Source organism: Budorcas taxicolor, chromosome 2 (assembly GCF_023091745.1).
Source record: "Budorcas taxicolor isolate Tak-1 chromosome 2, Takin1.1, whole genome shotgun sequence".
NCBI classification, from domain to species: domain Eukaryota; kingdom Metazoa; phylum Chordata; class Mammalia; order Artiodactyla; family Bovidae; genus Budorcas; species Budorcas taxicolor.
The window spans coordinates 48,204,356-48,276,444 of NC_068911.1; positions in this window are offsets into that span (position 1 = coordinate 48,204,356).

Here is a 72,089-nt window from a genome sequence, read left to right on the forward strand (position 1 = left end):
GCCCCACTCTAGGGGGTTTAAGGTACCAAACAGACACAATGTTCACATGTTATGGGAAGACATGTACACAACAGGCTGGGGAAGAGTACCTGGCTGATTAGTTCCCCTCCCAGAGAATTTGGTTGTATCAAACCCAGATCCATCTCTCACCAGTACCCAGGAGGCTTGGTCTGCTAAGTGCTGTGACGATGGGCCCGCTCTTCATCCCAGACCACAGACCTGAAGCCCCTCCTAGAAGGAAGCCTAGATCCTGGGTCTGTGAATCTTGAAGGCTAGAGGACAAGCTGAGCTCTCACATGGGGTGTGGAGGGCATCAGGGGGTCCCACATCTGAGGCAGGAAGGTCCAAAGTCAGCCAGCATTGGGCTGGGCCTAAAACCTGTACCTTGACAGGAAGAGGGAAATCATGACGTGGGGAGGAAACGGCGTGATCATCTCGGGTGGGTCGTGGGAAATTGTCTCCCCAGCCAGCCATGAGCAGATTCTGTGCCCCTGTCCGTTCTAGTCATGGACCAACGCTCAGGATGCTGCTGTTTAGGAAAGGAGGGAGGGGTTTCCTTCCTGAATCCTAGAAGGAGGAACAATAATAATAATAATGGCCTAGATGTTGAAGTCATAATAGCTGCCTCTGAAAAGGAATGGTGTTTTTAAGACACACAGAAAGAAATAGACAGCCTGATGCATACCAGGCAGTCAGAATCCTGTTGGAAAAACACCCCAGGAAAGGCGCTCCTTCCCTGACTTCTGCACATGCCCCAGCAGCAGGAAGGAGCCCCTCTGAGTGCTGGGCTAGGTTCAAGGGTGAACATTCCAAGGTTGGAATGGCCACACTGCCCACGCCTTGCCCAGCATCAGACTTAGGCTGGGAGGGAGACTGCCACCCTCTACTCCCAGCCCCCAGGCCTATAGCCCACTTGAATCTATACAGTGCTTAGGCCCAGGGTGGATCCCTAGGTCTGTATTTTAAGCAATGCCACCGGGAGTTCTCATGCCAGGCTCTGTGGCCTGCTACCAGCGGACATCTTTGAGCTGGTATAAACCCTGACACAAGGAGATGGGAGCAGTCCTTACCTGTGGACAACACTAGTTGGCACCCCTGTTTACTCACGCATAAGAACTTGGCCACAGTGAAATATGTCCTGGAAGGCCCAAGCCGGTGACTACCCCCCAAACTGAGGGCTCAAGAAGGAGGGCCCCTACACCAGGAAGAAAGGGAATAACAAATGCAGGCCTCCCCACACCACCACCCACCCCCCCCCCACCCCCCCCCGAGAAGTCAGCTCCTAGGAACTAAGGGCTCAGAAGAAATAACAGCATGAATTTGACACCACCTTCTTCCCCTGTGTCCAGCCCAGACAGTGGCCCCTGGAGGTTTATCCAAAAAGTCCCTGGAGTACCAAAAACTTCCCATCCATGGACCCAGAGCAGGAAAGGCTCAGGGCCTGGTTCTGAGGAGCTTGAGGCCTGGTGTACAAACAGTCATGGCCCTTCCTTTGAGTGACCAGTCGGATTGTCACACCTGTTTCCACCCAGAGGTGCAAACCCGGCATGGGCCCAGGATGACAGCGGTCCCCCGGTCACTCACATGCGCCGGGGCAGATCTCTCCCAGGCTCAGTGTGCTCCTTGGTGAGATGGGAGGACTAGCTCCTGCTTACACCCCCACTGCTGACATCGTTATGCCTCCTTGACTGATTCTAGCCTGGCTCCCCTGAGCCCTCTGCCCCCAGGCCTCCACTGTCAACATAAACAATTTTCTCCACCCATCCACACCCACACTAGGAAACCTGGACAAACTCTAGCACGGCTTCTAGCAGCCTAAGGTCACAACCTACCCCCAAAAAACTGCTGCTGAAGGAAGCATAAGGCTGCCAAAGGATTTGACATTTGTTTCAGCCAACATTTGTTTCACCCTAGTTCTTTTAGATGAAGAAGGCGATGGCACCCCACTCCAGTACTCCTGCCTGGAAAATCCCATGGATGGAGGAGCCTGGTAGGCTGCAGTCCATGGGGTCGCGAAGAGTCAGACGTGACTGAGCGACATCCCTTTCACTTTTCAGTTTCATGCATTGGAGAAGGAAATGGCAACCCACTCCAGTGTTCTTGCCTGGAGAATCCCAGGGACAGGGAGCCTGGTGGGCTGCCGTCTATGGGGTCACACAGAGTCGGACATGACTGAAGTGACTTAGCAGCAGCAGCAGCAGTTCTTTTCGAAAGATTAAAATGGTAAATCCTTCCTTCTGTTGAGATGTATATGTATCTCTTGCCACCTGGAAGTATCTTTCTCAAGGGCCTGGAGTCAGGCCTTCAGACTCCCAGACTTAGAGAACGAAGTTATGGTTACCAGTGGGGAAGGATGGGGACAAGGTTAGTTAGGGAGTTTGGGATTTACATGTACACACTGCTATATTTAAAATTAATAATCACCAAGGACCTACTGTACAGCCCAGGGAACCCTGCTCAATATTATGTATCAACCTAAATGGGAAAAGAATTTGAAAAAGAATATGTGTATAGGTATTACCGAATCACTTTGTTGTACACCTGAAGCTAATACAACATTGTTAGTCAACTATAACATAAAATATAAAGTTTTAAAAATGTAATCATCAGGAAGAATGGGCCCTTTGTCCCAGTGTGATGCAGACCTGGCACCTACATAGTCCAGCCTCTCACCTGTTTCTTGTGATGTTTCACTTAACTCTCTCTACTCCCACATTACAGCACCATTCGCCTCTGCTAAATCCAAATGGAGCTCTCCCCTCACTGCAATGCTTACACAATAGAACTTTCTCACTCCTTTAACCTGTGTCTGTTTATCTCAGAGGCTACTTCAGACTTGATAAGTCATTTCCTAACAATTGTGCAGCACCCAAAAGAAAAGATGTGTGTGAGAGCAACTCTAGAGAATCTTCAGAGATGCATGCCAGTTTGCACCTTTATTAGGCACCAACTGTGTGCACTTATGTGTACACAGATGTGAAAATCTACCCATCCCCAATCTAATCAAAGGAAGCTTTGGAAACATTCTCCAGGTCCACCTCACTCCAGAAGCTCAACAGTTTTAAGCCAGAACCAAGTGGTAACACGTAAAGAGACCACACATGTCAGATATACCATCTGAGACACTTCGCACCAACAAAATACCGTGCTCCTCTCTGGCAGAAGGTGTGATGGTGGAGATTGTAGGTTTTTAAACAGTAACACCACTGCAGCCACAGACCCTGTAAGTGGGAAGGAGGGAGAAAGGGGAAGGAGGAGGGGTCAGGGAGATGGAGGGCCGGTCTCCTGCCTTCTTCCTTCCTTGGCCTTCCACATCCTTTCTCAAAAGGAAACTGTGGGGTGGGGGACAGCCCTGGAAACTGATTTCACTCTAACTTAAAGAGGAAACTCCTTTCTAAGCAGAGGGCCTCAGTGCTGAGCTTTGTCTGCAGGGAATTTTTCTGAGGTTTATTAGCAACTGAAGAAATGCTGACAGAGTGGTTTTGCCCAGCCCAGCAGGCGGCCAAGTGCACCTCATTAGCCCAGCTTCCTGCTGGTGGCAGGGGAGGATGGGCTGGTGTGGGGGTGGGGGAGAGGTGGAGGCCTGGTCACAGCCCTGCACTCACAGGAGGAGTGGGAGGAGTGGGAGGAAGGCATTCTGCATGGCCTCCTGCCTGCTCAGAGCAAAGCCGACTCTGGAGTCACAGCAACCAGAGCATGGAAAGGGGAGCACAGGGAAGGCCTGCAGCCCCCAGGGCCCCAGGTTCCAGGTGGCTGGTTCCAAATCTCTCCCCCCAGATATGACCTAATAATATTTCCAAATGTTTGTTCACCTTGCCCCAAAGGAGGACAGGATGTGCCACATGGAAGAAAAAACTCTTTTCCCAGAAAAGATCCAAGCATTTTCAGAATTTTTCCTGATTCATAAAATAATCACATTTTCTCAATCATCCAACTTCCCCACGCTTTAACATCATTTTTAAAGTGCGTAGTGATCCCTACAGCCATTGACGGCTCAGAATGCAGCAGGCCCCAAGGTAAGCACACACCTACTTGGTCACTGTGAACTGTAGCGGCCCCTACCACTCACCGGGACAACCCTCTGAAGCAGGTGTTACAGAGGAGGAATCCCAAGACCAGAGACTCCAGACAACTTGCCAGAGACACACAGCTGATGAATGGGGTGGAGGCCAGCCACCCACTCTCACTCCACCCTGCCAGGTCCACATTTGATCACTGCTCTAGAGTATAGCTTAATTTAGCACTGTTTTCACATTCTTTCCTTCATGTGCTTCGTATAACACCTGATGACCTAAGCAAGCCCAGAATTACCTGCTTGACAGATGGGGACACTGAGACCCACACAGGGCCTTGCACGGAGCTACAAGCCAGGTGGAAACAAAGCCGACTAAACATTGTTGTCTTTGCCTGTATGTCACTGTTCCAGTGGGCTTCCCAGGGGCTCTAGTGCTAAAGAACCCCACCGAAGCAGGAGACATGAGAGACCCAGATTCCATCCCTGGGTCTGGAAGAGCCCCTGGAAGGGGGCAGGGCAACCCGCTCCAGTATTCTTGCCTGGAGAATGCCCTGGACAGAGGAGCCTGGCGGGCTACAGTCCATAAGATCACAAAGAATTGGACACCACTTAGCAACTAAACAAATTACAAGGAAACTGAGGGGCTGAACTGGGAGGAAAGCAAGAAGGCTTCCAGGAATGGGTGCAGGGGCCCCACAGAGGGGAAGGAGGAGCTCTGGCCACACATGCTGTGGGCAGTGGGCGCAGGGGGACCATCTTCACTGGGGCCTGGATGGTGGCCAGCCTCCCACACACATTGCTGGGTTTGCCTCCACAGGGAATGGAAGGGAAGAGCAAGTGAGGGAAAGATGAGCTTAACAGCCGAGCATGTACGTCTTCAATCCTCACGCACCCAAGATGGGGCGTCATCACCCCGGAGCAGCCCTCCTAATAAAGAACCCAGAGACCCTCCTGTGATTTCCCCAAGCCCGGGCAGGTTTTACAGACAAGCCTAACCTTCCTTAGCGGTCATTCTTGTAATCCCCCCAGTTGCAATACAGTGACTTTGGTTCATCATGTAGGTGTGTGCATGTATGCACATGTGTGTGCACGCTTGCCTGTGTGCATGAGGAAGGGAGGGCGGTCTGTTCAGCGCAGACACTCCGACACCAGGCCAGCAGTGACTCTGCTCCGCGTTCCACTGCCTGCTGGTACGAGAACAATCACCACGGCTGCGTTTGCCTACAGATTTTGATACTAAATAATATTTCCAGCAAAACTCATGTATATTGATTTGTACAAAAGGCAGAAGATGGAGAAAAATGGTAGGCTCCAGACAGGTGAATTCAATACCGAATAATCTAATATGCCCAATTTCATTTTCTTGTCCTACCTTTGATGTTTGCAAGCAAATCATTGGCACTTTAAGTTTGCACATATATCTCAATGCAAAATGGTCAAGCAGCAATAAATAAATGTATTATGCAAATAAATGGTTAGCAGTCAGGGTGAAACTGCAGAGAATAGTCTGTGCTCCTAGGATGATTTACAAGCAGGAAATTCATATTCTCCCCTGACCCTTGGCTGTTGCCAGCTCTCATAATTCTAGAAAAGGAAAGGGTGGGTTGAGGGGAAGCAAGCATGGTAGAAAGAGGATGAACTGAGGACCACCAGGCCTGGGGAATAAGAGAATTCCATTTTTCAGGCAATAATGATGTCTGGGGCCTCCAGAGCTCCTAAACTGACCATAGCCTCAGCCTGATCTTGCTTCCACACTTTATAATACCTTCTCTGACTCGCTGTCCTGTGGGACACTCAAACGTGCCCACCCATAAGCAGGCTATGAGTTCTTTAACAACAGAAGCACATTAATTTATCTTTTAGCCCTCCAGCACCTGGTACAGTGCCTAAGATAGAGCAGACATATGCTGGGTGCTGTATCTAGGAGGATGGGTAGATGAACAGGTGGGTAGGTTGGTTGGTGGGAAGATGTGTGGATGAGTGGGTCGGTGGGATGGACTGATGGATGGGGGGTGGTATGTGGATGGATGGGTGAATGAAGTTTGGGCAGATAGATAGATAGTTAAATGACTGACAGGCGATGAGTGGGCCAGTTGGTGAGTGACAGTAGATGGTAGATGGAGCATGCTTGAACAGACTGGTAGGAAGGTGGGTGGGGGTGAGTGTGAAGGGCCAGCAGGAGCTCTCTGAATTAACACCTGTGAGACCCTGAGGAAGGTGTCGGTAGTCTAGGTAGCAGGACTGATTATAAAATACCACGAACCTTCTGGGAAAGCTTCAATTTCGCATCCCAATCCCCGCATCCAAGCCCCATGACAAACCGCGGCTTGTCTTCCCCATGGGCGCAGTAGGCCTACACCTGTGCCTTTGAGATCCACCTTCCTGCTATGTCACCATCCCAGTACTCCTCGGAACCTCTCATTCAACACAACAGCTCTCCTCCCCCAGTTCTTTTCCTTCTGCACCGTAAAAGTGAGCCTGCCGATGACGAATGATTTAGGTCATTGATTAAAATGATCTGTCACAGCCACAGAGCCTGCAGCCATAGTATAGAAAATGTATCTGAACCAAACGAGGCTCATCACTTAGGCTGAAGGCACGGAGCTCAGCCCACTTTCTGCCCGTCTAATTGCAGTCACTCTCCTTCAGGCCCATGTTCCCATTTTGTCCACAGTAACATAATTACAAACTTTGCCAAATGTTTTATAGAATTCACAATGCCCTTTATTTAGGAGCACTGGGTCTTATGGCTTAGTATATCTGCCCAATGAAGCTGAATGTCATTAAGCCATGACTTGTTTTTAATGAGCCCCAGCAATCTCTGTTTCTTTTCAGAAAAACTTCCCTCTCCAAATGTTTCTTTGGCCAGAGAATAGGGCTTCCCTGGTGGCTCAGATGGCAAAGAATCTGCCTACAATGCAGGAGACCCAGATTTGATCCCTGGGTCAGGAAGATCCCATGGAGAAGGGAATGGCAACCCTCTCCAGTATTCTTGCCTGGAAAATTCCATGGTCAGAAGAGCCTGGCAAGTTACAGTCCATGGGTTCTCAAAGAGTCAGACATAACTGAGTGACTAACCCTTTCTCATTAGCTTTTTTCACAGGGATGAACTAGGGAGAATTGGGTAAATTGCTTAAAATCATATGGATACCTCAACCATCTATTAATTCCAACATAAACACCCGCCCACACTGCTTTTGTGCAGCCTCTGCCTCCACGTTATTTCCAGGATGCTTCAAAGACTCTGGATGTGGAGTTAGGATGACAGCACTCTCACCTCCTAGCTCTGTACTTTGGCCCACTTGTCTGGGCCTTAAGTTCCTCATCTTGAAGAGAAGTAGCTATAACCACCTCATAAAGTTACCATGAGAAATAAGTGAGAAATCTCTGGTGGCTCAGACAGTAAAGAATCTGCAGGGCTCAGGAAAATCCCCTGGAGTGGGGCATGACATCCCACTCCAGTATTCTGCCTGGAGAATTCCATAGACAAAAGAGCTTGGTGGGCTAAAGTCCATGGGATTGCAAAGTCAGACATGACTGAACACACACACACACACGAGGACAAGTCAGCCTTGATCGAGAAGTACATGGGCTCGTGGTCTGCAAATGCAGGCACTGGGTCACCATTTGACCTTCCAGAGCCCCCTCCCCAGGAGTCTGTGACCCATTCCTACTTGTTGGATCATTCTGCCACCCCACTTCACCCTCCTTGGCTAGAAGAGTACCGCTACTCAAGGACAGACACCATTAGAAAGGCACCGTGCAGCATGGCACGCAGTCCAAGGCCCTGGGTACCCTTTCCTGGAGGCCCAGGCTGCAGCTGGACCTGCTTGGCCTACAGAGGTGGGTGGTTGCCTTGAGTCTGCCCCTCCAGAGACACATGCACGTGCCCCAAGTGCTCTCCGAGGCACTGGGGGGCCTCTGAAGGACAGACAGACAGACTTCTCACTCCAGGTGCCTAACTGAGCATGCACGCCTAATCTTACCTTCTTCTGAACCCACTCCAATTTTTTTTTTAAGTGAAGAAATCTTTTAAAAGACATACATCCACAAAGATAAAGGGGAAGATGCAACACCAGCACAATTTTAAAAGTGAAAGACAAATTGGAAGAAGGCAATTCCTAAGCCAGCCGCAGGGAAAGTAAAGAATCAACCCCAATCACATTGTGAAATTCTCAACAGGAACTGGCAGCCCCAAGAACTTCCAGAATTAGGAGTGACACAACAGGGCTGAAATAAAGAGGACAGGTCCACAGCTGTTTGAGAAGCAGTTGGGCCCCCTTGGTCCCCACTTTCTCAATCTATCTTGCTGGAGAGGCCACCCTCCCTCACCCACGGTGGGAGGGACATGTCCTCCCTCCCGGAGGTTTGCTCCTAGGCCAGGACCAGCACAGTGAGGCCATGAGCACCATTCCAAACACCAGGATTTAACCCACTGCATGCAGTCTCCTCTTCTCGGATCCAAAACCCTGCAGGCAGGAGTTTACCCTCCAGCAGGAGATGAAAAGGGTATTCAAATTCTGGGGAGAACTACTAGTCTGAAATGAAAGACAGAAAGAAAAAGACACTGAAGTCTCCATCATGAGCACCCCCCCCCCCCCACCGCCCCCCACCCCCTGCAACAGATAGCTCACAGCTCCTAAGCAGCATTTTAGCCCCAGGTCTGAGGCCAAAGAGTAGTTGCTGCCTGAGGAAAGCCAGTCACGACAGAGAGAGAGACAATGAGAATGTGGAGGAAACACACACATGAAGAGAAATTCCTGTAAAAGACTATCATTAATAGTCTCTGGGGGAGAACAAGATGGCGGAGGAGTAGGTGGACGTGGAGGACATCTCTCCCCACGGATTCATCAGGAATACACCTTCAGATGTGGAAGTGCATGCAGAACACCAGCTGCGAGCGGACAGGAGTGCCTGACCAGAGGAAAAGAATATATGGAACCACGCAAAACTCGGGAGGATGAAGGAACTAGGGGGTAAACAGGAGCGTTAGTAGGACTGGACCTGCGCTCGGTGGGTGGGGGAACTGAAGCACATTTGCCCACACCGGGGCAATTGTCTGAGTCAGAGGAGAAACGTGCAAGGCTGACAGTGAAACAGCTGATCTGTGGCAGCCTAAATGGAATGAGAATCAGACAGTCCTTGCCCCAGCCATACATAACCCGGGCAGGAACACTGGTCCCCTGGAAGGCACAGTGGCTGGAAGCTGGAGTTTAGGGATTTTGGAGCAATCCCAGGGTGAGGGCTGCTGTTGACTGTGTAGAGACAGATTGAGGGGATGTGAGGGAGGAGACTGTGGTGGGAAATGCCTGTGGAGGAAAGCCAGGCAGCCATGGAAGCAAGGGGATACTGCCGAGTCACGCGTAGGGGGTGGAGCCATCACCATAGCCTCTCTCTCCCCACATGCCAGCTTCTGCAGCTGAACAATAGAGAGGCTGGCCCATCAAATGCCTGATGCACTTAACTACAGAGTAGGACCCCACCCAGGGTGCCCCTTTAAGTGCCTGATGCACTGAATTACAGAGTAGGACCCCGTCCAAGGGGGTCCCTCTATGTGCCTGACACACCAAACAACAGAGAAGGACCCCAGGCAAGAGAGCCCTCTGAGTGCCTGAATGGGTGGAGCTACAGAGAAAGACTGGCCAAAGAGACCTTCTGATCGCCAGCTACATAAGGCTCCAAAAAAGACTCTGATAGGGCCACAACACCTGCAGTGGAGGCAGTCTATGTCTCTGCACACTTGGCACCACCAGGGTCCCCGCAAGCCAAGCAGCTGAGCCACCTTCACACTCAACTCTCACTGGGGCAGAACTGCCATGGGGAAAAAAAGTCTTGCATCTACACGTGCAGGGTTGCTTCGGTCATGTCCAACTCTTTGTGACCCTGTAGACTGTGGCCTGCCAGGCTGCTCTGTCAGGGTGGGGGGTTCTCCAGGCAAGAACACTGGAACGTCCTTCTAGGGCACTATATTACCTGCTGCCCTAGCCACCAACCCCCTTGAGTACCTGGTACTGCCAGAACCCCTGTGACCCAAGCAGCTGAACCACCTCCACACCTGGCCTTCACAGGGGAAAACCCAAGTCCTCCAGGGCAGCCACAGGAGCAAACCCCAGTGGATGACCCACATGCAGAGGTGGAAATAAAACCACAACTGAAACCCAGGGGCAGTGTGTTTAAGGAAGAAGACCCAAAACCTTCCCACCAGCTGTACAAACTGCAGATTAAATCCACATGATCAGCTAGGCAGACTCTGTGTCTATGGAAAATATAAAAGGTCATTGAGAGCTCCCACCAGAAAAAAAAAAAAAAAAAACACTGGCTTTGATAGCTGTGGACATGGAGGCAAGAACACACAGGAGTAGGACCAGATTAGAATCTGAGCTGCCCCCACAGCAGGTCCAGAGATCAGCACAGTGTTGGAGGGCATCTTAGGGAGATAAGGTGGACTCTTCCAGCAAGGGAAAGGACTCTGGCAGTAGTGACTCAAGAAAAACATTTATTATTCTTATGTTTTGACTTAAAGTTTGGTACATATACACAATGGAATATTACTCAGCCATAAAAAGGAACGCATTTGAGTGAGTTCTAATGAGGTGGATGAACCTAGAGCCTATTATACAGATTGAAGTGAGTCAGAAAGAGAAAAATAAATACCATATTCTAACACATATATATGGAATCTAGAAAAATGGTACTGAAGAACTTATTTACAAGGCAACAATGGAGAAACAGACATAGAGAATAGATTTATGGATATGGGGAGAGGGTGAGATGTATGGAAAGAAAGCATGGAAACTTCCATTACCATATTTAAAATAACGAGAATCTGCTGTATGGCTCAAGAAACTCAAACAGGGACTCTGTATCAACCTAGAGGGATAGGATGGGGAGGAAGATGGGAGGGAGTTTCAAAAGGGAGTGGATATATGTATACTTATGGCTGATTCATGTTGAGGTTTGACAGAAAACAAAATTCTGTAAAGCAATTATCCTTCAATAAAAAAATAAATATTTTTTTTAAGTCCCTGGGAGACAAGAAAAGATATTGCATCCATGACATGTGAAAGGATACCCTAAAAACAGAATATTCAGAAAACAAAAGAACCATTGAAAATTTAAAATATGATAGTAAAAAATTTAAATTTAATAGAAGTAATGGAATTAAATTTCAAGAACACCTCCCAGCAAGGAGAGAAAGACAGCAGAACTAGAAAATAAAGCAGAAAAATAAAAAGATTTAAAAAAAAAAAAAAAAGGAAAGTCTGTCCAGGAGACCATGTAGTGATTCCATCAATATTCACTAAAAGTGCCCCACCCACATCTGCTCCCCTCCCCCAACATTAGAGTGTTTGGCTGTCAGGGGTAGAAGTGCTGGAGGTCAAGATCTCCTGGTTGGCCCTGGGGCAATGAGGTGGAGTGTGAAAAGCCAGCTCCCTTGCCTTAGGATGGAAAAGTTCTAAAGTGCAACTTGGTCCCAGAATTTCCTGCTGGACCAGGAGTGGGACCTTACCCAAAATCTCACCCGGATGGCTTCCCCTTCCCTCTCCTCCTTCCCACTCCCTCCTCAGTTGCCTTTGGAATATTTTTTAATGAGTCACCTGCATATAAACCCTCATCTCAGGGTCTGCTTCTTGGGGACCTGACCTAAGTTAATGTGTTTGGTTTTTTTTTAAGTCACTCAGTCGTGTCTGACTATTTGTGACCCCATGGACTATAGCCCACCAGGCTTCTCTGTCTATGGAATTCTCCAGGCAAGAATACTGGAGTAGGTGGCCATTCCCTTCTCCAGGGGATCATCCTGACCCAGGGATCAATCCTGGGTCTCCTGCACTGCAGGCAGATTCTTTACCACTGAACCACCAGATGGGGAAGCATATCCAGGTAATAAGAATTTCTGAAGAAAAGAACTTACAAAGCAGGATGAGGGAAATCAGACAAGCAAGACAGCCTCCCGAACTGAAAGACGTGCCTCTCCAGACTGAGGCAGTCTAGGGCAATAGTCTAGCAAAATGGATGAACTTTACTGTCACTGTGAAAGTTTAGAACACAAGGAGTAAATCAGGCACGACACATTTCAGAAAGGATAAACTATAGATCACACGCAATGGGTGAAGTCTCAGAATGCCCTTGTCCTTCTCAGAAATACACAGGAAGCTAGAAAACAAGAGAACAACACTTCTTGAGGAAAAATTATTTTCTTTCCAATCAGAGTTTTGCACCCAGGCAAAACCTACTAATCATCCTTGAGGGTAGAATGAAGATAATTTCACAGAAGTAACATCTTAAAAACTCTTACCCTACACTTCCTTTCTCAGAAGATACTTGAGAGAGTATCCCCGTGGAGAATCCCCATGGACAGAGGAGCCTGGCAGCTGCAGTCCATAGGGTCACAAAGAGTCAGACGTAACAGAAGTGACTTAGCATGCACAAACTCATAGACATGTGTGTATAAGAAAAACAGCATATATTTCTTATTAACCATATGATTTGGTACTATCCACAGTTTCATTTTCCACTGGGGAACTTGAAACATATCCCCCACTGATAAGGAAGGACCACTGTATTTTAATATGTTGATGCAAGTATTAGAAAATCACAAATTAAAATTTGTGATTATATTACAGTCACAAGTATTACAAGTATTGTAATACAATACAAGATGCAAGTATTACAAAATCACAAACTACACAAGGGAGCTGGCCAGGAGACAAGAAGACTTCGGATCTAAGGAAGAGGAAATATCCACCTGGGAGGAAGGGCATCTCCAGAGTGATGGAAAGGAAAACCAAAATCTATAGAGTCCAGACTGACCACCTCAAGGTGGTCAAGAGGCAGAAAGGGTGGAGCTGTCATCACCAGACCCTCTGACACTCTTTGAACCTGATAAAACTCCTAGAGGAGATGCCAATCAAGGGACTAAATCAAGAAAGAGGGATTAGGGGCGCAGGATATAGGGGCTCCATCTCAGGAAAAATCCCCAGAAGATGACTGTGCAGCAGGCCTAGACAGTAATGACCCCTGAGAGAAGGAGGTGGAGACGCCAAGCTACAAATTGGAACTTAGAGACGCCCTGGCCTCATGGACCAGGCAAATCTTATGGAGAAACCATGGAGAGGCAGAGAAAGTGAAGTACAGAGAAGGTCAAGCCAGTGAAAAATAAAGATAAGGCAATTATTAATTTCAGTGGAAAAGTAAGAAAAGAAAAATCATAGCTTTTCATGTATATACATAGTATCTATATACTACGGATTTTCTAATACTTGCATCAGCATATTAAAACACAGTGATCCCTCCTTATCAGTGGGGGATATGTTTCAAGTCCCCCGGTGGACACATGAAACTGTGTATAGTACCAAATCATACAGTTATATAGATATATATGCTGTTTTTCTAATACGCACATGCCTATGAGTCATGCTAAGTCACATCTGTCATGTCTGACTCCTTGAGACCCTATGGACTGTAGCTGCCAGGCTCCTCTGTCCACAGGGATTCTCCAGGCAAGAATATTGGAGTGAGTTACCGTTACCATGCCCTCCTCTGGGGGACTGGGGGGTCTTTCTGACTCCAGGATCAAACCCATGTCTTTTATGTCTCCTGCATTGGCAGACAGGTTCTCTACCACTAGCGCCACCTTAGTTTATAAATTCAGCACAGTAAAAGATTAACAACAGCAACAATAATAAAAATAGACAACTATAAAAACATAGTGTAATAAAAGTTATATGAATGTGGATCTCTCTCAAAATATCTTACCGTACAAATTTAATGCCTTTTCCATCTTCACCAACCAGTTATCATGCACTGTGGACATAACTTTTGCAATTTGAGGTACAAGAGCAAAACTATCATAAATTAATTTTCCTTCCTTTACAACTTCATGACTAGGTTTAGTCTTACCATAGATCTTAGCAACCTCTCAGCATACGATTTTTTCTCTTTCCTCATTAAGTCTAGAACTTTCACCTTTTCACTTAAAAGACGCACCTATGACTTCTCTCGGCAGATCCCAATTGCCAGCATCATATCTTGTGTTTTGGAGCCAATTTTAAGTAAAATAAAGATGATTTAGATGCAGCACTGTGATATCCAATAGTCACAGTCAATGTGATAACAGAGACACTACTAAGAGGCTAAACAGGCGAAGGGGCGCTTCACATCTGGGCAGGACCACGTCAGCACAAGATTTCATGATGCTACGCAGAAGGCGTGCAATTTAAAACCCAAAAATTGTTTGTTTCTGGAAACTGCCGTTTAATATTTTTGAACTTCCATTGACCTTGAATAATTGAAGTGGAAAGTGAAACCACAGATTAAAGGGAAACTACCGTAAATACAGAAGATTTATTGAGAAAAGGACAATCACTATTACCAGGAAAATGGTGCAGGGTGTGACTGAGAGAGAGTAGAAGGGTAAAGGAGCTAAAATTGTCACCTTCCATAAGAGTAAATCAATAGACAAAGCTTAAATTAATCAGAATTTAACAGAAGATGCACATTATTTAGAAAGAGAAAGAAGAGGAAATATATAAAGTTAGCGACACACACACACACAAAAAAAATCCCAAAGGGTGTAATGAAATTGCCTCTGGGTTTAGGAAGACTGGCAACAGAAGTTTAACATTTGTGTATACCCTTAAAACCATCACTATATCCATGATCCTCAAGTTTCCTCATACCTCTCACTCCCAACCCCTCCCTATTCATAGGCAACCACTGATTCACTTTCTGTTGCTATAAATTAGTTCACATTTTTAAAAAATTGTATCAAAATATAAATCACAAATATTCTTTTCATTCTGGCTTATTTCACTCAGCATAATTGTTTTGAGAGCCATCCATGTTTGTGTGTATATCAGAAGTCCATATTTTATATTTTGAGTTGTATTCAATTGTATAAATACATCTGTTTGTTTATCCATTCACCTAAATAGCTTACAATGAACAGTGTCAGAATTCATGATCTCCGAAGAAGATTTAACTTCAGGACCCGGGACCAGCCTTGATCACCCAAGAGCTTTTGTATAAGGGAGTTTTATTAAAGTGAAAAGGGGCAGAGAAACTTCTGACATAGATATCAGAAGGGGGATGGAACATGTCCCCCCTCTCTTCTCCACTACCTGCTCTGAAAACAATTCAGAAAGAAGGACAACCAGGCTTTGCCTGGATTCCACTTACCTGCACAGTGGCTGAACCCTCTACAGGTGGGAGTGAGGCATCTTAGGGTTCACTTCCTTTGCTTACTCTCCTTCACGGATCACAGTCAGGCTTTGAAAACTATTGTTTCGTGTATTTTGTCCAATTTTTAGGTTCCTTTTGTTATGCCCAGAGTCCGAGTTCCCAAAACTGAGAGAATAAGACATCCACAGCAATGCAAAAGCATGAAGGGGTTTTATTTCTAGCTCGAGCTAGGGCTCCCGCTACATCCAATGCAGTGGAGTGGAGAAAGGAGCCCCAAGCCCAGATTTACAGCAGTATTTATAGGTTTTAGAACAGAGAGTTGGCAAGGGCTGATTGGCTGCAGGAGTTTCCTAGTATTTACTAATTGGCTATTGGCTGCAGGGGGATGTCTTTTACGTCCTGATAAACTCAAACCAGGCTACGGGGAGTATGCTTTTTAGACAAGTCCTGGCATCCACGGGGATGACCTCACTGAGCAACGACTCAGCTTTTCCAGTGAGTCCTACCTTAGTCCCTGAAGCCTATCATGGCATTTGGTAGGTCCCAACATTCCCGCCTGTCTTTTGTTATACTGAAGAATCTTCCTCAGCATTTTGGGTCAGGGCCTGATATTGCTGCCTAAGTACTAGTACCAGGACTGTATTGATGCACTCCTTAACAAATGTGATAAGTCTATTTAGGATACAGGGGCCAAGAGTGAGCTTGGCCAGGGACTCCCTGATTACCCGAGTGATTCACATAAAAACAACATTCTTCCCCTAACACAGCACATAGGCCCCCTGAGAGACTTCATACTCAAGATACTTTTTGGGAATTGGGGCAGAGGTCTCTTTCTTCTGTAACTTCTTTCTGCTGTGCATGGGTGTAGGCCTGCCTAGCAGAGCAGAAGTCTCTCTACCTGATCTAAGTTGGGGTTTTCCACATCTGAAACCAGCTTTTACCCTTGTAGTTGCAGCAATTTAGTTGGCCCCTCTCAGAGATGAAATAGACAAGGGCCAAACAAGAGACCTAACAGGATGGTCATCTCTGGTCCCCGGAAACAGAAGGCAACATTTGGGGTGAGGGTTATAGGGTTTGTGACCCCTTCTGATTGGTTGGTGGTGAGGCAACAGAGCAGTGCTCCAAGAATCTTGTGTTCAGTCTGAAGTTACCATCCTCCACCTGGGTGGGGGCTCAAAGACATTGTTATGCATATTTTTGTTTTTGAATAGGAACCAGGACTCTGTCTGGAGGCTGTACCAACCTTTGATAATTTCTGTTTTTGTATCCCCTCCCTTCCCTGATTAGCAACTGTTTGAATCCATGCTTTGGAATTCAGGGAAGGCCAAGGAGGCTGAACAAAGTCTATATCCTACAGATAAGAAATGGAGACTACAGAGCAGATCTGTACTCCAGAGCCCCACAGAGTCCCGCTCAGTTTTAATTTTAGGGAACTAGGCAACAATGACTATGATAACTTCCTGTCAAAATGGGGCATAGGACTGCCCCAGCTTGGAGCAATACAAGCTGTAATCTGAAAGTACACCCATAGCATCACCTAGTTATTTTTCAGGATATCTGAACTGTAGCTACTCTATTTTGACTTTTGTAAACTATTTCTTAATAGCCAAAGCAGATTTCACCATTAATGACGTCAGTGTTTCTCTAGATATGAGAAGATGCAAGAATTGGGACTCATAAAATTTTCTCCTGAAAAGATCTAACCATCTGATGGCCTGTTCTGCCAGTTTTCCCAGAGCAAAGAGTGCCTCATTCCTGATTTTCACCCTGAACTCCTTTCAGGGGCGTTGAAAGTCAGCAGTTGCAGCGGCCATGATTTAATCTTTGTAGACGCAGATGGCGAGTGTCAGTCTTCAGTTGGCAGAGCCCCTTTTTGCCCATAAACTTGACCATGATTATGAGGGGGGGGCACCTCATGACCATTTTATCCCATGGTGCTGAGAATGTCCATTCTCAGGTTTGGCAAAGATTCTGTTGACAGGCCACTCAATGTGCTGTTACTGGATTAGGCCATAAAACAGTATCCAAAATTCTCTGGACCACCTGTCTTATTAGCTTCTTGGTCCAGGAAAATATTCCCTCTTGTTGCTTCTTGCCATATCTAGAGTTACACTGTTACCATCATCGATCTCATATGGGACTATATATTATTCTATTAGAGGCCTCATACACACATTTGACAGTGTAAGAAACAGCAATTTTGTAAGACAGGGGAAATACAAATAACATAGCCAGCAGTATTAGTAAAGTCACAAGTAAGACTTATGTTAAGAACTTCCATTAGATGTAGCCCAGTATATCTTCAGGTCATCTGACTTAGTCTGTCCTGTAGAATCTTTATCTTCCAGGGAAATTATATATTGGCACCATCTATAAGGCACATAGCCCAGTTTTCTAGTGTTACTAGACTGATTATCTTTAGTATGATTTAATTTTTTTTTTTAAGTAAATTTTCTCAGGGCCAACCAGTTAGAGTCTGGTAGTAGACAAATTTACCAAGGTAACCCAGAACTAGACACAGGTAATTGGCCACAAACCCAACAGTTGGATTGATTTTTAAAACTAGCATAGGATCAGGCCCATGATAGAAAAGCATTTGACTTATATGCAAAGGTCTAAGAAGTCAAGAAAACATAAATGGTCATACGAATCAGGTCCAGCATCTTGGGGAAGCTGTCTCCCTCTGATGTCATCGTCTTCTCATCCTGGTGTAGTGTAGTTTCTCCTGATAAAAAAGTCCTTCCATCCATGTTGGAGACAGTCCCTTAAACTATGTCTTTTTCCAGTCCTGGTTGCAGGTCATGAGGCGTCTGATCTTCATCCAAAGACAGATTACTGAGATAAGCTTCAGAAACAAACTTAGGGTGTTCTTCAAGAATTCAATTAAATTTCACAGTAACATCACATAACAGCAAAGAACTATCTAAGAGATGAGTAATTTTACCAAAGTATTGTCATAATTAGTTTGAGAGGAAGATTTTCCCTACTCCCTGAAAACATAAGATTCAACCCCATAATTTTTCAGATAGAAACCATAATAGTTATAAGCATATTCTCTGGTTCATTCAGTCCTTTTGCTAACTTTTGTGAAGTCATCAGGTTTTCCATTAAAATACCAGGACATATCAGAATGTTAAAAACTCCATATAATTTTTAAGATATCTGTATTAGTAATTTTACCAAACATTATAACCTGAGTGGATTTATTACTCATCTGATAATCTTTTTCATGTAATTTAACCACCCAAATAAACACAGTCTAATATCTCTCTTTGGGATGTTTCAGGGGCCCTCTGAAGCACCCCAAAGTTAGCTAGAGATATAAAAGCTCATATCTCATTTACATTTTTTAGAAGTTTCTTCACTTGAGGTAATTTCCTTGTTGACAAACTTGTAACAGATATAATATTTAACTTATATTAATCCTAGGTACAATGAAAATATTCTACTTAATGTTGATCATTCTAAGACATGTCTATATTAGAGAGGTCAACAAACAAACATTAATATCAGGTATTTAACATTAAATATTTCCCAGTTCACATGAACCTGGAATTTATTGTTTAATTTAGAATTACTTGATTTATAAGTGCTTACCTTTTTTTAAGCCAAATAGAGCTCATATACAAAAATATTACCAAGACATATTTAGACAGACACAGTGCAAGATCTAGCTTCTAGTCTTTTTTTCCCTTTTTCCTCAGTGTCAGATAAGTGTTCCTGAGAGCCCTAGTCTCAAGGCACAGGGAAAGAAAATCAAGTTCTAACAAAATGGCGGCAGGTCTGAACCACATGGTTGCCAGACAAAGCAAAATTTCCTTTTCCAGGGGATCTTCTCGACCCAGGGATCAAACCCAAGTCTCCCATATTGCAGGCAGACGCTTTAACCTCAGCTCCACCAGGGAAGCCCTTAAATACAAAAATACAGTCTCTCAGAAAACCTCCTATAGAGACACAGAACTTCAGATCTAAGCACTAACATCAAAGATTTCAAGGGAGGAAAGGAAGCCAGATTGAAAAAGAAGGGAGAGGAGGCGGGAGAGGGGGGCAAAAGGGGTGGCCTTACAGACATCTCCTGCCACCTACAGATACCCAGGCACTACGGGACTTTTCCCTGGGCCTCCAGAGAAGGGAGGACTGGAACTCGGTCCTACCAGAAATCTGAACCAGAATTCGAGTTCTCTGCCAAGAGGAGGTGATCACTCTCCAATCCTCAGCTCAGGCTGAGGGCCCTTCCACCAGATTCCTGTGTCCAGGACTGGGGGACTAGAAAAACAGGGAAGAATAGGAAGGGTTAAGGAGAGGAGACAGAAAGAGAAGGGGAGAGAGATCAATAAAATCTCTTGTTCCTTACCAGTCGGGGCACTCTGGCCAGTTGTCTGCGTCAAAAGGAGACCAGGGACAAAAGGGTCCCGGTTGCGGCCGCTGGGTCTGGTCCATTGGCAGGCAAGCTGGCCCCTGAGTACCCCGAGTGGTCAGGATGTCAGTCTCGGTTTTTTCACCAATAATGATAGATTTTGTGCCCTAGATTTGAAATCAGAAAAATGGTCACTCATAAGGGACAAAGGAGTAGAAGTCGCTTGCCCCATGATTACAGAGAACACAGGAGACAAAATGAAGATACAAAGAGCAGAGACAATGCCGGCACTCAAAGACACGACAAATAGATAACAAATACACATCGGCCGAGAACACAGCACTAGGTCTTCCTGGGACTCCCTGAAACGTTCTTTCCCTCGAGGTGATCTTACCAACAAGGCGTCCACAGAGCCAGCCGCCTCCCCAGCACGACGCCAGGCCTCGGCCTTACGCTGGTCTTAACCAGAACTAACACCGGTGTTCAGATATCTCTCCTCCTAGTGAGGAAAGCCCTTCTACCGGGAGAGTGTTATTCTTCCCAGTTAAAGGGATCCCGGACGAGCCTCCAAATGTTATGCCCAGAGCCCGAGTCCCCGAAACTGAGAGAATAAGACATCCACAGCAATGCAAAAGCATGAAGGGGTTTTATTTCTAGCTCGAGCTAGGGTTCCCGCCACATACAACGCAGTGGAGTGGAGCAAGGAGCCCCGAGCCCAGATTTACAGCAGTATTTATAGGTTTTAGAACTGAGCGTTGGCAAGGGCTGATTGGCTGCAGGAGTTTCCTAGAATTTACTAATTGGCTAATCTTTATTGGCTGCAGGGGTTTCCTGGTATTTACTAATTGGCTATTGGCTGCAGGGGGATGTCTTTTACGTCCTGATAAACTCAAACCAGGTTACGGGGAGTATGCTGATTAGACAAGTCCTGGCATCCACGGGGATGACCTCGCTGGGCAATGACTCAGCTTTTCCCGTGAGTCCTATCTTAGTCCCTGAAGCCTATCATGGTGTTTGTTAGGTCCCAACACTTTTTTCAAAGTTGATGGTTAGAAATTTGTTATATTACCCTTTCTATTAAATGGTCTCCTAAATCTAGGGGAAATTTTTGGGAAAGGACAAGATGCTGAGCTTAAGAAGGATTCTCCTCTCTCATTGCATTCCAAGAAAACCCATAAAGGACATAATTAATAGATGAAAATATTTTTCAAGACTTTCCAAAACTAAATTGTGAGGTTGAAGAAAATTAATTTAGAGAAAGGAGTGGTTATGAGATGAAGTCCTTTGGCGGGGCGGGGGGGGGGGGGTGTCATCCGGTGATACCACGAGGGCTCAGATTGCTTAGCAGGGCTGTATATAGGAATGGGAGGGCAAAAAGCTTCCGCACACAGGAACACAGGAATCCTAACCCCAGCCAAATGGGTCCTACACTGTTCCCTGCCTGATGATCAGAAGCATCTGCTTAAAGAACAAATCCCATTATGCCTTCTTTGCTGTGGACTTTTCCATGGATGCCTAGAAATCTTGAGTTAACCCTCAGGTCCTCTGTTTTGTGTCCAACTTCTACTATGACCAAGCTCTCAGGCTGGCAATACCCCCAACCATTTTTTTAAAAATAGCTTTTATTTTTTTGGAGTAGCTTTTGGCTCACAGCGATTTTGTCCACAAATACAGAGACTTCCCATATGCCTCCTGCTCCTGTACTTGCATAGCCTCCTCCATTACCAACACCACCACCACCACCAGTTATCAGTCAGTCTGGTCCTGGGGCCTCAGGTAAGTCACTCACTCTCCCTGTGCTCAACTTCCATGCCTATAAAGTGAGGACAAGATTATGGAGAAGGTTAAACAAAGTAATTCCTGTAAACAGTGAGAACAGTGCCTGGTCAGTAGGTGTCACTCCTGTAGGTGGGTTTTTGTCAGCATCACCTTGTCCTCTTCCTCATACAGGTGGGAAGAATCCAAGTTCCCAGAGGGCAGGGGAAGGCTTGCAGAGGGGTAAGCACACAACAGGTGCTCAATAAAATCACAAGCCAGCAGTTTGACCAAAGGGCACCATGATACCACATGCCCACGCTGTGTCAGCCTGCAGCTTGAAGCTGTAGCTTCTGATTTCCCAAGTTCTCATGACCACCCAGGGTGGAAACACAGTCCACCCAACAGAAAAGAGAACTGGCCCAGAGAAGCCAAAGGCCTGGAGTCACACTGTAGGAAGAGCAGGCAAGGCACCAGCCCAGATCCACCTGGCTCCCACTCTGATCCCCCACCACATGGCGAGCTGCACAGCAGGCTGGGCACACAGTGCAGACTGTCTCTATGCTGGGAGGGCCCTTGGCCACAAGGGGAGCCCAAGTCCTTCTCATCTCAGTGAAGAGCTCCCAGGAGGGCTTTCTTCTCTGTCCAGAATGGCCTCATCTCAAAATGTTGTCATTCTATTTCATTTGTTTAAAAAGTCCTGCTAATTTCAATGGCAAACTTTTGATAATAATCCTTGATAAAAGTTCAAATATTCAAATAACCAATCATTGTATTACATTTCATGAGGAAATAGGAGAACAAAGGGGGACCACCCATGGGAAATTGGATGAATATGGTTTCTAAAAATATAGTTTTATTATTGGCAAATATGCAATATAGAAATCCAATCTGACCCCTTCCCCCACAGCCTGCCCCCTCTCTAGCATTTACAGTTTATATGCAGCAGCCATCAGCCCACGGTACTGCTGTCCATCAGCAGCGCCACAGCTCTGTGACTGACGTGACTTCACACTGAAGCCCGTCTCTCCTGGGAGGAGCTGTGTGCGGAATGGATGTGGAAGGACAGTCAGCACCATCAGGGCCCAGCACAGCCCTGGCCCCCGGAGAATGCAGGACGCAGCAGCCTCGTGGTGCTCCTCAAGCTGCCTGCCAGTGGGCTGCCCACCTCCGCCCCTCAGGCCACCTCACTCATGCCCCAGATCGCTGCTGGCTTGCTTCCTGCTCTCACTTTGCAGACGTGGAGCCCAGACTATGGGGTAATGCTTCGACTGCCTCTGCCTTGCTCCCTCGTCACCGTTCTCTGCACCATCACTCACTAAGGACTTACCGTATGTTGGGCACTAGCAGAGATCTGTGGGAGCCTTCCCAGGTCAGGATCATCATCGCTCCTTTACATGGCTGGAGAAGCTGCAGATGTAAGAGCGACATCCTGGCTCACCCTAGAAAGGCACAGTGAGCATCCTGAACCCCAGCTGCCTGACTGTCTTGCATCTCCAAACCCTGAATCTTCCACTTCTCTCCTGCGGGGAGCCTGGCTGCGGAGCTGCTCAGCACTTCCTCTGCAAAGGGGCTGTGTCTAGGCACAGACAGTTGAGAGTGAGGCACTCCTGGGACTTCTAGTCGTAGGTCTGACCCCAAACTCCACACGGCTCAGATAGTGGCTGAGGATGACCCCTGCCTAGGGTCAGGGGATGGACTTCTGAAGCTGGACCTGCTGCTACCCAGCTTGGGTCTCTGGGGAGTCACCTCCCCTCTCTGGGCCTCCATTTCCTCATCTTAAAAATGAACGTTGTCCACGGTCCCTTCTGGAGCTGTCCTGTTTCTCAGTCATGTCCGAGTCTCTGCAATCCTGAGGACTGAAGCCCAACAGGCTCCTCTGCCCATGGGATTTCCCAGGTAAGAATACCAAAGTGGGACGCCATTTCTTACCCCAGGGGATCTTCCCATAAAAGGGCTCAAACCCATGTTTCCCACATCTCCTGCAATTGCAGATGGGTTCTTTGCCACTGTGCCACCAGTTAGATTGAGTGTCCCCAGGAATAGGCCCTGAGACAAGGATTCAAGTGGAAATCATTTATTTGGGTGAGAAGGGACCCCACCAAGAGGAGGAGACAGAAAAGTGAAGGCATGCAAATGTGCCGATAAGAGCTCAGCCCCAGGCAAACTGGCACTGGCTCACACCTGCCCCGAACTCATATCTGCCCTAAGTTCACAAATGCCCTCAGCTCACATCTGCCCTGGGCTCACACCTGCCCTCAGCTCACATCTGTCCCAGGCTCACACCTGCCCTCAGCTCACATCTGTCCCAGGCTCACACCTGCCCTGCACTCACACCTGCCCTCAGCTCACATCTGTCCAGGTTCACACCTGCCCTGGGCTCACAACTGCCCTCAGCTCACATCTGTCCCAGGCTCACACCTGCCCTGAACTCACACCTGCCCCAGGCTTACACCTGCCCTGAGCTCACACCCACCCTAGGTTCACAGCTGCCCTGTGTTCTCGCTTGCCCTGGAATCACACCTGTCTTGTGCTCACACTTGCTGTTTTGTTGACATCTGTTCATGGGGTGCATCTCGGACAAGCATTGCCTTCAGTGATGTCATATGTAAGCTGATATTAATCTTGGTGGGAGTTTTCACACTATGGAAATCTATGAACACTACAAATCAGGCTCTTCCTGCCCCATCTACCACCCCTGAGAACTGGTTGATAAGCATTTACCAGCACACCACCAGCTTAATCCTGCTGGTTTTTTAAAGTCAATCACTCAGTCGTGTCCGACTCGTAGTGACACCATGGTGTAGCCCACCAGGCTCCTCTACCCATGGAATTCTCTAGGCAAGAATATTGGAAGGGGTAGCCATTTCCTTCTCCAGGGGATCTTCCCAAACAAGGGATCAAAGCTGGGTCTCCTGCATTGCAGACAGACTCTTTCCCATATGAGCCACAAGGCAAGCCCTTAATCCTGTTGGGAAACAGTGTAAAGCTCAGGCTTTAGAATCATCCCACCCCAGGGTAAGGGAGCTGGAGCAGTGATACAAAGGTCCTGAGACTCACTGGATGGGGACCACCTTGGGGACCTTAATTCCCTGTATCCCCATGAGGTCCCACACATGAGATAGGGCAGCCTATTTCACTCCAGATAAAGCCCTCAAATAAAACCAGAAAAGAATCAAGGCACAGGTAAGACCAGGAGGGGCAGGCTCAGGAGATGGAGTCTCAGGGAGGCTGGGCATGGGTGTAACATAGAGTGCTGGCCCTTTGCTAACTTCCTGCTCTCCACAACAGAATACCACTGGTTAGCAGAAAGGTGGAGTCTGGCTGGGAATGGGAGGGAGTGAGACCAGAGGTTTAGAGGAAATAGGGTGACACTGAGAGCTAATCAGTACACACTGAAGTTAGGCTGCTCTGGTGAAGAAATATTGTTACCTGACCGTGTGTGTTTCCCCAACTCAGTACAGAGCCTGGAAGATTCAACCTGGGCCCCACTTGCAAGGAAGGGTTTTCATGGCGAAACAGAGAAGACAGTGGCATGAATCAGCCAGTCAGGGCTAGAGATGGTAAGACAGGTCAGGGGAGTCCCTGCCTCCGCCCCCACATTCAGCTGGCATGAGACCCTCATGAAGTAACACACAATCTCACACTCCTAGTGTCATGGGCTCCCTTCCATTGTGCTCTGGGAGGGGAAGAGAAACTCTAGGTGGATCAAGAAAGATGTGTGGGGAAGAAGAGCTGGGAGAACGTACCCACAGGGAAAGCCGCACTAGGGCCCTGAGGCCAGACCAGCAGCTTTAAGGAGCAGGCCAGGAGCCAGTGCCTCAGAGGAAGGGGACAAGAGGAAGGGCAGGGGAGGCGACAGAAGCCAGTCAGAGGGAGCAGGGAAGACAAACCAGCACCACAAGTTGCGCAAACAGCCAAAGGCCCCTGAAACTTCTCCAAGAAGGAGCAGGAGCAGAAAGACTTTGTGGCAGCCTCCTGCAGTGTCACAAAGGGCAGCCCAGGATGGAGACTGGGGTCTGACCAACAAGAGATGGGGTCCTGCATGAGTGGCAGGATAGGTAGGTACCATCTACCTGCTACCCTCTCCCCTCAAAGAGAACACATGGAGGTGCCGGGGCTGGGAATGAGAGGACAGGGAAGAAGATGGCACAGCTGGGTGCTACTGAAGCCCTCCTGCCCAACAGCTCTCACCCAAGGTCACCTCCCAAAGTGGGGATGGTAGAACCCCCAGAAAAAGGATGATACTGAGAGAGTCAATTCCTAGGTAGGTTGGTAAGAAGTCCAGGGGTCCCCAAGGAGAGAGGGGTCTGGAATTCTCAAGGAGGAGGAAAGGACAAACTTTTTTTTCCCTCTACATTCCTTAGTATTATATAACAATAATGTATCCTGCTTGAGGACAGTTTTTGGAAAAAAAACCTTCTGGCTAATCCTGTTATCTTAAAATGTAAATTATGGGAGTGGCTCTAGTAAGGTCTTTTCAACCTGCAGATATTCTTTTGATTCACTGTAATAAATAATTTAAAAGTATATAACTTCAGTGCTAACACTAGCAAGGGGGTGCTCTTTCTGCCCCCTTCTGATGTCTATGTCAGAAGCTTTCTCTATGTCCTTTATACTTTAATATAACTTTATTACACTAAAGCTCTGAGTGATCAAGCTTTGTGTCTGGCCCCAGATTGAATTCTTTATTTCCGGAGGCCAAGAATCCTGGCATCTTTTGTGGTTCAGCAACAACCTTTCAATACCCCCAAAGCTGTGAGAATATGCATGTTGTTTCCTGTGGGAACCCCTCTCTGCTGCAGCAGAGGTCTGAAGCAGCCTCCACTCCAGTGCCTTGTGTCTGTGACAGGATCAACAGCCTTGCCAAGGGGGCTACCAAGCCCTGCTGGCCTCAGAGTTCACAGCAGGAGACACAGAATAAGTGTTGGATATCAGGTGACCACAGACCAGGAAGGATCTGGAAGTATGGTCAGATGCTGGCAGGGACAGATGGTAATCACTAGGACCCCAGCCTGGGCCTGACACACTCAGCAGAGGGGCCTGCTGCAGTGCTCCTGTCCCACCAGCTCTGAAGCCCCATCCAGGACCTCGAGTGTGGGGCAGGGGGTTGGCAGGAAGGAGATGAAGAGAAGTTGGTGAATGACCTTGAACTTGCAACAGCACAACCTGAAGATATGAGAACATATGGGATAAGTGAGCTTGTCATCGTTTCAAATTTCAGAAACTGAGGACAAACAGAAGGTCCTTCAAGCTCTCAAACAGGATATAAAAATGAGCGAACATGGGTCAGATATAACCATCCAGGAGTCCGAATGCCAGAGAGTCGCATTAGTAATTCTGAAAACCAGAAAAAAATAGAGCAATACCTTCAAAATCATAAAGGAAAATGATCTTGATCAGAGAATTCTACCCCAGCAGTTTGATTTTGTCAGGAGTACGACTATAAGACAGTTTCAGACATGCAAGCCCTCAGATTGCCTTCCCTTGCATGCTTCCTCAGGAAGCCCCCAGGAGATGGGCCTCTCCAAAGGGAGGTATTGCTCTTCCAGGGCTGCAGGATAGTGGAAAGGGGTCCATGAGGGAGACCCCAAGATGGCTGAGCAGCAGGGCCAGGGTTGCCCGGGCAGCTGAGAATGTCGGTGCCTCTAGAAAACAAAACTGATAGAATAGCTAACATATTGGAACACAGTGAGAAGAAATTTACACCAAAAGGGAAGAAGCATGGGCAATAGAGAGAGTTCAGGGATAAATTAGAGACAAATACAAGGGGAATAAAATCAAGCAAATGTAAAATACAGAACAATTATTAACTCCAGGTTAAACATCAACAAAAAAATGTTAGGCAGAAGAGGAAAATAAAATTAAGCAAATGAAAAATACAAATCAGTCATTAACTCCAGCTAAAACAAAAATGTTATGCAAGAGAGGGCTCCTCTGTGAAAAGCCTTAACATAGTCACACTGTAAATAATGAATGTTCATCTTGTCAAGGGTGATGAAGCTATCCTCCAACTCTAAAATAAAACACACAGTTGAACTTACTGCTCACTTGAGCAGAGGAGGGCTTTGCTGTTCAGGCAGTATCGCAGAGCACTGGAGCCAGGAGGGCAGGGATTGGCCAGTCATCCAGACTGAGGGTGACATCATTCATCATCCCTTGAAGGGGACTGGATGGGAGACAATACAGCTGATTGGCCAGCACACAGAAGCTGCTTAACTGAGTGTGTCTGTCTCTGATTGGTTGAGTTTCAGCTAGGAACTGACACTGACTGGTTGGCTGTAAAGCATATTCCTTGAAGTCAGCTGTTGTTTTTCCATTGAAAAAGTTTAAAACTGGTCTGCTGTTGTTTGTTACCATGGCTACAGAACAATGGGTCTTTTCCTAGGAGTGTGGGAACGTCTGTATTCTCAATCCATGCAGAATTAGGATGTAACTGATGTTGTTGATAATGGGGGATGGAAAGTGTTAGAACATGTGTGTGGTGCTGCCTAAATGAACGTGAATGAAAAATAACTCCCCACTTTCCATGGTAAGAAGTAAAAGAATATTACCCAGAACTGGAAAATCAAAAGTTAGAAATGTAAGAATTTTATTTAGAATTGTGAACATAGCATCTAAAGAACTGTTGAAAATTGGTTTTCTCTGGGGAGCAGAAAACTATGATGTGGGGCAAGGAGACTGCTGTTTTGCATAACCAAACTAGTTGGGCCGTTAGACTCTTCAAACCCCATGTATTCATAACTTTGATAAAAAGCTGTGGGACTTTTTATAAGATTTGCTTTAATCTTCACCTAGAAGTTTTCAAAATACACATTGAAATGTTTCTCTACAAAAAGAGAGTTCTGTTTCTAGCACTTCAAAGCAGTTAACAAGATTTTTGCATCCAGTTTCTTTCCTGTTAATAAATGAAGGATGCACCATTGCTTTCCAGGTACAAAATTTTCCCTTTGTTAACATCTCTCATCTCGCTGTGACATCTGAGGATATGGAAAATCTTTGGGTGGCTGCCTCAAGACACACCACACAGTGTGAGTCAACCCTCACAGAGTCTTTTTTGCTAAGTGGACATCCCTCACACTGACCTGAGCCCCTCAACCCAGGATGAGAACAACATTTTATGTACCAATATTTCCCAGCCCCCAGCACGAGGCCTGGCCAGTAACAGAGAGGTAGACTAAAAAATCCCTTAATGCAGAAGATAATGACATGGCAGCTTTTCTCCCAAGAGTCTGGAAGAGCTTCCTGGGCCCCAAGCCTCAGGAGAAGTGGCTTCGCCCCCTAGAGGTTGCACCCCCTGCCTACTGGTCAACAGGGACGCCATCTCATCCTGGGCTGCCAGCTCCCCACACACAGGCAACACTCCGGGGTCCAGGGCACAACTGACTTCACCACTGGCCTACTTGACACTGTCCCCTGAAACCCTAGCCCCTGACCTCCTACCTGGTCAGAAGGGCAAAGGTGTGACAGGGTCAGAGGGCATGTAGTTGGCAGCAGTGGGGTTGATGGGTCAGTGTGCAGCGGTGTAGGGGCCAGACTCCTCTAGAGTGAGCAGGACCTCTGTGCTAAACTTCGGGCAGGCCAATTGAGATCCCCTAGTGGCCCTCTAAGGTCCTTGCCCCAGAGGCCTCCACCATATCACTGTGGCCTGGATTGGACATCATCAGGATTTCTCAGGCTTGAACAGACCATTCTGATGGTCAAGTGCAGCCAAAACAATGCAGAACCACTTGTGGTCCCCTTCGAGTTTCACGCCGACTCCTTGGGGTTGCAAAGAGTCGGACATGACTGAACGACTCTCACTTTCGAGTTTTCACATTCCTGTGAGCACCCCATCACCAGGAAGAGAGAATCTCTTCATTACTAGTGGATTTTGCCCCAAGAAAAGAAATGTCTCCCTTTTCCCTTCCCTCATCAATGGCTTTGCAATTGATGACAGGAGACCTGATCCTGTTTTAAAGAGGGTTGTTCTTGGCTGAATCCCACACGCTCGGCAGTTTGCATACAATGTGATTGGATAACGAGCACTTGGCCTGGAATAGACAAACTGCCTGGTGAAACAGATGCCCTGGTGAGGAGAGTGAGCCCAGCTCCAGGAGGGGCGGGGACTGGCAGTCACACCGTTCCCCTGTCCCTGCGGTTGGCTGCCACAGGATGGGCCTTGATGACCCATGCACTTGCCATGGGGACCTCAGCACGTGGTGCCCTCCCCAGCTGGGGGGCCTCCGGCACAGCTGCTGGTCTCAGGGTGAGGGGGCATGCCTCTCTCTCTGTCCAGGGTCCTGCCTGGACTCCAGGGCTGCAGCCTTTGGGCTTACCTCCCTTCGGCGCTTCCCTAGGTCTTCCTGCTTCATGGCATTAGCTCATCCCAGGAGAGCTGCTTCTCTGCACAGCTCCGGACTCTCACAGGCGCCTGCCAGGCGCACGTGGCCCTCCTCTGCTTACAGGTGAGCAAACTGAGGCACAGGAGGAAAGAACCAGACCATCCTTGCCCAAGGAAGGTGCTGGCACATCAGACTTCAGAGCCCTGCCTGGGAAGCCTTAACTGACAGCTTTGAAAGCCGTAACTTCTCCAAGGAGCTTTTCCAGGCCACTGGCAGCTAAACCCAGAGGAGACGAAGATCCAGGGCCCTTCTCAGGAGGGGTGGGAGGCCCCCATGAAGAGGTCAAGTTTCGGGGTTACTCACAGGAAGGACCCTGGACTGGAGGAAGACACCTGTTCTTGACAGAATCCTGTCTCCAATCCAGGCCCAAGGCTGGGGAGGGGCGGCTGATGAATCAGTGATGGGTGTGGGCTTTTCCCCAGGCCGCAAAAGCAGAGTGGCTTAGTTGCCCCCCTCCCCCAAACCCTTTTGTCTGGTTTCAGGCATAATAGATGGTTTTGTGGATGCATTAACTTCCAGAAACTTCCTCTAACCCTGCATCCCTGCCAAAACCTTTCAAGCCTCTTACTTCCAACCCTGCTCTGAAATCCCATTTCACTTCCTGGTTGAAAGAGCCAAGCCGTGGGGGACTAATTCTGCAGTCTTAGCTGTATTTTTAAGTCTGCTCAGAGAATGTGGTGAAATCAAGGGAACTAGTACATTTGAATTCAGAATTTACATGTGACAGCTGTTAGCCTAGGCCCCCAGGATGGGGCTATTAGTCAGTCAGGCCTGTTCCCTGCTCTGGCAGAAGGGGGTGCCTGCGGCCCGATATTCATTGCTGTGTTTATCCTTTCCACCCATGAGTGGTTACTGGTCACCTGCCCTGTGCCAGCTCTTTCCTAGGTGCTGGGATTCAGGACCAGAGGCCTCATGCTGTCAGGTGAGATGCACAGGTGGAATGTGAGACTGTGCGCTAGGCAGGAGGGACAGAGCAGGAGAGGAAGTTCAGGGTAGGGGCAGGGGGTGAAGTTTGCGAGGCCTCTTGAGGAGGTGGCTTTTTAGAAGGGAAGGACGAGGTGGAGCTGCATGCGGACTCTCACCCGAGGAGGAGGCAGCGTAACCAGCAAGCAGCCAGCAGGGAGAGGGCAGGGGAGGCCCCTGGAGAAGGCCAGACGGCTTCTAGAAGGCCTGGGAAAGGCAGACCTGGAGGGGCTGAGCAGAGGCGGAGCATGGCCCGACCTGGAGGACCTCTTTGCTGCTGTGATGGGAAAGGACTTCAGGGGGCAAACACAGAAGCATGTGATGGTCTTAGGTGAACACAGTGGTCATCCCAGCTGCCATAGCAAACCCCACAGATGTATCTCCTCTCAGTGTCGCTGCGAGGCTGTCCATCTGCACATGTGTGTCTCCTAACCTCCTCTTCTTATATGGACTCCAGTCATGCTGGCTTAGGGCTCACCTCCCAGCAACTTCATCTCACGTTACATCTCACCTTACATCTCCATCTCCAAATACAGTCACCTTCTGAGGTCCTGTGGATTCTGTGGGGAAAGGTGACCCGGTTCAGCCCATGCAGTGACAGTGAGGAACCAGATGAGAGAACACGGCTGGGACCACACTGGCAGGGAGGATGGTGGGAAAGGGTCTGATCCTGCAGGCAGGTGCTAAGGTAGGGTATGGAAGCAGTCTGCCCCAAGGGAAGGTGCATTGCCCTGAGAGAATGTAACATCTAAGAATGGAAAATTCTAAATATTATCACTGAGAATATAGTCCTCCTTCAAAAATATTTTGTCTAAATTTTAAAGAATGGCTGCAAATACGAATAAATTTTATTAATACATCGATAACCTTCAAATCTGCACATTTGGTCAACAATGTGTTCTATGTGGATGTTAATTCAGAGAGACCTGTCACTTGCAAAGTTGACTGCCCCCCTCTTCCAGAATCAAGTCACGCCTAAGTTCCTGTGGCTCTGAACCACATAAGCTCACTTAGGGCCCAGATAAGGTCTCTTGGTCTTGGATTTAAAAGGTGGAGTTGAAACAAATGTTGACAACACAGCAGTTATGAAGGCAAGGCAACAGAATATGAGTTCCTTCAACTCTGTCATTTCATGTGACCACTTGGGATATTTTGTGTGTGTATGTTTACAATTTGAAGTAAAACAGTACAGACTGCGAAATGTGACATTTTTGTTTTGCAAGAAAATATTTTAATTCATATGCAAACTATTACTGGTGGTAAACAATATATTTAACTGAAATTTAGCCTTTTATAATTGTTAAGTAATCATTTTAAAGCCAAAGAACTAATAAAGGAAATAAAATATTACATCAGTGATATCTTGCAGCAGTTGCCTGAAGTGTACCTCTGTTGGCTGACTCTATTTTACTGAAATTCATTCGTTTTTCATTGGTATCATTATATACACATGCACTTTCCAGGAGGTGCTAGTGGTGAAGAACGTGCCTGCTAATGCAGGAGACACAAGAAACATGGGTTTGATGGATCAGGAAGCTCCCCTAAAGGAGAAAATGGTCACCTACTCCAGAATTCTTGCTTGGAAAATCTCATGGACAGAGGAGCTAGGCAGCCTATAGTCCATTGTGTCACAAAGAGTCAGACACGACTGAAGCAACTTAGCACGCAAGCGTGCAATCAACGTAAACACAAAGTTCCATTTAAGAAAATTTGCAGTCTTTTCTGGGCCTTATTACTTGTTTTGTTTTGTGATTATTACTGAATATAATTTTGTCACACAGAAGAGGTTGTCAGTTAGTTTGAGTTGCCATAACAGCATCAATGAAAAAATATAACCTGCCATATCAGTAAATAAAAGATGTTGCATCCATGAAGCCGTCTCGTTACAGCCATCCCAACAGTGAGCCTCGAGAGAACTCAGGACAGAAACAATCTGCCCACCATCTCACAGTCAGCCTCTGCAGCCAGCCCTCCTCCCAGCGCTGCATCCTGAGACTCAGGATGAGAAAGCATAGGATGCTGGCCCCAGATAGCTGAAGCACACATCAAAGGAACGATTTCAGTGAGCTCTGACTCTTGCATCTTCCCATACAGAAAAAAAAAAAAAAAAAGGTGCTAAGTTCATTAACATGAGACATCTGGTTTTCTTTAATTAACAGTAAACTTTTGATGTTCCAACTACCTGGTCTTTGTTGCAAAAACTCCTATAAATGCTGGCTCCTCCCTTGCCTCTTCAGAGAGGTCCCTTAGAGCATCTGAGTGTCTGCATCCTGGGCTTAAATTCTCCATTTTGTCCACCAAATAAAACATAATTCTCAACTTTTAGGTTGTGCATTTTTTTTCAGGGCACAACAGAACACCATAGATATGGATAATTTAAACAACAGACTATTCCTCATGGTTCTGGAGAATGGAAGTCCAAAATTAGGGAGCCAGCATGGTCCAGTTCACTATGAAGTCTCTCTTCCATGACCTTATACGGCCTTTTATGGTGAATGCATGAAGAGAGAGAGATTTGTGTCTCTTTATCTTCTAAAATGGCACTAATTCTGTCCTGGGGACTCCACCTTCATGGCATAATTACCTCCCAGAGGCCCCACCTGCAAACATTGTCAAGCTGTAGATAAGAGCTTCAACATGTGAATTTGAAGAAGACACAAACACAGAATCCACACAAGGGTGATATTGAAAAAAGGATTAACTGCTGGTGTCAAACGTGCTGGGATTTGGATGTGCTTTGAGGTAGGACCAACAGGTAATACATGAATCCAAGTGTGAGAGTGGGAGAGATGTCAGGGGCGGGCCGAGTGTGAAGGGCTGCACTGGACACGGCAGGAGAGGCGGGTCTGGCACAGGCAGGATTCGGAACTTGGCTTTCAGACATGTTCCCTGTTGAGGTGTCTGCTGGACATCCCCGTGGAGATTTCAAATAAGTGGACAGATACCCAGGCTGAGAACCCAGAGAAGAGGGTAATGTGGGAGACACCAGTGTTTCCACGGGATTTAAAACCAGGAGACTAGTGGGTGTGGCCTCACGCAAACAACAAAACCACAAGCACAGCTATTTAAGGTGTCATGGACACGCTGCAGGGACGTGGATCCCTGACCTATGCTCCCTGAGAGCATAGCACGTGACCTTGGGAAGCACAGCATGGTGAGGCCAGGCTAGCCAGACCAAGGCCTCGAGGAGTGGGCAGCACGGGGCTCTTAAGAAGCAGGGAAAGGCCAGTGATGAGTGAACTCTGGGAGCCAGGGCTCCACTGTGAGAAAACACACCACAGATCAGGAATTTTATCAACAGAGCTATTGAAAAAGATTGAAGAGTTCTAAGCACCAAAGTGACATGATCCAAGGAGAGTTTTTAAAGGCTCAAATAAGCTGCTTTGTGGAGAATGGATTAGAGTGGCAAAAGTCATCCATCCAGGTGAGAAATTACATGTTTGGGCTAGAGGGCTATCTGGAGAGACGGGGAAGGCGGATAGGCTAAGAACCATGACGCAGGCCAACAGCACAGGAAGTGGTGGGAGACGGAAGTAGAAGGAACAGATTAGAAAGGGTTTACCTGGGCGGCTGGGGTGGCAAGGGCAGACAGTGCCCTGTGCCTGGGGGAAGATGAAGTGCCAGATTCAGGGGAAAGTCCAGCTCAGTTAAAACACACTCAGTGCTGGCATGGCACCGATGACCCCATGAGGAGGTGTCAGCCAGCCGCAATGTCAGAATTGGGGCTTAGAGAGACAGAGTGGGCTCTAGGGAGAGCTGGCTGTTGACAGGTCATGAATGGCTGGCAGGCACTACTATATGGGTGGATGAGATCTCTCAGAAGAACTGACCCTGAGCCAGGAAGACTGAGAGCCTAGGGGACAGAGATCAGACCTTAGAGTCCAGTGAAACAGGGGAAGCCAGCAAACGAGAGAGGGCTGGGGAGAGGTATAGGTGCAGAAAAGCTGGGAGTATCCTGGCCATCAAGAGGAAGGGCTGCCTCAGGAGGAAGGGAGCTGAGTGCTCTATGAAGTAAGATGCAAGATAAAAGGCAAGGACTGGTGTGCAGGACTAATAGCCACAGCCATTCCTGACAACCCCAGGAGCAACTCCTAGCAGAGATGAGCTGAGGAGTGAAAGGGAAGTGAAGCAAGCCCGCAGGTGCAGACAGCTCTACCAGGAAGCAGAAAGCCTAGTGTCAGACTCTACAGTGGACAGCAACCATGGTGATAAACACCCTACTCTGGGCGGTCAGTGTGCAGACAGAGCTAAGGGCATTCTACATATTCACTCCCTTAATCTCTGCAACAGTCCTATAAAACAGTGACAAATATTCCCAAAACACAATCAGAGGGGCTGGGAAACAGCAGGTAAAGCCTCACAGTCTTTAAGAATATAGGGAGGGCGGGGTCTGAATTTGAACTCTGGGCTGAGATTGTGGCTGTGCTGACCCGTGACCAGGAAGGTGGTGGCAACATGCAGAAGGAGCAGAGTCTGGCTTGAAGCAGGAGCCTGGTCCCAGGTCTCTCTGTGCCCCAGTTTCTAAAGTGAAGGTAGTAATCCTTACCCTTCCTATTTCACAGAGTTCCTTGGTAGATGAAATGAGATTCAGACATCTGTTTAACAACTTGAGCTTACACTTCATGGGGGAGCCCAGACAATATTGGAAGATGTGGACAGATCTGGGGCCCAGGTGAAAGCAGAGTCAGTGGGACTCGCTGGTGGGTCAACTGTAGAGGGTTCAGTTCAGTTTAGTTCAGTCGCTCAGTCATGCCCGACTCTTTGCGACCCCATGAACCGCAGCACGCCAGGCCTCTCTGTCCATCACCAACTCCCAAAGGCCAAGGGTGCAGGATGAATGAATGAAGACGAGTTAGAGTTAGTGTCAGAAACAGCTCTGATCATGATAAGGAATAATAATGGGTGGAAAGGAATAATAATGGGAGGGGGAATAATAATGAACCCAACATGGAGCCTGTTTAATTCTCAACATTAGAGTGTCAGTAGGTACAACAGTTCACTGCTTACAGAGAGGAGCCCCAAGAAGAGTGAGAGAAGTGAGCCCAAAGCAGGACATGGGACAAGAGTTTGAGTATGAGCCCAGAAGTCTGCCTTCCACTCAGGGCTTGGGCGGGGGTTGCCCCAGGCTATACACCAGGGTAGCTGAGAACTTGAAATCCCCAGGGCATCTTCACACTGAGAGGGCCTGCCAGCTGTAAGCCCATGGATTCTGCTTTCCCTCCCTGAGCTGGCTGCCAGTCCTAGCTATCTACAACCTCATTAGTCTGTTCACACACACATTTGTTTAAAAAGCCACTAATGCTGAAAATTAAATGGGCTTCATGTTGGGTTCATTGTTATTCCTTATGATTATTATTCCTGATCAGAACTGTTTCTGATACTGACTCTAATAAGTCTGGATCTGATCAGACCTATACTGTATCCAAAGACTTGGGTCTGAACTGGACCCTGGTCTTGCTCAGGAGGACAAACAAGGAGGCAAAGCAGAGAGTGATGAGTTCTAGGGTGGAGGGAGCTGTTGGGACTGGGGCCAAATGAGGAAGGGCCTGGTTTGATTTTGTTGGGGGGAGAGGGGAGGTGACGCATGTGCTGACTCTTAGCAGCCAGATGCTGTTATCCGGTAAAGAGCACAATGGATTTCAAGGGCTCGGAAAGTAAAAGAGGGGAAATCTTGCTCAGCCTGGTGGATTTGGGTCCAAACTGGAGATGCTGGGCCTGGGCCTGGGCCTTGGCCTTGGCCTTGGGCCTGGATTAACCATTTTTCAAGTCTACCCTTGGACTTGCTTCTCTTAGTAGCCCTGGGAGGTTAGGAGAATGTGGATTAAACCTACTCAGAAAATGCAGCCTCAGCTAAGATGACAAGCAAAAATGGTGACAGTGACAGGGAGAGAACAACCTTTGGGAAGTGTTCATCATGCAACAGCCTCTCCCTGCAACTCTTTGCACACATGCTCTTCTCAATTGTTCTGGCTTTGGCGGGGGCGGGGGGGCATGCCCCTATGGGACAGTGGAGGAGGTGAGACTCAAGGAGGCTGAGCATGGCTCACTGGGCATGCCTGCTGAGGGACAGGGCTATCCAGTCGCTCTGTGTCAGGGTCAGGGGGCCCCCAGGGGAGCTGTCCCTGTTGTGGATACCCGCTGCTTAGAAGAGAGGCCCCCATCTTTTTGAGCCTGGTGAGCTGAGGAAATCCACAGGTAGCTCTGGCAGCTGCAGGCTTGGTGCCAGTAAGATGAGCTCTCACCTGAAGCAGCAACTGGTCAACAGAACAAAAACTGCCCACAGCCTGTTTCCAAGGTCCTTCTATCACTGCCCTGGGGTTTGATGTCCCTCTGAGCCATGCGCCCTCCTCTTATTGCTCTTCCAATCTTAGGCCACCTAGGACTCGATGTCTCTCAGTGCATCCTTGTGCTTCCCCACAAAGGCCCTCTGTGCCTGGGAGGTGAGCCCACCTCCCAACAGACCCCAGAGATCTGGCAGTAGCAGGGAAAGTATCTTGTCTGGGGACCAGGTGAGGACATGCTCCAGCTCCTCTGACTCTTCCAAAGATGACAAATGGCCCGAGAAGCCCAGGCCTTTCTCCAGCTGTGACCCCTCCTACTCAGGAACACATGCTTCACAGAGAGCAGCCTCAAATTGCTGAAGAACAAAGAGAGAAAACCTAATACCCAGCCATGCAGCCAACCCACTCGCAGCCCTGCATGCTGCAGCTGGAAGCATGCCCCATCTCAGGCAGGATCCGGAGCAAGGTACAGCATCAGAGAGGGCCGCCTCCCAGATGGGAGAGCACAGCACATGTGTATGCTCATAGGGATGAGCCAACAGCACCAGGGGATGATGACGGGAGGAAGAGGGAGAACGGGAAGCCCTGTCCCACAGTCCCTGGCATGTACACTGAAGGTTCATCCTCCCGTAGTGGGCTGGCAAACCGTACACTCTCCCCAGCCTGTAGAATTCTTGAAGGGCCCTGAATGTCAGCTGCTTTCTGAAGTGAAGAAACCAAAACTCTAAGATGCAGTAACCTTGGGACCCGATGAAATGACTCATCACAGCATATGTCTTACCCTAGTTTGGGAGAGAATGCTTTTCTTTTCATTGAAAAACTTCTCACTATGTTCTTAATGAAAAGAAAAAGTACCAGCTACTCAATAAGACTACAAAACAAAAACAACAATGGTGAATAACATGAGAAATACAAAGTGTTCTACTGAAGCCTGTTATACAGAGTAAAGTAAGTCGGAAAGAGAAAAACAAATATCATATTTTAATGCAAATATATGGAATCTAGAAAAATGGTACTGATGAACCTGTTTGCACAGCAGGAATACGGACACAGATACATGGAACAGACTTGTGGACACGGGGGCGAAGGGGAGGGTGGGATGAACTGAGATAGTAGCACTGAAACATCACATTACCATATGTAAAATAGAGAGCTAATGAGAAGTTGCTGTATAACACAGCAAACTCAATATGATACTCTGTGACAACCTAGAGGGGTGGGATGGGGCAGGGGGAGATTCAGGAGGGAGGGGACACATGTATGCTCATGACTGATTCAAATTGTTGCGTTGGAGAGGCCAACACAACATTGTAGAGCAATTATCCTCTGATTAAAAATAAATTTTAAAACATAAATAGATAAAATATTCTACTGAACTCCAACTATGTACCAGAAACTGTTCTCGTCACTGTGAATACAGCAGGATCCAGGAAACCTACTGGGATAGAGGGATAAGAGGCAATAAGTAAATAAGTGAAGCAGAAGGGGGTGAGCAGAGCCAAACCACTCTTAAGGTCCTCATGGTATCTGGGGACAGGGTGCAGGGCTGATTAGTCTTAGACTTGTTGACATGTTTAAAGTGTATGTGTTTAATCCATTTCACATTTTAAGTGGGTAAAATAGAGGTTTAGTCTCATTCATGTGTAAATTGAATTTTCCCATCTATTCAAGAGAGTATCTTCTCCATTAAGTATTTCCAAACACAAGATCAGAAATCATAAAGCTCCTAGGAAAAACACAAGAAAAAAGTTCCTTGATGTGGATCTTCAGAATGAATTTTTGGATATGACATTCAAAGCAAAATTAAAAGCAAACAAGTGAGACTACATCAAACTAAACAGCTCTGTGCCACCAACAAGGAGATTAACAAAGTGAAAAGACAACCCACAGAATGGGGGGAAATCATAGTTTTAAATTATATATCAGATAAGGGATTAATATCCAAATTATATAAAGAACAATTCAATAGCATACAATTCAATAGCAAAAAAAAAAAAAAAAAACCAAATAATCCAATTAAAAATGGGCAAAGGACCAACATAGATACTTTTCTAAAGATGATATAATGAAAGCCAACAGGTACATGAAAAGTATCTCAACATCACTAATCTTCAAGGAAATGCAAATCAAAACCACAATGAGATATCACCTCACAACTGATAGAATGGCTATAATCAAAAAGACAAGAGGTAAATACTGGTCAGGATGTGGGGAGAAAGAAACCCTTGAGTGCCGTTGGTGGGACTGAAAATTGGTGCAGCCATTATGCAAAACAGTATTCAGGTTCCTAAAAAATTAAAAATAGAATCACCGTATGATTCAGCAATGAAGGAAATGAAGGTATTATTCCAGAGGTGTCTGCATACCCATGCTCACAGCAGCATTATTACAGGAGCTGATGTACTGAAACAACATGAGTGTCCACTGGTAGACGAACAGATAAAGAATATATGATGTATTATATATATACACACACATATCATATATAATAAAATGCTATTCAGCCTTAAATTATTAAAGAAGAAAATTCTGAGACTTCCCTGGTAGTCCAAAGGTTAAGACTCCACACTTCCAATGCAGGGGGCACAGGTATGATCCCTGGTCAGAGAGCCAAAATCCCACATGCCACACAGCACAACCAAAACCAGAAGACCCTGTCATTTGTGACAATGTAGATGGACTCTGAGGGCATTATGGCAAGTGAAATGAGTCAGACAGAGAAAGACAAATACTATATGATCTCACTTGTACATAGAATCTGGAAAAAAGAAGCTCATAGAAAGATATATTATACTTGCAGTCACTAGAGTAGGGAGTCGGGGGGTGGGGGACAGGAATATTTGATTTGAAGGTGGTCAAAAGATACAAAATTCCAGTTATAAGGTCAGTAAGTCCTGGGGAGGTAAGGTAGAACACCTGCTGATGATATACAGAAAAATTATTAAAAGAGTACATCTTAAGAGCTCTCATCACAAGGAAAAAATCACTTTTTTTCTTTTTTTATATCTATATGAGATGATGGATGCTAACTAAACTTATTGTGATAATTATTTCACAATATATGTAAGTCAAACATTATGCTGTATACCTTAAACTTACACAGTGCTGTGTGGTGATTACATCTTAATAAACCTAGAGGAAAATTTGTAAAAAAGCGATGGAGGAAGTTTCCATGTGATCATGAGATGAAGAGAAAGAGAATACATAGCTTTCAAGCAAGCAGAGGAGAAAAAGAGGAATAAGAAAACTCACTTGTGCCAAAAAAAGGCAAGAATGAAAACAGAAAATTAAAGTAAAAGCAAAAAAAGAGCAGACATGAAATGAGGTGTAAAAGGTGTTAGGAGGAGACCTAAATGGATCAATAATCACAGTAAACAAACATTTTCTGAACTTTCTGTTCAAATGATAACCCTGTGTGCGAGGCAGCAAAAGAGACACAGATGTATAGAACAGTCTTTTGGACTCTGTGGGAGAGGGAGAGGGTGGGATGATTTGGGAGAATGGCACTGAAACATGTACAATATCATATATGAAACGAGTTGCCAGTCCAAGTTCAATGTGTGATACTGGATGCTTGGGGCTGGTGCACTGGGACAACCCAGAGGGATGGTACGGGGAGGGAGGAGGGAAGGGGATTCAGGATGGGGAACACGTGTATACCTGTGGCGGATACATGTTGATGTATGGCAAAACCAATACAATATTGTAAAGTAATTAACCTCCAATTAAAATAAATAAATTCATATTTTAAAAAATAAATAAATAAAAAATAGAGGTTTGAGTTGAATTAAAAGAATAATCCAGAAATAGGTTGTTTATAGGAATCATACCTAGAACAAAAGGATACAGGAAAATTATAAGTAAAGAATGTAATATATACAAAAGAAAATCATTATTAAGAAAAGTAGAGAATATACTAAATAATGAGGAAAAAAGAATTTATCAAGATGATGCAAACTTTCTAAACTATAGATAACTTTTAAAATGGCTTTATATTTATAAAACAAAAATTGACCTAATGAGGGAAAAAATCCACAGCAATACCAAGAGATTTTAAGTCACGTCTCACTAATTTGTTATTTAAACATATCAGAAAAATTTGTAAGGATATAGAAAATTTGAGCAACACAAGTACAACCCTTATCCATTAGAATCATGCTGTTGCTGCTGCTAAGTCACTTCAGTCATGTCCGACTCTGTGCAACCCCATAGATGGCAGCCCACCAGGCTCCCCCATCCTTGGGATTCTCCAAGCAAGAACATTGGAGTGGGTTGCCAATGCAGGAAAGTGAAAAGTGAAAGGGAAGTCGCCAGACGATTTTAGGTGAGTTCCAAAAATTAGTGGAGCAATAGAAAACCTATATTTAAACACACTATTCAAACGGATAGAGGGAATGCTCCTCAGCTCATTTTATGAGGCTAGTGTAATCTTGATATCAAAATCAGACAAGGATAATACAAATAGGAAAAATTATAGGTCAGTTATATTTGTGAACATAGATATCAATATCATAAACAGGGTATTAGGAAACCAAATCCAGTAATGCATAAAAGCAGCAACATATGACCAATTTGCCACCAGGAAAGCAAGATTGATTTAATATTAGAAAATATATCAATCTAATTCACCACACTTAAAAGGCTGAAAATGGAGGAGAGAAGATAATTTTACTACAAATGGATTTTTTTTAAATCAATGAAAAAGCACCTCTTTACATACTGGAAATAGGAGGGAACTTTCTTAACTTGATGAAGGCTATGTCTATAAATGAAGGCTATCTCTATAAATCCAGTACAAACACCATACTGATTAGCATAATTTATTTAAAGTCAGGCATAAAACCTATTATAATTACTTTACTCATTACTGTACCAGTACAATAAACCTTTTTAAAATTTATATAAGGATTAGAAAAGAAGAAATAAATATTTTATTATTTGTAGATAATATGGGTGTCTACACAGAAACATCTGCAAACTGTTAGAACAGCTAAAAGAGTTCAGTGGGTTCACTGGATCCACAAGATGATATGTGTATATTGGCACAGGCACATGAGCACGCACACACACACTAGCAACATTACATTAGAAAATGCAAAATTTTGAAAGGTGTGTTCTAGCAGCAACAAAAACCATAAGATACTTAGGAATAAATCTAAGAACAGTTGCACAAGACTAGCACACATAGTTGTTCTGGGCAGCCATGAAGTGCACACTGCATAATTCCAGGGCATCCTTACATAGACGAACATACACAGCCTGAACAGCTGAAGCTTTGCCTTACAAGCCAAGTTCTAAGGCAGTACTGAAAAAAAGTAAAGTAAATGTAAATAAATGAAGATTTTTGCCATGTTCAAGGATGAAAAGATTCAATATCTTAAAAATATCAATTTCCCCCAAATTATGCTATAAATTTAGTGTAATTTCAATTAAAATCCAACAGGGTATACTTGATACTTGACAAAGTGATGATACTAAATTATGTCTGGCCAACCTAAACCAAATCCCTTATGATTATACAGTGGAAGTGAAAAACAGATTTAAGGGTCTAGATCTGACAGACAGAGTGCCTGATGAACTATGGAATGAGGTCTGTGACATTGTGCAGGAGACAGGGATCAAGATCATCCCCATGCAAAAGAAATGCAAAAAAACCAAATGGCTGTCTGGGGAGGCCTTACAAATAGCTGTGAAAAGAAGAGAAGCAAAAAGCAAAGGAGAAAAGGAAAGATATAAGCATCTGAATGCAGAGTTCTAAAGAATAGCAAGGAGAAACAAGAAAGCCTTCCTCAGTGATCAATGCAAAGAAATAGAGGAAAACAACAGAATGGAAAAGACTAGAGATATCCTCAAGAAAATTAGAGATACCAAGGGAACATTTCATGCAAAGATGGGCTCGATAAAGGACAGAAATGGTATGGACCTAACAGAAGCAGAAGACATAAAGAAGAGGTGGCAAGAATACACGGAAGAACTGTACAAAAAAGAGCTTCACAACCCAGATAATCATGATGTTGTGATCACTCATGTAGAGCCAGATATCCCGGAATGTGAAGTCAAGTGGGCCTTAGAAAGCATCACTACGAACAAAGCTAGTGGAGGTGATGGAATTCCAGTTGAGCTATTTCAAATCCTGGAAGATGATGCTGTGAAAGTGCTGCACTCAATATGCCAGCACATTTGGAAAACTCAGTAGTGGCTACAGGACTGGAAAAGGTCTGTTTTCATTCCAATCCCAAAGAAAGGCAATGCCAAAGAATGCTCAAACTACTGCACAATTGCATTCATCTCACACACTGGTAGAGTAATGCTTAAAATTCTCCAAGCCAGGCTTCAGCAATGTGTGAACCGTGAACTTCCAGATGTTCAAGCTGCTTTTAGAAAAGGCAGAGGAACCAGAGATCAAATTGCCAACATCTGCTGGATCATCAAAAAAGCAAGGGAGTTCCAGAAAAACATCTATTTCTGCTTTATTGACTATGCCAAAGTCTTTGACTGTGTGGATCACAACTGTGGAAAATTCTGAAAGAGATGGGAATACCAGACCACCTGAACTGCCTGTTGAGAAACCTATCTGCAGGTCAGGAAGTTAGAGCTGGACATGGAACAACCCTGCTTATTTAACTTCTATGCAGAGTACATCATGAGAAACACTGGGCTGGAAGAAGCACAAGCTGGAATCAAGATTGCTGGGAGAAATATCAATAACCTCAGATATGCAGATGACACCACCCTTATGGCAGAAAGTGAAGAGAAACTCAAAAGCCTCTTGATGAAAGTGAAAGAGGAGAGTGAAAAAGTTGGCTTAAACCTCAACATTCAGAAAACGAAGATCATGGCATCCGGTCCCATCACTACATGGGAAATAGATGGGGAAACAGTGGAAACAGTGTCAGACTTTATTTTGGGGGGCTCCAAAATCACTGCTGATGGTGACTGCAGCCATGAAATTAAAAGATGCTTACTCCTTGGAGGGAAAGTTATAACCAACCTAGATAGCATATTCAAAAGCAGAGATACTACCTTGCCAACAAAGGTCCGTCTAGTCAAGGCTATGGTTTTTCCAGTGGTCATGTATGGATGTGAGAGTTGGACTGTGAAGAAAGCTGACCACTGAAGAATTGATGCTTTTGAACTGTGGTGTTGGTGAAGACTCTTGAGAGTCCCTTGGACTGCAAGGAGATCCAACCTGTCCATCCTAAAGGAGATCAGTCCTAGGTGTTCATTGGAAGGACTGATGCTAAAGCTGAAACTCCAATACTTTGGCCACCTCATGCAAAGAGTTGACTCATTGGAAAAGACCCTGATGCTGAGAGGGACTGGGGGCAGGAGGAGAGGGAGACGACAGAGGATGAGATGGCTGGATGGCATCACCGACTCGATGGAAGTGAGTTTGAATGAACTCCGGGAGTTGGTGATGAACAGGGAGGCCTTGCGTGCTGCGATTCATGGGGTTGCAAAGAGTCGGACACAACTGAGCAACTGAACTGAACTGAGCAGAAAGTATTTGGGTCCAAAATATCACCAAAGTTTTTAATAAAAAGAAAAAGGAATATCTACACTTATCAAAAATCAGGACTTATACTAAGGCTGTAGTCATTAGGGTGGTGTGATATTGCCCCAGGAACCATCAAACAGGAAAACGGAGCAGGGAAATAGAGTCCAGGATCAGGTTCATGTCTATATAAAACAGCGTATGAGACAGTTGGCATTAAAATAAGTGGGAATAGATTTTTCCACAAATGACAAAAATATTATACATTTGAGAAAATATAAAGACAGATCTTTACTTTGTAGTGTACCATATACAAAAATCTATTTCAAGTGAATTAAAAATCCAGATACAAAAATAAAACCTTTAAAACTTTTAGAAGATTACATTAAGAGATATCTTTCATGATCTCATTATAAAGAAATTTCTCAAAGGACACAAAGATAACATATCATAAAGAAAAATATCATGAATTTAGCTATAATAAAAATTTTAAATTATATGAACAAAAGTTATCACTCCCAAAATATGAAAAGAGAGTCACTACAGGGAAAAAAAAAATCTGTAACTTAACAAAGGATTAGTAGCCAACATATATAAAGAATTCCTACAAATCAAAGGACAAGAGACAGATAACCCAATAGGAAAAAAAAAAAAGTGGTGATTCACAAAAGTGGAAAAACCAAAAGAATAAACAATGTGGGAAAAGGTGTTCAGGACTTCCCTGTAAAGGTGTCCTTGATTCAAAATACGTCCAGAATCTGACCACTACTCTCTACTGCTATCATGCTCATGGGAGTCACCATCACCTCTCACCAGAAGTTTGTTGTTTTTTTTTTAACATGTCAGTTTTCATATTTTTATTTGCAAGTGACAGAAAAATCAACACTCACTGGCTAAAGCCATAATACAAACAAAACCACAATAACAAAAAGGAAATTTATTGGTTCACTCAACTGAAAATTCCAGGTGCAGCATAATCCTAGTACTCAAGCTATATCATTGAAAACCTGTTTCTCTGCATCTCTCATTTCTACTTTCAAACTTATTCTGTTCCACAGATCACAAAGAAGGCTACAAAGTAGCCATCAATAGCTCATATCCATATCCTCCCATGTGTAAGTTGGTAGAATAGGGGGTACCTTCGTAATAGCCTCCCTAGGACTCTTCCTGTTCCTCTCTGGCCTCCATGCACAGAGCCACAGTGACCTTGTTAAAATAAGGGCTACTTATTAAAAAATGGCTACCTTGTTAAAAAAGGCTACCCCTCTGTTCCATCCCTCCCTTGGCTCCCATCTCAGAGTAAAAGCCCAAGTCTCCCCCATGACCTACGAGGACCCACCTGCTATGAGCTCTCTTATTGCAGCTACTGCTTCCCGCCTTCACTCTGCTGCAGCCACACCAGCCTCCTGGCTGTTCTGGGAGCACTCCAGTGGCATCCATTTAGGGATTCTGCCATGGTTGCTCTCTCTACCTACAACACGCTTTTCCCAGTATCCACTCCACAAGCTAACTCCCTCACCTCCTGCGACTCTTTGCTCAATCCTGCGACTCTTTGCTCAATGCCACCTTGACACTGAGGCCTTCCCTGACCACTCCATACAAAACTGCACACCACCTCCTGCCCTCACCCATCCCAGCCCTCTGGATCCCACTGATTTTGCTCTAATGTATTCACACACTATCTCCTTCAAACATACTACATAATGTCCATGGTTTATAACGTGTCTCCTCTCTGCTGGAAGGCAGCTGTGCCAGGGTGGAGAGCTTTGTGTACTATGTTCAGTGCTGAGGACAGCAGCTGGCCCATAGTAGGCCCAGCAAACAATCACCTTCCCCTTCCTTTAAAGCCTGGAATCTTAAACCTGCCTCAAAAGTGCTTACTGTTGCAAGCACCAAAGGAAAACACTTCTAAAATAGCTAACACTATGTGTGGAACAGGTGGGGAGAGCCCCAGTTCCTCATTTCAAGTAGCTCTTTAGTAAAAGGTGAAAAACACTGGCCAGGAATGCAGAGGCTGGTGGATGATGTCAGCGGGGCCTCGGACAGCCAGGACCACAGTGCCTGCTTCACCAAGTGGCACTGACTGCACTCTTTTGAATTCTTATTTGCTACCTTAGCTCAGGCAACTCAGTAACAGACGCTGATTTTTCACCATTCTGGGGACTGGGAAGTCCAAGATCAAGTTTCCAGCAAGTTCAGCCTCTTCCTGGCTTAGAAATGGCCACCTTCTCGCCATTCCCTCATATGTCCAAGAGGGCAAGCTCTGGTCTCCCTTTCTCCTCTCACCTGGACGTTAATCCATCACAAAGCTTCATCTAAATACAATCACCACTCAAAGGTCCCGCCTCCCAATACCATCCCTTGTGAGTCAGGGGTTCAACACATGAATTTCAGGTGGATACACACCTTTACCTCATAACACTCTCTCAATGGGTTTCTGCACAGAAGTGGACAGAGGCCCACAGAGCTGTGATCTGGCTGTTGGCACTTCCTCTGCTGAGCTCAGGGTATAATGATGCAACATCTTCTCCAGTGTGGTCAGTAGATGAGAGGGGGTCAGAGCTATTTCCAGCCACTCGGCAGAGTAATTGAATCCTTGCCCCAACTCCTTTGGCAATACAATGCAATTACACATTACACACAGGTTGTAGCAGGACCGGGCAATGTGTGGACTTGGGATGCCATCTCTCCCACATCACAATTAATTTATTGTCTTCTTCACCAGGACACAGAACCATGGCTCCCTGTAATTGCGCTAATCAGAACTCTAATCCATCTCCCTCTCTTATTCGTCACAGTCACATCCAGGGTGGGCTGAAGTTTCCAGCTGGAATGTTGCACCCTTGGATGAATGGACTAAATTGTAGCCCAGCACTGCCAATGGATTCCCAAGGGTAAGTGAATTTTGCATTTTCTCAGAGAGTGATTTCCAGGAATCATAACTTGGGATCATGCCAGCTCTAGAGGAGGCGCCAAGGCCTGGGCTGAGGCCTGATATTTTCACTGACCCTTTCCACACTGAGCTGGGTCAGCCAGAGACCAAGGAGGTGACCTCCCCTCAACCTCACTCAGGAGGAAACTGCTATCATGACCTGTCTCCCCAGCACCTCTAAGCCTGACGTTGGCTTTGCAGTTTGGGCTTAATGGAGGTAGGTTGCGTTCAGAGAGCCCTGCTGTTAACAAGTCCTGTGTCAGAGGGCACCATGAGGTGTCCCCCTGGTCTCACAATAACCTTGTCCCCCATCTGTCACAGAAGGGCACAGGTCCCAGAGAGGCAAGGGTGAAAGGCTTGGTCACCCAGCAAGGCTGCATCTGAACTGAGATGAAGCCTCAGCACAGCCATTGTCAGAGAGTAGGGACCCCAGATTTCTCCCACATCCCATCCTCCCTCCTAAGTGCCTCATTACTTGGGGATGACAGGAGAGGAAGGTGTCAAGCAGGGTGCACACAGGCAAACAGCCTTCTAGACAGTGTGCAGAGCCGGGCCCAGCCAGAATGCTAACAGGTACGGCTGACACAGGAGCAGGGAAGGTCCAGGGCTTCCTGACCCTGGATGTGGAGGAAGGATTCTTTCAGGTTTGGATAAGAATGAGGGCCGGTGACAGGTCCAGAGGTAGAAGAGAAAGTGAGGGCCCCCAAGATGAGCCAGTTGCTAGAGAAAGCTGAGTTGCTAGAGAACCCAGAGTTGGGTGAGCCCCTCAAGAACCCAGAAAGCTGTGGCTGTAAGAGGGAGGGGCCGCAGTCTCTCCAAGGTCTAACCCCTATGAGCCTTGGCCACCTCAAGGTGACCTGTCATCATCACTCCTTGGGGCTCCCACTCTGGGTAGGGAAGGGGTTGGGAAACATGGCATTACCAGGCTAATGATTTCATCAAAGGAGCTGAAGAGACAGGGGGAGGGGCCACATCTGGTGGGAATGGTGAAGGGAGTCAGACCAGGGCCTGAGCACGAGATCCCCATCAGACCTTCCCCTTCCAACCAGGTGGCACCTGAGGCATCTTCTGCTGCAAAATTGGGGTCCTCCACTGGCCTAAATCACTGTGGACAGTGATTGCAGCCGCAAATTTAAAAGACACTTGCTCCTTGGAAGAAAAGCTATGACAAACCTAGACAGCTTATTAAAACACAGACATCAGTTTTCTGATGAAGGCCCATAAAGTCAAAGCTATAGCTTTTTCAGTAGTCACGTACAGATGTGAGAGTTGGACCATAAAGAAGACTGAGCTCCAAAGAATTGATGCTTTTAAACTGTGGTGTTGGAGAGAACTCTTGAGAGTCCCTTGGATGGCAAGATCAAATCAGTCAATCCTCAAGGAAATCGACCTTGAATAATCATTGGAAGGACTGATGTTGATGCTGAAGCTCCAATACTTTGACCACCTGATGTGAATAGTTGATTCATTGGAAAAGATCCTGATTCTGGGGAAGATTGAAGGCAGGAGGAGAAGGGGGCAACAGAGGATGAGATGGTTCAATGGCATCACCAATTCAATGGACATGAGTTTGAGTAAACTCTGGGAGATAGTGAAGGACAGGGAGTCCTGGCATGCTGCAGTCCATGGGATTGCAAACACTCAGACATGACTTAGCAATTGAACAACTGACCAAATAAAGAGATGACTTTTCCATCACTTTATCTTTGCCAGGGTGCACAGGAGGCCCCTGTACTCACTCAGGGGATAGCCCTGCCCCAGCTGGCAGCTGGATGGGTCTCCAGGGCCCTGGAGTGCTGGGCTCATCTCACCCGTCCTCCTATCACACGGTTGAGGGAGCTGCTTGAGATCACAAGGCAGGGAAGGCCCTGGCCCAGGACCGAGGCCCCACATCACACTTGACTCCCTAGTCTCAGAATTAGACATGGTCCACTTTTAAGCTCTCTGGTTCTGAAGTCTGGGTTCTCTGCAAACAGCCAGTATATGTGGCACTAGAGGGCAGCCCTGGGCAAACACTGGTCCTACCCCTCCTGTGCTGCCTTTGGGTCTGGACTGGTGCTGGCCTGGCCAGCATCACCCCAGCTGCTGCACCCAGCCCCAAGACTAAAATGAGCACATCGTTCTTGCCTGAGCTAGTTAAGAAGTCACCGCTGCATGTGCCAGAATTACCTTATCTTTGCACAACAGACATTTTTACAGGAAAATTTGAAATGCTTTTCATCCATCAAACTGCCAGGGTGCTGCACAGGGAGCCCCACTTTCTGGAGATTTCGTTTTGAGCCTATTTCCAATGCACCAAAATGTGAGTGGCCCTGGCCCCATTTATAGGAAAGGTCCCCTCAGGCCAAGCACCACAGGCTTCAGGGGCCAGGGGCTCAGGCCCAAGGGGCTTCGTGTGGGGACCCCAAGAATGGTGTGGTCTCAGGATCATGGATTGTCAAGTGACCTCTTTTGTTCAAATTCTGGCCCTACTATCTGTGACCTTGGGCAAGTTACTTTACCTCACTGTGTTTTAAGCACTTCATTTGTAAAATGGAGATAGTCTAAGTGAAGTAATGCATGTACATCATGTGAAGATAAATAAATAATGATGCATGTGAATAACATATGAAAACTCATGGTCCTCAATAAAAGGGAGTAATACTCCAGATCTTGGTCCACTCAGGTGCCATAGCAAACTCCACACCCTGGGTGGTTTAAACCACAGGACTACCCCACTGCCTGGAGGCTGGAAGGCCATGATCAGGTGCCATCATAGTTGGTGTCTGGTGAGACCCTCTTCCTGGCTTGGAGATGGCTAACTTCTTGCTGTGTCCTCACATGGCCTTTTCTGTGTGTTCAGAGATTGAGAAGGAGAGAGGACACTGGGGTCCCCTACTCTTCTTATAAGGACACCAGTCCGGGATCAGGGCCCCACCCTTATTCTCTGTCTCTAAAGACAGTCACACTGAGATTTAGGGCTTCAACACCTGAGTCAGGAGGGAAGGGGGACCTAACTCAGTTCGTGACAACTGGAATCCTGAAGATAGTCATTCAGCCAATTGGCCAACATGGGGTCCCCAATGGATGTTCAGCATCAAGACACCGTGAGGACAAGAAAGAGTGGCATCTTTGGGTTTAGGATCTATTGAATCCATTGAAAAACTCCATTTTCCAGTGGAGCCGGAATTCAACAGTTTCATAGCATGGAAATCCAGGGCCTCCCACACATATGGGCACATATATGGGCAACATCCATGCAGCAGCTCATGCTCTTGCTCCTCAGGCCAACACTCTCTAGGCCCCTGAGAATACACGTGCCCCCTCATTGCACAACCTCCATGCTAGGATGACATGTAAGGTCATTCTTTTCCATCAGCAAGGGGGTCTAGCGAGCTGAGTTCTCCTTGTATTTCAAGTATCCATTTGCACACCAATGGTGTTGAATGGAGAAGCAAGAGGGAGAGACATCTCAAAGTGACTCTGCTGAAATTTCCCAGACAAGCTCCACCAGCCACACTAGACCCGCCACTGGAGGCTATCACTGATGGAGCCCTACCAGTTCCTGGAGCTACACATGCCTCTCCAGCAGGGGTTATGCATGTTAAGTGTTAGTTGTTCAGTTGTGTCCAACTCTTCATGACCCCATGGATTATAGCCTGCCAGTCTCCTCTGTCCATGGAACTCTCCAGGCAATAATGCTGGAGTGGGTAGCCATTCCCTTCTCCAAGGGATCTTCCCAACCCACGGATCAAACCCGGTTCTCTGTCTGAGCCACGAGGTGTAGGTGGTATTAACACCATGTCTTGAATATTCATTGGAAGGACTGATCCTGAAGCTGAAACTCCAATACTTGGCCACTTGATGCAAGGAACTAACTCATTGCAAAAGACCCTGATGCTGGAAAAGATTCAGGGCAGGAGGAGAATGAGATGGTTGTATGGCATCACCAACTCAATGGATATGAGTTTGAGCAAGCTCTGGGAGTTGGTGATGGACAGGGAAGCCTGGCGTGCTGCAGTCCATGGGGTTGCAAAGAGTCAGACACGACTGAGCTACTGAACTGAACTGAACTGAACCAGGGAGAAACTAGAGAACCTAAACAGCTTCTCCAGGCTGTCCAGGCCCAGGCCAGAAGTGACCCCCAGCCTGTAAGACTCTGGGGCCCTCTCTCGTTTTTCATGCTTGGAATGTGACTGCTAGAGGTACTCAACACTGCAGCCAGGCAGGCCTCAAGGACTTCTGGCCACCTGAGAGAGTATAAGTGGACAAGTGGGCTCTGAAGCCTGGGACCAAGTTCAGGAAGGCTCACCGTGGATGCTCCTTGGGACTGTAATGATAAACATGTACCAGCCAGCTCTCTAAAGTAAACGAAAAAAAAGCCCTGAAGTGTGGCATGAACCAGTTCCCATGGTGTAAATATTCCCCGTGGTCAGTTGCAAGCTATCAACAGTTTGATGACCAACTCTCAAAATTTCTAAGACTGTGATCAGTTGTGGCTCCTGAGTGTGGTTCTGAGGCAGGGCCGGCCTGTGGGCCGTAAGCAGACAAGGCACAGAGCAGGTTTAAAACGTGCAGAGTTCACACAGCGGGACCCTAAGGCCACTTGAAGGGAATAAGGGAGCACCTGGACCTCAGAGGGCAAAGGGGCCTTTTCCCTGGTGCTGAGAAGGGAAAGGAGAGACCACCATGGGGGAGGGACAGCTGTGGATGACCAGAGAGGGCAGGAGTTAGGTACAGGAGCCTGACCATGCCCTTGTGGTAGGCCCACTTCCTGAACCATGAAGGTAGTTCCAAGGAAGCCAGTCACTCCCAGAATGCAGCCAGGAAGGGCACTAGGCTCCTTCCCTTCCTTGGTCCTTGGTCCCAGCTGGGTTGCTGAGGAGGCAGATCACAAGGAGTGCCTGAGTCCACCTCCCCTCACTTACTCAGACACAGCCCAGACCTTGGAAAAGGAAAATGTCAGCATGACAGCGCCAGTGTGTGCATCACCGTAACCAAGCAGGACCCTACAAGATCTTCCCAGGATAGACCCCCACCCATGTCCTCCAGCTGTCTTTTGTCTGTAGAAAAACTTAAGTCGAAGAATAAATTTAATCAGAAAAGTAAGAAAATGAAGGAAGGAAAGCAGTCAAGCAAGACAAAGTAATAATACTTTAGCCATCATACAAAGGCAAGGATCTTTAGTTCTTCCTCAAGGACTATAGATAATATTCTGGACCACATCCTTTGAGCTCTTTTGAAGATACCAGAACCCCACCAGGTAAAAGAAGTTAACTGTATGCTGCCCACAAGCACATAGACCCCAGACTGGTTGGAACCAGAAGGCTAATGATGCTCACTCCCGATTAACTCACAACCAACCAGCGAAAAGCATGTTCACGAGCAGTTCACACCCTGTTCTTTGAACACGATAAGACTGCTTACTACCCCCTCCAGGATGGGAGACACAGCTTTGAGGGCATTAGCCCACTGTGGCCCCCTTTGCCTGGAAAAGCAATGAAGCTCTTTTTACTTCACCCAAAACTCTGTCTCCGAGATTTAATCCACCGTGTGTGTGCCTGGTCAGTCGTGTCTGACTCTTTGCAACCCTGTGGACTGTAGCCTGCCAGGCTCCTCTGTCCATGGGATTTTACAGGCAAGAATACTGGAGTGTGCTGCCATTTCCTTCCATCACCTAAACACACAGGCCAAATTTTGGCAACATTGCCCATTTTAGAATACAAAGGCCTTGGGTCTGCAGGAGTAGAACTCTGCCCATCCATTCTCCAGCACTGCGGTTGATCATGTCACTTCAGGGATGTTACATCCCTAAGCCATACCAAGAACTCTTGCGCTTATTTTAAACCTTGTCTAAATGGCCTGAGACCACCTGCAATCTTCGGCAAATTGCTTCGAGTTTTTCATAAAACTTTTCTGAGACAAGTGGCTAGCAGGTCCTGGAACTTAAGCCTGCACTTGGCAGCGTGACCCACATCAAGTCACACAGCCTCCCAGCTCCCCTCCTGCAGCAAGCAGAGCATCATCAGGAGTAACCACAAAGGGGCAAGTCCTCCCTCTATACCTACTGTTCGACAGGATAATGAGCTGAAGACAGGTCATCAAGTTCTCATCAGGATTACGGCAGAGGGTTAGGGGATGAGTGCGTCTCTCACTCCTCACTGGGCCCCTCCTCTCCACCTGGCAGTCACAGGGTCCTGGCTGATGGTCTCTACCACCTGTGCCCCCTCCCTGCCTCTACCTTTTGAATCCACAGTCTGTCACCAAGACCCAACTAGTGCTTTGCAGGGAGCAGCTTCATGAGCATGTATGTGAACTGACATCGCATCCAGAGAGCATTTCCCTCACCACGGCCTTGTCACAGGGCAAGATGCATGCAGAGAGACACACTGATTATCCTCACAAGAACCTCACAAAGCAGGGACTGCTGACTCTTTCCTGGGTGAGCAGAACAAGGCCAGTGTGGCTCCAAGACACATGATTCTGTAGCCAGCCCTCCCTCAGCCACAGGGCAGAGAGAGAACCTTCTAACTCCTGTTTGGCAGGTAGAAATTTAGAGGTTTCTGCTCAGATGATAATTCCTTACCAATTAGCAAAAAATTGTGGAAGGATGGTAGCAAAATGAATTTTAATAAAACATGAAATGCAAGATCCCTTTTGTAAAGGACAGTGGCTGATGCCCCTCGGCATCACTCACCCTCCCACTTCCCAACAGCCCTGATCCCACTGAGCCACCCTGGGGTCTCAGGGCGGCAGCACCTCTGCAGCCTCCAAGCACAGAGCTGGCCTTCTGGGCTGAGCCAGTTCAGGCATCCAGTCATGGGATTGGAGATGGGCTAGTGTCTCTGCTGGTCCAGACTGTAACTGCAATGGCTGGGAGCGCCAGAACCAAGGCTCCTCTAGTTGGATGTCAGAAGACTCAGGAGCTCAAGAAGCTACAGCCTGCCATCTTGGGACCTGATATGAAGCACTCATTTGTTAAATCTGACATTGTGGAAAGCGGCATGGGGAAATGAGCCTTTTGACACTTCTAAGCCACCGGAACAAGCCTCACCTGAACCCCTGCTAGTCTGGACTTCTCATTCGAGTTAGTCAAAGAAGTCTCTCTATTGTTTCAGCTAGTCTGAACTGCTTTCATGTTGCTCATGATCAAAAAGCACACCAAAAAGACACACTATTAGACATTTTTAAAGAGTGGCAGGCATAACTCCACACTGGCATACCTTGGGGTGGAGAATGGAGACAGAGAGAGAAACAGAGAAATTCTATAAACAAATTGATTTTTATTTAAGAATTGCACAAGTCAACATTTGCAGGGGCAACTCTCTAGGTCCTAGAAAAAAAATTGGGCAGTGTGCAAATTTGATTTGAACAATTGGGTAAATATTCATTCAGCTCATGATTCTGCACCCCTTCTCTTAAGGAAGGGTCAAGCACATGTTTGCCCAGCCCTTGATCCCTACACTCAATAACTCAATGCATTCTATCAACAGCCTCTCCAAGCTCAGACAGGGAGGGGTCAGGGCACTGACCCTTCTCTGGGACCCCTCCTCGAGGCTCCATTAAAATCCCTCTAGTCATCTTCCTCCTACCAAAACATGACCTCTTCAGAATGAGAAATGTACTTTACAAGCTTCCCAAACTCATCTTTATGCTATAAACTTCATGTGCTGAGTCCTTCTCTTCCCAAAAGCCAAGCTCTTACCATTAAAAATCTAGGCTTGCAGCACAGTGTCTCTGCTACGTGTTTTAGAATATTTTGAAATCAAAGTCAAACTGTGGCTCTTGGTATCCTAGTGAGCATGTTCCAGAAAATGAACCAATAGGATGTGTTTCTGTCTGTCTGTGTGTATGTGCATGTGTGTGTATAAGTGAAGTGAAGTGAAGTGAATTCGCTCAGTTGTGTCCAACTCTTTGCGACCCCATGGACTGTAGCCTACCAGGCTCCTCCCTCCATGGGATTCTCCAGGCAAGAGTACTAAAGTGGGTTGCCATTTCCTGCTCCAGGGGATCTTCCCGACCCAGGGATATTATAAAGAATCAGCCCATGTTTTGTTGCAAGAAGGGGGATCCCTTCTAGTGCTTGAAAGTGGGCTCTTGTCTAACACTCAGAAATGAATTGTCCGAGGAGACACATGTGCTGGTGAAGCAAGAGATTTTATCGGAAAGGGCACCTGGGCAGAGAGCAGTAGGGTAAGGGAACCCAGAACTGCTCAGCCTCGGGTTTTATATGATGATGGGATTAGTTTCCGGTTGTCTCTGACCAGTCGTTCTGACTCAGAGTCCTTCCTGGTGGTGCACGTATTGCTTAATCAAGATGGATGCCAGGGAGAAGGATTCTGGGAGGTGGCTGAACATGTGGTGTCTCCTTTTGACCTTTCCTGAGCTCTTTCAGTTGCTGGTGGTTTATTAGTTCCGTATCCCTTATCAGGACTTCCTGTTGTAAGACAACTCATGCAGATGGTTGCTATGGTGTCTGGCCAGGGTGGGTGGTTTCAGTCAGTGTGCTCCCCCTAACATTATCATGGAAGCTGACAAGTTCCACGATCTGAAGTGAGCAAGCTGCAGACCCAGGAGTGCCATGGTGTAGTTCCAGTCCAAACGCCAACAGCCTTGAGACACAGGAAGAGCCAATGCTTCTGTTTGAGTCCAAAGGCAGGAAGAACTGATATCCCAACTCAAGGCAGTCAGGCAGAAGGCATTTACATTTTTGTGCTTTTCAGGTTCTTGGCTGATTGGTGACAGCAACCACATGGGGAGGGCAAGCTGCTTTCCTCAGTCTACCAATTCAAATGTTAATTTCAGCTCCCTCACAGACATACCCATAATAATGGTTAACCAAACATCTGAGCACCCTTTGGCCCAATCAAGTTGACATTATAAGATTAACCATCACATGAAATTCCAGGCTGTTTCTGCCTCTATGCACAGGAGGAAGGGCACACAAAAAGCAGCCTCTTCTAGGGGATATGGTACAAAGAGCTTGTGTAATACAGCTAATGTTGCCCTGCTCCACTGAAGTCCATCTCCAGGTTTTTACTAGCATGTTTCCCCCAGCCATAAATTCCCTCCTTCCTCTTTGTGGTTACCCTAGCCTTACTGACCACTCAAGGTCCAGCAAGATGTATACACCTACTGTCTGAATCTCCCCTCCCCAGAAAAGCTGCAAGCAGGGCTGATTGTGGGAAAAGGGGTAGCCTCTGCCCAAAGCTGGGGGTGAACTGAAGATCGGGAGTCAGTGTCCAGCTGGATCCTGATGGCAGATGGGGCAGGCCAATGTAGACCAATAGCTGGGTGCCGGGGCTAGGCGCAGAGGAGAGCAGAGCGGGAAAGGAGAGCCCAGGGTAGCCGTGGGCACCCACTCAGGCCCTCCTTGCTCCACAGCACACACTTCTGGGTGAGGCAGGAGACAGATGGCCCCAGGCTGAAGCAGCTGTAGTCTGTACTCTGTGGACAAACACTCCAGGATGAAGGTAATAGCAGGAGGGGAGAGGAGCTGAGCCCTTCCCTGCCCAGATAAGAGATAAAGAGTCCATGTAGTTCTCATTCTTGAGGTTGAGAGAACCTTCCAGACTCCACACACACAGAAAGGCTCTTTGAGGGATCTAAAGTGGAGGGGATGCCACCTCATAGTAAGAAGTGTCAACCTTCCAACAGGCCTCTGTGCTAGAATATATCTTGACTAAGAGATGTGTGCACACACATGGGAGGATCCTGAGATATACCATAAATAGACTCAGAAAAGCAAAATGGCCAGAGGAAACCAGAAGAAATGCCCCATATAAGTGGTTCAAACTACCATGAGGGTGCTACTGTCTCTCTGAGACCCTTCACCGTCCCTACCTCTGCCCCATGTGAACCTATTCATATACTTTTTTCCCTCCTAATGAACACTTTACTTGCTTCACTACTTTCTCTTTATGGAAATTCACTTCTACAAAACCAATGGGCCAGGGCTTTGTCATTGGTCACTGGTCTAGTGGCTAGGATTCAGCACTCTCACCACTGCAGCCTGACTTCCGTCTCTGGGTGGGACTCAAAATCCTGCTTCAAGCTGCCACAGGTCGAGGCCACCCAAGATCATGTGGACTGGATGCACCCAAGATGATTTTGCCTCCTTCACCCACCAGGCAGACTTGCACACACCATTTCTCTGCCACCATCAGCCTAAGACACAAACCTGGCCCCTCCTGCTCTGTTAGAGAAGACAAAAGGCACTCATTTAATGGGCTGGGCCAAGGGTAATGGTTATCTCCACTGCCAGTTGCCCCCTTCCCTGTGAAACGAATAATGTACCATAAGCACTGCTCAGAGGCAGATAAAAATAGCTTTGAATCACAGAGGTAGTTTCCTTATTTTGTCTCCAAGGACAGATCAGAGGACTGGACTGCATGTGGGCAAATCAGTTTTTCCTCTTGGCAGGAGTTTCAGTGCTTTTCCTCCACAAGCACGGAAAAGTCTGCCAATGTCGATATCTGAAGCTGAGATAATAGGCTGGGGCAGTGTTTTATCTTTTCTTGACCCACTCCCGGCCTTCAAGGTCTCTGCTATCCTTCTGTAGACAGACAGGCTAAGCCAGACATAACAGCAATAGCAGAGAAATCTCCCAGGCCTGCCAGACTGATGCAGCTATGTAATGATGATCATTGCTCCCACTGCAGACATCTGCCTGACATTCTGCAGACCCATAGCAGCAGCCTCATTTTACAAGTGGGGAAACCGAGGCTCAGAGAAGCCACATTACTTTGTTAAGGATCAGAGCTGAATCCAGTTACCCTCAAAGCTTGAAGCATTTTAGGACTCTGCAGATGTGGAATTACAATCCAGGGTTTTCCTCCTAACTCCTCCTCTTAAAAGCTTGGTCTCAGAGATTCAGGCTCTTCATCTCTCTGAGCCTCAGTTTCTTCATCTGTAAAATGGGAGTCAAAACTGCTTCCAGAGCTATTTGCAACTCTAAGGAGATCACGTAAGAGTTTTTTAATCTGCAAATTAACATGTAGATAACTAGTTGTTGTTATTCTTTTAATTGAGCATTTAATGCACACAAGGCACTGCTCACCAGGCCCCTAAGAGACAGGTACTATTAATATCTCCACTTTGCAGCTGAGAGATAGAGGTACAAGAAGGCTAAGGTCTTGTGCACAGCTAGGAGGTGAAGCCATCATCTAAACAGAGGCAGCTGGCCCCAGAGAAAGCACAGTGAAGTCTAAACAAGGCGATGGTTATCCCAGATGTATTTTCCTGTGCTGAAGACTGTTAGGGGTGATGGCACCTTTGCAAGAGAATCTTCACCTCCCTTCAAATTCTCCCAAAGGTCTATTCTGTTCTCTAGTACAATCTTCAGTCTTGGGGGGATAAAAGGATCTGATAAAGAAGTCACACCAAGGTGGAGCTGCTGATAACAGCTCAGTCTGTAACCAGCACTGTGTTTGCATTCAAATCAAAGCCTGGAGGGACCATGTTTAATTCAAAGGGCATAATCCAAACAAGACAAGCGGAAGGCAGACAGAGGGTCAGTGCCCAGCCAACCACCTCTGCAGCGCATCCACTTTTTAGCCCAGCACTCCTCTCAAGGGGGGCAAGGAAGGGGGCAGTAGGGGATGAGAGGCTTCTGATGAAGACTTTTGCTCACTAATGTGGGCACTCACCCCATCAGTACATTGGACTAGAGAGCAACTCCAAGTGCACCTTGGCCCCAAACCAGCCCTCTGGTACCTACTCCAGGGCAAGGATGTGGGAGGGGCCTGAGCAAGCCAGCCATGCCCTGCGGCAGAGTCCCCACAGATACAGCTCCTAGCCCTGCCCTCAACTGCCCAGCGCTGGGGAGAGTGTTCAGAGCGTTCCTTCCCCTGTACTTGGTACCAGGGCCTCTCACCCCAGGTGGCAATGAAGGTTGGACGAGTTGCATGTGTAGTTGTGGTTGCAGAGCAGATAATCGCAGGTGGTCGTTGCCCCCTCCACCCCCATGCATACGCCTCCCCAGCACCCATGCTGCCTGCCTCCCATGAGCCCACACACCTCATGATCCTCTCAGTGCTATGTTGAGTGGGTGTTAAGCATTCAGCCCAGTGGCTAGCACCTGCTCCCTCTTGCTTTCGACCAGAACAGAGTGGGAAGTCCAGATGCCCCTACTGCCAGGCAGGCAGGGCCAAGGACCTGTGTGCCCATAAAAGGGGATGAGCAGAGCTGAGCTCAGGATCTACCCAGAGGCCTGGAAGAAAGCTGTCTTTTAGCTGGACTTCCCTAAGGAGTGCTGCGGCTGGCCCCAAGAGCCGTCTTCTCATAGAGTATTGAGGAGCAAGACCTGCATGAGGAGGAGAGAGGTGAGGAGAAAGAGCAGGGACCTCTTAGGAGCTGTCTCAGTCAGCTTGACTGTCATAACAAAATACCGCACACCAAGTGGCTTCAACAACAGGAACTGACTACACAGCCTGGAGATTGAAAGGCCAAGATCAGGGTGCCAGCAAAGTCTGGTGAGATTTCTCTTCCTGAACTGTTGCATGCTATCTCTGATAAGGAACAGCTCAGCCCTGAGCCCGTGTGTTATGGACCGAATCTTTCTGTCCTCCCAAAATCCATTTGTTCAAACCCGAGTGTGGTCATATTTGAAGACAGGGCCTTGTCTGCATTTGGGTGTCAGAGGAGGTTATGAGGGTGGGGCCCTCAGGAGGGGACTAGTGCCTTCATAAGAAGAGATACCAGAAGCTTGCTTTCTTCCTCTCTCTGGCCCCACCAGCCCCCAGCTAAAAGGCTTCTGCTTCTCTCTCTCCTTTTACCTGGCCTAGTCTTACCTAGTTTGAGGGAGAGGAAAATTTGGCCTTTTGAGCTTGCTTACCTTTAGAGAATCTTCTCTCTGTATCTATATTTCTGCCTCTTCTCCTCAATATGACACAGGGGAGGGAAAGTTGTTTTGGGTGATCCTGCCAAGAAATAGGGTGGCAGGGCTCAGAAGAGGTTCCTAGGGAGGAGCGGAGATAGGATGACAAAGGCTCGGTCAGAGCCCAGCACACCCATAGCCCGAACAGCACAGGGCAGAAGGACAGCTGAGGAAAGGCAGCCAGAGAGGGCTGGGGAGCCTGCAGCGAGCTTGGCCGCCCCGAGGCCAAGAGATGAGGGCATTGTGAGAATAGGCAGGATCGAGGCTGGCACGTGCTGCTGAGAAGTAGGGAGGAGCACAGAGACGTTGAACTTGACCCCTTAGGGAGAGGAGGTGATCTCGAGTGGCCTCTGCCCACAGCAACTTGGAGCAGGGTCGTGGTTCTGGCCAGAGATTGAAGCCAGGCCGCAGCAGTGAGAGCACTGAATCCTAGCCAGTGGCCCACCAGAGGCCAGTGGTCAAGGACAAGGCCCTGGCCATCAGCTGTGTCTAAATGAACTTCCACATGGAGACAGAAAGCAGCGAAACAAGCAGAGTGTTTATTAGGAGGAGAGCAGTGAACGAGGATGGACACGCGAGCAGGCAGAGAGTCACTCCTTCATGGTAGTTTGAATCACTTTTATAGGACTTTCTTCTGGGTGTCCTTTGCCCATTCATCCTGGTTCTGAGTCCACATTTAGTAAACCTCAGGATCCTCCCATGTGTGTGAGCACATCTCTCAGCCAAGACGGATTCTAGCAAAGAGGCCAATGGATAGGTTGACATCACTTACTATGAGGTGACGTTGTCCCCTCTCTTCTGACCTCCGCGAAGCCTTTCTGCACAGGTGTAGTCAAGAAGATCTTGACTTTGAGAATGTGAAATAAGTGTTCTTTTATTTCTCATCTAGGCAAGGCTCGGTTCCTCTCTCACTCCTGCTAATCTGGAGTATCTGTCCACAGGGGATAATCCCCAGCTACTTAGCCTGGGGTCCATCTATCCCTGCCTCAGAAGCAGTAGGAGGACAGACAAATCCAGTGGGATGGGGAATGAAATTAAGAAAGCAGCAGCCCACTGGGGACGTCATGGGAAATAAGGCTTCTGAGAAGACGGGCAGCCTCCCAGGGGCCGCATGTTCCATCCTGAAGAGCCCAGAGCACCATCCCAGGGAGATGGCAGAGCTGGGAAGGTCAATCTGCTGCCTTTCATCCATTCTACAGTTGGTTGGGTCCATCATTTTCATGTTTACACATCCTGTCTCACCAAAGAATATTTGCTAATTACAAATGCTAATCGAGTCTTCTTTCTCATTTGTTTTTTTGTGGATATACCTTTTGTTTTTTGAGTACAAAAATAACATACAGTTGTTTAAAAAAATCACATGACCTAGAAAAAGCATAAGATAAAGCATAAAGTATAAACTTCCTTCTCAAACCTTCCTTCTAAACTTAGCCACTGCTTACTGTAGATCCTTCTAGACATTGTTGCTACATCTTCATTTTTTTTTTTTGACAAAGATGGAATGATATCTTATATGCATTTCTCCTCACCCTGCTTTTAAAACTAGCAGTCACAGACATGTTTCTACCTCAATGCAGGGTGATCAAATTCATTGTTTTAACATTTTCATCACCTCCGAAAGAAGCATTGTCCCCTTCAGCTCTCACCCCTTTTACATGCTCACCCTCCCCTAGCCCCAGGAAACCACCAATCTACCTCTCTCTCTGTCAAGGGATATTTTGGATTTTCACACCACACGGAATCACATAATGTGTGGTCAGTTGTGACTGGCTTCTTTCACGGAGCATATTTTCAAGATTCACCAGTGTGCTGGCTGCTGCTGCTAAGTCGCTTCAGTCGTGTCCGACTCTGTGCAACCCCATAGACGGCAGCCTACCAGACTCGCCCGTCCCTGGTAGGCTGCAGTCCATGGAGTCGCTAACATTCAGACATGACTGAGTGACTTCACTTTCACTTTTCACTTTCATGCACTGGGGAAGGAAATGGCAACCCACTCCAGTGTTCTTGCCTGGAGAATCCCAGGGACAGGGGAGCCTGGTGGGCTGCCGTCTCTGGGGTCTCACAGTCGGACACGACTGAAGCGACTTAGCAGCAGCAGGGCTTCCCAGGTGGCTCAGTGGGTAAAGAATCTGCTTGCTATCCAGGAGACACTGGTTCAACCCCTGGGCTGGGAAGATCTTCTGGACGAGGGCATGGCAGCCCACTTTGGTATTCTTGCCTAGAGAATTCCATGGACAGAGGAGTCTGGCAGGCAACAGTCCATGGGTCACAAAGAGTCAGACATGACTAAAGAGATTGAGCACACACACACGGATACTTAAGGAACCTTGAGTAGGATGTGTGTATTCAGTGAAGAAAACGTGAGGAATGGAAGTGCATTGTATTAAGGAAAAGGAAGCAGGTCTGACTTACAGCTGTTTCTGGGTGGAAAATATGAAAATGATGGTACAGAAAGTGGTGAAATGCTTGTAGAAGTGGACCCCAAGAAAAAAGTTTTCTGCATGGTCAGGATTGACAAAGTTTAAAATAAATTTAATTGAGTTCATGAATTTAAAAGTAAGCTGGTTTAAATTTTGAATTTGGGTTTTCTCTCAGTTAAGAGGACAAACTTTCTTATGTTGAACTGCCTTTGATAACAGATTTTAAGCTCTTTATCTTTTAAGTACTATGCTCTGTATTTGTCTTTGAAATCTTTTATTGTTACTTTGGCTAAGTGAATAACTCTTGTTTCACAGGGATCTATGATTCCACCTGACTGATTATTCTAAACTTTTACAACATTTTTTGACAAAACTTCCTAAATTAAATTTTAATGAAGTCCTCTTGACCTCTAGCTATCTTTGGAATGCTTCAAAGATCCCCTGAAATACCCCAAAGAGAGATATTAAACTAATTAGGTTTATCTGGTATGTTAAATTACATAGAAAGTATTATCAAATGAGTAATAAATCTTCGTAGGTTACATTGTATAGTAAATACTTACTAACATAGGTATTCTAGAAATTATATGGCATTCCAAAAATTCTGACATGTCCTGGTAAAACGTTATGTCATAATTCCAGTCATTATCTTAAAGAGTTGTATGTTATAGCAGTGACCAAGTTCCCTTGTCAAGTGCATTGTAATCAGATTCTGAACATGCTTTCTTAAGTCTTTTGTCATTTTAGACATTTATGGTTTTATTCTAATGTATTCGCAAAGATGCATCTTCTTCAAGAAGATTTATAGAAAGGACTTTTGGATAAAGACAAGTTTCTGATTTTCACACTAAAACACTGAACTGGGTAAGAAATTAAAGAATTCTAATGGAAAACCTAACACCTTCATAAAACTGTTAACAAAAAGGATTGATTATATAAGACTGAGTGAACTGGTGAATGTGGTTATAATTTTACGGTTGATGTCTAAAAAATTACTGGTTTGAATCTATGTTTTCCAGGTATAAGGAAAACCTTCCCTTCAAACTAATTAAGACATACAGTAATTTGGTAAGTTATACCTTTGAAAACAGAATTGAAACATTCACCTTTTCTCTCTATCTGATCCCTCCAGAAATTGGAGACTCTTAGGTTTCCAGCAGCTTTCCCAGATAAACTACATCACTAACAGGTAGAGAAAGCTTAAAGCATTTTGAGGACCTTGAAAATGGAGGAATTCACTTACATCTGTTAGGCAAAATCTGTGATAAATCCTGGCATGACTTTCTGTGCCCTGAGAGTTTTTTTTTAAAGTTCAGTGTGAGACTCCTTATAAAAGTTCCATCAAAGCAAAAAAGGACTATATGATCAATTATAGTTACATAAATCATCAGGTCAAGTTTATTGAGACCAGACTTATTTTGCAAACAAATTAGACTTAATTTGGTTATATTTGGTAGAAAATGAGGGTAATTTTAGAGAAAGTAAATATTATGTTTCAGTGAATATTAAATCCCAGTTTTGTTAATAGAGATCTGTATTTAATAAGACTCAATTCCTGTACAGTTCCTTTTTGTTCCATTATGTTAATGTAAAGTTTAATTGAATTATTAAAAAGACACTCTGTTTGTTTCTGAAGCATATCTTAGTAATGTATCTTTGGATGAAGATCAGATGCCCCAAGACCTGAAACAAGAGACTGTCTCCAACCTAAGGATCCTTATCAGGTACTCTTAACTACTTCATGCACAGAGAAACTGAAGGTAATTGACTCTTGTAACTGTCACTTACAAAGGGTCCTTACACTGGACTGGCTGATAGAGACAATGGCTGACCTCAAAACCACTTTATTTTTATTTATTTATTTATTTATTTATTTTAACTGGAGGCTAATTACTTTACAATATTGTAGTGGGTTTTGCCATACATTGACATGAATCAGCCATGGCTGTACATGTTCAAAATGACTTTAAAACAATGCTCAAACAGCCGAGGAGCTGCACTAGAGTAGGATGAGAAGAAGAGGAAATCAGAAATAGACAACTAGTCCAAGATCCTGGACCTGACTCATGTGATCTTTATAATGTTTTGTTGAGTTCTTGGACCTTTGCATATGAATCAAATGTTTTCCTATTATGGAACAATCCTATGCTGATTTTAAAAATCAAATCAATCCAATTGTTGGGTTTGCCACCAATTACCTTTGTCTAGTACTCTGAGGATGCCTTGGTGGATTTCTCCCCTCCAAAGCTCTGATTGGATAGCCCTCAGGAAATTATATTAGAAGAAAGAAAATTTAGTCCTGTTAAGGCTACTTTTGATATTACCAGATAGGAATCCCCTCACCTAGTCAATTAATAATACCTTCTCTGACCCTGGCCATAAAAAATGAATTTTAATCTAAAGTTACTCAAGCCCAATCAGAGAAACAAGAAAAATTTCAGCCAAGAAGTAAAACATCTCACAATTACAAGATGGATATGTGGTTAATACCAGACTATGGTCATTTAAGTTTAAAGCTCCTCTATGTTGGAAACAATCAAGTCATATTAAGGATGATCAGGCTAGTAACATTAGGAAACTAGGCTGAGTGCCTTATGAATGAAACCTACACGTTACTACCATTAGTGACTGGTATGGAACTGACTAGGTCAGATGACCAGAGATTCACTGCGTTGCACCTAATGGAACTCATGGAATTCACGGTACTTAGTTTTATGGCCTTAGCTTCCACCAGGATGGGTAAGAAGATGTCTCCTGGGATTCCCTTGGATTCAAGGTCACATAAGTAACAATCTAGAGATGACCCTGCCCAGTCTACCATCGGTACAAATCCAGTGGGTCAATAGATTTGTATTTCACTGGTATGACCATTTAGCAGCTATTTTTGCACCTTCAATAGGATTGGAGAATGTAATCACCCATATTGAAGCCTTAACAAAATTTACTCAATGGGCTTAAATGATAATAACCAACTATTAGCCAATTGAATTCTGAGATTTCTATGATGAGAAAGCAGTGCTACAAAATCACATAGCCCTTGACATTCTTACAGCCTCTTATCTCATTACTTCAAACTGAATGCTGTGCCTGATGAATCCTCTAATATAACGCACTTAATGAGCCATATCAGATCAGAAGAAAAACCAGATTTCTTCCTTAAATGACCCACTCCCTAGTCTTGATGATCTCTTCAGAACCTGGTTTGGCATGGGAAATGCTTGGCTTAAATATTTACTTATAACTCTATTAATGTTATTAGCTATACTATTTTTATTTTGTCTGTATTACAAGATTATTGTTTCTTGTGTTACCAAATGTATGACTGAGCCTCACGCAAAAATAATAATGACTCAGCAACTTGAAGCAGTTGATCAAATATATGGTTCTGTATGAGATCAATGATTGTAGTAGTGTAACTACAGATATGGAAAGAAGCAAGAGGGAATTTTCCTTGACCATAATAGACTAGTAAGACAGGTGGTCCAGAGTAACCTTTAGTTACTGTTAATAATATCTAATCCAGTAATAGCACATTGAGTGGCCTATCAGCAAAATCTCTGCCAGATCTAAGAATGAGCCTTCCTAGCACCATGGGACAAAATGGTCATGAAATGCCTCCCAAAGCATGGTCAAATTTATGATCACGAGGGGGCCCTGTCAACTACAAATTAGCACTTGACACTGGTACTTGCTACCTCTTAAGGATTAAATTATGTGCTGCTGCACAGCTGATTTTCAACACCACCTGAAAGGAGTTCAGAGTGGAGAGCAGAAATGAAGCAGAAACTCTGTGCTCTGGGGAAAACTGGCAGAACAGGTCTTTAGATTGATATTTTCAGGAGCCAAATTTATGGGCCCAATTCTTGTATTTCCTCTTATCTAGAAATGCTCGGCACCCCACTCCAGTACTCTTGCCTGGAAAATCCCATGGACAGAGGAGCCTGGTAGGCTGCAGCCCATGGAGTCACAAAGATTCGGACACGACTGAGCGACTTCACTTTCACTTTTCACTTTCATGCATTGGAGAAGGAAATGGCAACCCACTCCAGCGCTCTTGCCTGGAGAATCCCAGGGATGGGGAGCCTGGTGGGCTGCCGTCTATGGGGTCGCACAGAGTTGGACATGACTGAAGTGACTTAGCAGCAGCAGCAGCAGAAATGCTCTAAAATTCTTCATGGTGAGGTTTGCTCCTTGCGAGTAGCAGTAATCTTCACAAGACTAGCAGAAATCTTCTGCAAAAAGCATGTGCTTGATTGCATGTACTCCCCCTTCAGCAAAATCACATATACACTGACCTTCCATCCTACATCTTTGGAGCAGTTTCTCAGAGCTATCTGTAATACTCTCTGCCAGGCTACAGTTCTCATTTTGCCCCAAATAAAACTTGACTTGTGACTCTCATCTTGTGCATTTTTTTTAAGTCGACAACAGTATCCTTTCAGAGTCCTTTTTATTTCCGTAACGTTGATAATAAAGTTACTCTTTCATTTCTGATTTTATTAATTGTCTTCTCTTTTTTCCTAGATTTTAATCAAGCTAAAGGATTGCTGATTTTGTTGACCTTTTCAAAGAATCAGCTTTTGGTTTAATTGAACTTCTCTGTTGTTTTTCTAGTCTCTGTTTCATTAATTTTCATTCTAATCCTTATTATTTCTTTTCTTGCTTGCCTTACATTTAGATTGCTGTTCTTGTTTAGTGTCTTAATGTGAAAGTTTAGGTTGTAGATTTGGGTTCTTTCTTTTTTCTTATTTAGGCATTTACAGCTATAAATTTCCCTCTAAACATAGCTTTTGCTGCATTGCATGGATTTTTAATATGTTGTATCTTCATTTTCATTCGTTTCAAAATACTTATTTTTCTTTTGAATTTTTCTTTGGCCCATCAGCTATTTAGAAGTATGTTGTTAGTTTCTCAGTTTCTTTCCTGAGATTGATTTCTAATTTTCTTCCAATGTAATTGGGGACTACACTTTATATTATTTCTGTTCTTTTAAATGTATTGAAGTTTGTTTTATGGGCTATGATCTATCCCAGAGAGTGTTCCATATGTCCTTGAAAAGAATATGTGTTATTTTTGTTGGGTGGAGCATTCCATAGATGTCTGTTAGGTCTGTTGGATTTATAGTGTTGTTAAAGTCTTCCCTTTCTTTGTTAACTTTTTAAAAAATTCCCTCCAGCTTTACTGAGATATAAGTGACACAGATTACACTGTGTATACACGGAGTATAAGTGTGTAGCACACAGCACAGTGACTTGACCTATACACATCACCTAATGATCACCACAGTAAGTTTAGTTAACATCCATCATCTCACAGAGACACAAATAGTTTTTTCCTTGTGATGAGAACTCTTAGGATTTACCCTCTTTACTTTCATAGATACTATACAACAGTGTTAACTATAGCCATCAAGTTATACATTAGAGCCCTAGTGTTCATTTATTTTATAAATGGAAGTTTGTGCCTTTGACCACCTTCCTCAAATTCCCCTTTTCTCCAGCTCCACACCTTTGATAACCACAAATCTGACATCTTTTTCTATGAGTTTTGTGTTGTTGTTGTTTAGATTCCACATATAGGTGAGGTCATTTAGTCTTTGTCTTTCTCTGTTTGATTTCTTTCACTTAAAAAGTCATAATTACCCTGAAGTTCCATCCATGTTGTCTCAAATGGCAATATTTCCTCATTTTGACTGAATAATATTTCATTTGCACAATTTCTTTATCTACTTATCCATTGATGGACACTTAGATTGTTTCCACATCTTGACTATAGTAAACATGCTGCTATGAACTTGGGGGTGCAGAATTTTCCACATAGGGTTTTGCTTTCTTTGAATTTATTCCAGAAGTAGAATCCCCATATCACATGATAGTTCTATTTTCATTATTTGAGAACGCTCCATACTGTTTCGTATGGTGGTTTCACCAATTTACATTTCCAGCAAGAGTACACAAAAGTTTCCTTTTCTCCACATTTATTATTTTTTGCCTTTTTGATGCTGATCATTCTAACAGGCATGAGGTAATCTCATTATGGTTTTGATTTACATTTCCCTAGTGATATGTGACGCTGATCATCTTTTCACATATCTGTTGTCCTTATTAATCTCATGTCTACTTCCTCCATTATTGAAAGTGGATTATTGAAATCTCCAACTATTATGTTTAATTCTTCTCTTCATTTCAGTCAGTTTTGCTTTCTGTATTTTGGTCCTCTGTTATTAGGTGAATATATGCTTATAATTGTGACTTCCCTGGTGGCTCCGACGGTAAAAGCATCTTTGTACAATGCAGGAGACCTGGATTCGCTCCCTGGGTCGGGAAGATCCCCTGGAGAAGGAAATGGCAACCCACTCCAGTACTCTTGCCTGGAGAATCCCAGGGATGGAGGAGCCAGGTAGGCTACAGTCCATGGGGTTGCGAAGAGTCTGACATGACTGAGGAACTTCACTGCACTACACTATGCTTATAATTAGTATATATCTTCCCAGAGGATTGACTCTTTTATCACTATAAAATGTCCCTCTTTATCTCTAATAGTTCTTCTGTGTTAAAGTCTATTTTATCTGTTTTCAGTATAGCCACTTCAGCTTTCTTCAGTTCTTGCAAGAAATAAATCTCTTTCCATCCTTCTATTTTCATTCTACCTGTGTCTTTAAATCTAAAGAGTGTTTCTTCTGTGCTGTGCTTAGGTGCTCAGTTGTGTCCAACTCTTTGTGGCCTCATGGACTGTAGCCTGCCAGGCTCCTCCAGGTCTCCCACATTGTAGGAGGATTCTTTACCATTTGAGCCACCAGGGAAGCCCAAGAATACTGGAGTGGGTAGCCTTTCCCTTCTCCAGGGGATCTTCCCAACCCAGGAACTGAACTGGGGTCTCCTGCATTGCAGGTGGATTTTTTGCCAGCTGAGCTACCAAAGAAGCCCAGAGCTACCATGTGCTGTGCTGTGCTTAGGCGCTCAGGCCTGTTCAAGTCTTTACAACCCCATGGACTACAGCCTGTCAGGCTCCTCCGTCCACAGCGATTCTCCAGGCAAGAATACTGGAGAGAGTTGCCATGCCCCCTTCCAGGGGATCTTCCCAACCCAGGGATCGAACCCAGGTCTTCCACACTGCAGGCGGATTCTTTACCGCCTGCGTCATCAGGGGAGCCCATGAATACTGGAGTGGGAAGCCTATCCCTTCTCCAGGGGATCTTCTTGACCCAGAAGTCCTGCATTGCAGGCGGATTCTTTACCAGCTGAGCTATAAGGGCAGTTCCTTTATTCATCTGCCTAATTATTAGATTGCTTGAATCATTCACATTTACTATTCGGATTAATTAATAATTAATATTTGGATTATTTATATATTTGAGTTGACGTTTGCCATTTCACTTTTGTTTTCTGTATGTATCGTGTGTTGGTGTTTTTGGTTTTTTTTTGGTTGTTCCTCTATTTCTCTTCTACTGCTTTCTTTGTACTAAAAGAGTATTTTCTGATTAGCATTTCAATTTCTTTGATAATTTTTTCAGTATATCTTTAAGGACTTTTTTCCTTTGGTTTTTTAGTGATGGCTCTAGGATTTACCATGCACATCCTAACATCAGAATCAACTTCAGATTTACACTGGTCTAATTCCAGTAATATGTAAAAATGATACACTACAGTTCTAGTCTCTCTTCCTCTTTTGTGTGCTATTATTGTCACATATATATTAATGTTATAGACCAACAATACACTACTATAATTATTACTTTCCTATCTGTAGTTATTTCCTTAGCAGCTTGCCACCACCCACCTTTTCTTGTAGTTATTGGCAATATATATTTTTCAATGTGTTACACACTCTACAAAACATTATAAACATATGATTTTATACAATTGCTTTTTAAATCAGCTAAGAAAGGAAAAGAGAAAAATATGTCTTTATACTGTCTTTTATAATTATATAAACTTATATATATAGTTCTTCCTCTGGAGAAGGAAATGGCAACCCACTCCAGTACCCTTGCCTGGAAAATCCCATGGACGGAGGAGCGTGGTAGGCTACAGTCCATGGGGTCGCAGAGTCGGACACGACTGAGTGACTTCACTTCACTATTGCATACCTTTCCTTTTCCCTCTGACTGCCCTCCCTTGGTCTCTCAACAGGCAGCTTCAGACCTCCTTGTGATTTTTAGGACACAGAATATCCAGGTGCCTCCCCCAGCAGCTGTGGAAGCTACACTGGAGGGTCAGCCATACCAGAGCAGGAGAAACAGAGAAGCAAGCCGTGCTGAACTCTCTGCTTCTGGGGCCTGCCTCCAGGGACTCAGAGAAAAACCATCCCCATAGTTGAGCTTCTAGTGTGTATCAGGACCAGACAGAACATGTTACTTACAAGATCATTAGCCTCACCACAGCCTGGCCAGAAAAGTGTCCTCATTCCCATTTTGCAGATGAGAAAAGTTATATGACTTACTTACAGTCAACAACGATTTTAAACACTTTTATCAGGTTGCAGTGCTAGAGTCAAATAAGCTTCCAAGGATGCGGGGTGGGGGGGGGGGGGCAGGAAATGCATATTTGATCTACATTCAGGTACAATTCTTGAATCTTTATTCAAAGGATGTCTGCAGGAGGTACCTTGGTAAATTCACCTGATTTTACATTGTTTCTCTGACAGAATACAATGATGGGAGGGGAGGTTGTGTGTTGTTGTTTTTAAATTATTTCCCTTTACCTTCCCTTTACCTTCCCTTTACCTTTTAAATTATTTCCCTTTACCTTTCAATAATGAAACTCTTTTCTAATGAGGAAAACATTGAAACACATCCATATTCTATCAAGCTGGACAGCATTACCTCAGAATACAAATTGTTCTGTTACTTTTCAGTAATTTTTAAAGAACTCTTTCTTATTATAAAATTAATACAAGCATCAAAATGAAAGTAATATATACTACTTTAGAGGAAGTTTGAAACTGCAGAAAAGTATAAAAAGGAAAAATATAAGTCACACAAAATTCCTTTATTAAAAAAAAAATCACTATTAGTATTCTGGTGCATTTTCTCGCTTTTCTCCAGTTTTCTGTATATCAGATGTACACATGAGCATGATTACAGGGCCCTTCAGGCACTGCGGAAATAAGCCAGTGACAGGAGAGAAAGAGGGAGCAGGGCAAGACATGGTTCCTACCCTGAAAGAAATTGATGGCCAAGCTAATGGCCCCAAAGGAATGGACTTAAATGAGATTAGGAGAGACACAGTCAGCAAAGTTACAATTCAAAAGCAAAGGGAAAAAGCAAACTCAGAAGAAAAGATAAAATGTCCTATTCCATCATTAGCTCCAACGTGGGGCCTCTCAGGCACACAGGTGCAGGTTCTAAGGCAGTCTGCTCTGAGCTGGGCTCAGGTTTTTCAGCATCAACTATGCCAGGAGGGGTTTAGGGTGGTGACTGGCAGGAAGGACTGCAGAGGAGTGGACCAG